Source organism: Chiloscyllium punctatum, chromosome 17 (assembly GCF_047496795.1).
Source record: "Chiloscyllium punctatum isolate Juve2018m chromosome 17, sChiPun1.3, whole genome shotgun sequence".
Lineage (NCBI taxonomy): Eukaryota > Metazoa > Chordata > Chondrichthyes > Orectolobiformes > Hemiscylliidae > Chiloscyllium > Chiloscyllium punctatum.
In genome coordinates, this window is record NC_092755.1 from 5,750,351 (window position 1) to 5,822,439 (window position 72,089).

The 72,089-nt window shown below is 46.1% G+C and overlaps 1 long non-coding RNA gene across 7 annotated transcripts; it reads right to left on the reverse strand.

Moving 5' to 3' along the window:
• Positions 1-5,720: 5,720 nt before the first annotated feature.
• Positions 5,721-45,129, reverse strand: LOC140487723 (uncharacterized). 7 transcript variants are annotated; one of them, XR_011962900.1, is made up of 6 exons: positions 44,567-44,679; positions 37,081-37,174; positions 24,208-24,316; positions 17,806-17,988; positions 15,544-15,937; positions 5,721-13,009 (listed from the first exon to the last, which is right to left on the reverse strand). It is a non-coding gene; the product is annotated as an uncharacterized lncRNA (long non-coding RNA). The 7 variants fall into 7 exon arrangements; XR_011962897.1 differs by lacking the exons at positions 5,721-13,009; positions 44,567-44,679 and adding exons at positions 37,336-37,501; positions 45,006-45,129 and having other exon boundaries at positions 14,114-15,937; XR_011962896.1 differs by lacking the exons at positions 5,721-13,009; positions 44,567-44,679 and adding exons at positions 44,146-44,247; positions 45,006-45,129 and having other exon boundaries at positions 14,114-15,937.
• Between the last annotated feature and the right edge of the window lie 26,960 nt (positions 45,130-72,089).

Genomic DNA, 72,089 nt, shown 5'->3' on the forward strand with positions numbered 1-72,089 from the left:
AGTGAGTGAGCTTCATTTCTCACAATTGGGGGCTCATCTGGGATATTTTTCCATCGCCTGGGGGAGTGGCTGGTCCTGGACACTGGGAAGACGCATCCCGTTCCCGAATGAGGAGCGGTCTCGTGTCCTGGTTTGGTCCACTCTCTTGGGCGACTGGCACGAATCCCACAAGAGAGACATCTGAATCAGACAGTGAAAGGAGGGCGATTGGAAATACGGTGAAAAGGGGCCAGGCAACTCTGTGCACAACCAAGGTAATAAAATTAACTTTTAAGTACTGCCTTGGTGGCCGGGATTGAGTTTTAGTAGTTAATAAGGGACTAACGAAGGAACTCAATATGAGTTGTGCCGTGGGTAAGGAAAAAGCCTCCAGGAAAACAAAATAAAAAAAGCAATGGAAATGGAGGCGGGGTCTCTTCCAACATACCTCCAGAAAGTCCGTTGGGCAGGATGTTGTGAAATTGGAAAAATAATACTTGTACAAGGGAAAAAGGTAGAAAAAGGATGCTTAAATATTGTTGCTTTGTATGGACTAAGGAATCAATTCTTCGTCCTGCCGTCTTCTGGCTAAGGTACGGGTTGGACGAAGACTGAGTTTGTAAATATTTGAATTTATATGTCAATGAAAAACAGCCTTACAGTCAGGGGGAAGCAGATTATGCTTCAAGTCGGAAGCTGAAGGGCTACTGAGGGTATACTTTGTAACTAAATCATGGTCAGACATCCAGAAAAATATTCAAACGATAGAGGCATGAAACGATGAGCACCCAGAGGTGTTGTTACGGGAAGCTCAGAAAGTGTCTGTGAGATAGGGTGTGCGTGTGAGAGAGAGAGAGAGAGAGACAGAAAGAGAAAGAGAGAGAGAGAAAAGAGCTGGACAGCTAATGGAAAGTTTAACCCTTTGTGATTTGGTTTGAATGCACATTTGTTTGTTGGTGATTGAATTTTTGTGCTTTATTCCCTGGAGCTTGAGTTCCAGGACTGTTTTGAATCTGATTTTTTATTATAGAAATTTAACATGATTTCTTTTAAGGTTAACGATTCCACAGTGATTATATAATAAAATGTTAACTCCTGTTCTTTTTACAGGTCATGACTGCCTTACTATCAACTTCAAACTATTCTCTTTTATAAAAGCGATTTATGGAGGACAATTGAAGTTTCAGTTCAACATTAGATTGTAATATTTTAAAAAATCCTATGGTTAATATCTGTGACCTTGGATTTGGCCATTGCTCATGCATTAGAAGTTTTTTTTAACTTGAATAGACAAATCCTTTTAAGTCAGCTCTGCTTAATTGAGCAATGATTGGTCAAGAATACTTAAGAAAACTAACTTTGTATTTAAATTAAGGGATTAAAACTGGATAATTATAGTAGATTTCCAAGTTGGGAACTGTATGCATTTTACATTTTAAATATTGAATACTGAATAAATGAATTTATAATATATAAACATATATTCACAAGTTAGGAACAGGCTTTAAAGTTAGACAAGCATAAATTGATGAATTGGTATTTGAAGTTATGGGGACAAAGAAATATTGCAATATTTCTTTAAAAAAATTTTCAAGGTCTAAACAAAACATTGGGTGATAAGAACGGCCATTAGGTGGCCCTAACGCTGTTCAGTTGGTTAAATCGGGGCAGCAATTGATCTGGCAACGTAACATGAGAAGTAGAAACAAAAGGCAAAAATAATGGTAGCCACGGGTGGTGAGGTAATGAAGAAAAGGACAAAACTAAAAGGAGAAAGAAACTGGAATGGTCGGGGAGGAGATGTTAAGGGGTCTGGTGGACAGGAACAAGATCAAAGTGGAAATCCCCACAGGCGGGATGTTTTACTGTGGAAAGACAGGTCACTTTAAGAGAGGGGGTCCAGATTTGAAAAAAAAGAAGTAAAGGCAATACCATTTATGAACGTTGATGAAAAATAGGGGTGTCAGGAGTTCCTGCCCCCGGGGACCCACCAGGAACCCTTCATAAATTTAAAGGTGGGACTTTATAAAAAGGCCGTAGTTTTCCTAGTCAATATAGGGGCAGCAAGGTCATCCTTAAAAATTAAGCCCAAGGTAACGGGAATGAAAGAGTTAATTGGATTATGGCGACAGTTTTGTGATGAGAGGCACGAAGAATCAGTTTTGCGCTCATGACAAAATACTGCCACCAAATTGCGTATTGAATTAACTGAAAATAGTGCTATGAAATCTGTTGAGGTTCTTGAAAGTGAATGTGCTCGAGCAAAACAATTATAGAAACAGAGTGAGAAGTCACAAGTGACTGGTAAACAAACAGAACTGTGTAATTACAGTTTTAAAAATGTTTTGGTCATTTGTTACGTTTTCGCCCTGAATTACAGATAATGATTTTTATATTTATATAATATACAATTCGCAATTAGTATTTATAATAAATCGATTGCGCTAGCCTGAATAAATATTAATTGGCAGGATCCCTTCACACATTCTCAATGACCTGTCATCTTGATTCATAGTTAATTTAAAACATGACTGCATTAATTCATTGTTAATCAAAAAATGGAAAGCTACGTTACTGGCTGATGAGGTATCTGAAGAAAGCAGCCCTGAATCCACAGGATGTGGTTGTTTATTCCTTAATACCTACTGTCCCACGTCCTCGGGAGGCTCCTATCTCTGGCCACTGCCAATCCCAGAAATTAAAGATCTGTTGTTAAAGAAGTATACACAGGGCTTGTCCTCTTTGTCTTTTCTCAGGAAACAGGGTTTGTTGGCACAGACTCCTCCCCTTGAATTCGCTGTTCATCTGATTCGAACGGGGGATTGGGTCTTCGTAAAATCATAGACAGAGACTAAATTGCAACCGGACTGGGAAGGGCTGTACCAGGCTCTTTTGACTACTGAAACGGCGATAAGGATGGCGGAGAAAGGCTGGACTCACTACACTCGGATCAAAGGGCCAGTGGAATCTCCAGTTGAGGAAGAAGTTTGGACAGCCGAATCAATGCAAGAACCACTGAAACTCAGCCTGAAGAGACTTTGAGTAACTGATTAAACAGTGGCGATGCGAGCGCGGGATTATTTCTATGGGATTGTATATTAAGTCTTTTGGTGCTTCAACACGATTTTTAGAATGCTGTGGATGCTTAAGGTTATGATACAAGCTCCCTTAATATTGGGATTTTGTCAAACATTATTTTCGTATGTGTTATTAACGGTTCCTGAGTCTGATAATCCCCAAGTAATAGACCTGATGCATGTAGCTTAGTAAATTGTGGGGATGCAAATAATCAGAGACAGTACAGCAGCTCAGAGATACATCTTAATTCCTTTGGGGATGGTACTTGGTGTAATGGTCGTGTCACAGTCCACCAGGCCACCGTCCGATCAGCTATCGATTGTCCCGGTAAAGAGTCCCAATATACCTAACGATAGAGAAAACCACAAGGCACGAAGCAATTTCAGGGTGGGGGGTGGGGGGCACCTATCAGATATAATTAGATGAAACATTTGGGATAGAAATGAATGCAAACGAGAAAGATTTCCCGGGCTGTTGTTTTCGAATTAGCGTAGGACAAGGTAAACGAGCAGAACTACTGGATAATAAGACATAACCTTTCGCCCCTCCTGATGACCCTAAAGTAGTAAAAATTAGAGAGGTGAAGGACTTTAAACAGAGCATCAAAATAGAAACTGGATATGCGGATGCAAATGCCTGGGTTGATGGGTAAAGTATTCTGTAAAAAACCTGAAGAAGAGCAATTGCTCTGCATGTGCCTCCGATAGGCCAGTGGCCCAGGTGGTTCCCTTTCCACTCGGGTGGAAGTGAGACAGGAAGGCCATGAAATGTATGATAGCCCTGTATCAGGATGAGACACATAGAATGATAGGAAGTGTACCTCCCTATCTCTGACGTTTCCTCCCTTAGAGAAGAAAGACTTAAAAGCACCCCCTACGTTTTCAGCCGCAGTTGGAAATCACATGTCGCATGTGCATAGATGAGGTACAACTCAGTCTACAGACTTGGGGGAGTTGTAATTGTGTATAGAGATTAAGAATGTTACCGAAACGGACAAGGGAGGGAACTACTCAGCACTAAAGTTTCCCCGAGCAGATCTGTGGTGGTACTGTGGAGGAAAAAGATTGAGACCCACCCTACCTCTGGATTGGAAAGGGATATGTGCAATTGTACAATTGACAATTCCATATACCCTGGCATTTGGGAAGGAAAAGATAATAGAGAAAAAAGGAAGGTGTAAGAGATCACTGTTAGACACCTCTTTCGATGGCAGGATTTATCTGTAGGAGTCCCGAGGTGATTACCTGATGAGTTCAAGGCTCGCAAACAGATTGCAGCAGGCTTTGAATTAGCTCTCTTCTGGTGAGTAATGATTAATAAGAATGTAGATTGGATAAATTACATTTTGTATAATCAACAGTGATTTATAAATTATTCAAGAGGTTAAAGGAATATCAGAACACCTTGATGTGACAAGTAGGATGGTATGGGAAAACAGAATGGCCCTTAATACGATTTTAGCGGAAAAAAGGTGTGTGTGTGTCATTGATAGGATGAAGCTGTTGTAACTTTATTCCTAATATCACTGCGCCTGATGGTTCAATTACTTGGGCCGTAAGGGGGTTGACTACCTTAGCAGAGGAACTGGCTGAGAATTCAGGAGTAGACACATCTCTCACGGGATGGCTTGAATCATGGTTTGGAAAGTGAATGGGGGTGGTCGTCTCCATCCTTATTCCCTGATAGTAGTAGCCGGGGTATTGGTAATCATTAGCTGTTGCATCATACCCTGTGTACGAGGACTCACCCAAAGACTGATTGAGACGGCTTTAATGAAACAGATGTCCCTAAAGAACAATCGGAGAGAAGGGCTCGACCTGTTGAACAATGAAGGAATAAGTGACCTGGGGGAGATTTCCAAAATAAATGAAGGTTTTGGTAAGATGCTCGTCAATTTGGAAGCGACATGTAAGAAAAATGCAGAAGGTAACAAATGGTAATTAAAGAAAAAGAGGGGGAAATTGTGGGATACAGATAAAAGTCGTGTTACTTTTGTAATCCTCATTACTTATGCAAGGTAAATGAACTCACACCAGTGTATAATTGTTTCAGCCAAGAGCTGAGTCAACAAGAATGAAAACTACGTGAAGGAAATAGATAATTGTTTTTGTATTAGTTAAAATGTGCATACAAGACTGAAATGTGCCCGCAAACAATGGTAGATGTTACAGACAAATAGATAAGGTGCTGTGAGGGGAGGGAGTTAAGCTAGATATGCCTGTACAATAAGTAGTTATAAGCATCTATTTCCTGCTTCTGCAAAAACAAAAACAAACCACAATCAAGAACTTATGAGGTCATAAGGTTATAACAAGTAAGGGAAACAGATGGTAGTGAAGGAAGATATAGCTAAAAATGGAACACAGCAGGATGTTGTCAAACGGCCTTATGAGGCCAGAAATTAACATTTTGTCACAGACAAGCCGGATAAGGCAAGCGATGAACAAGAGTAATGGGCAGTGGTCTTAGAGATGTGGGAGATGTAAACAGGGGAGGAGCAGTGGGAGGATGGAATAGGAATGAATTACATAAATATCGTGTACTAGTTGAATTCAGTGTGTGTGTGTCCCTGCCTTGTGGACAGTAGACACAGCACCCTTCTTGCAAGAGCGTAGTAAACGATAATACTCAATCAGATCTTGTCTCAGACTGAATTTATTGAAGTGAGTGAGCTTTGTTTCTCACAATTGTCAATCTTGTAAAATATCTCAATGTTACTGAAATCAATGCTCAAACAAAGCACTGCACATAAAGCCACACCAAGATCTTCATGACCATCTAATTACTGTTCAGTGGAATAATCACATTAAATTTCTTATTGTTTGTGAGATCAATCACCACTATCACAGTAAGGATCTGTTTGTCATTCCCTTCACTAAATGCAACCGCTGTCCTCTGGTATTTCAGTTCAATAGTTATATACCATACTGGTTGTTCAAAGCATGGTTGTTCTTTATTATGAATGGCCTAGGGTTATAATGGCAAGAGTTATTGTTCGATTTGATTTGTTGCATTTTCTCAAACCGGTTTTCACTATAAATATTGCAAAAAAAGTGTTAATTTGATCTTGTTCAACTGCTGATGCTACCTTTTTCAGTTCATGTTCATTAAACATCTTTGGAGAAAGTGAGGAAAGCTGAAGCTGAAGATCAGAGCCAAGCGTGTTGCATTGGAAAACGGCAGGCATATCCAAAGAGCAGGAATATCGATCTTTCGGGCGTTAGGCCATCATCAGAAAAGATTCCTTATGAAGGGCCTATAACCAAAACGTCGATTCAGCTTCTCCTCGAATGCTGCCTGACCTGCTGTGCTTTTCCAGTGCCACATGCTTGACATTAGAAATATTTACCTGAATATTCAGAGATAATACTAAAAGTTCCATCTGTCAATTTGATTTACTTTGCTTTCTGTTCACTAAAATTCTCATGTTAATTGCTCTTCCTTTTCTTCTTAAATCTGATACAACTCTCAAAGCACAGAACACATTAATATTCACATGAATTATAAATTTGCATTCTCGACAAGAAAACCAATGGAAGGCAATACTGAATACTTGAACTGCCTAAACATTTCAATGAAACAACAATTCCTTTCACAAAATGTTTGCACGTCTGTATCTTTCTTTCACTTCAATAATCCTGCAAATAGTTTATAATTGTCAGTTGATCTCTCTGAATGAGTTCCGAATCAATGTAAATGTAAACAGCTGAAAAATTAACAACAGATTGATGATTGGGTGTTAAAGATCTTATTTGAAGTCAACAAATGTTTGGCATTTACTAGCATCCCATTAGGAAACATTCTTGAATCATAATGCAAGAAGTGAGATACGTGAGAGATGTGTAAACCTTATTTTTAAATGAACACACTGCAATATTGTCAAATCATTTCAACATTCCAGTCAAAATGAACAGGTGAATGGCAAAATAAAAACAAGTTTCTGACAATTCATAAATTGAACAAGTACAAATTCACTTTGAACAAAGGACAGAGTAATATTTAGATGAATCACAACATTTAGTTACAAAGTAGGTAACCAGCTGACTGACATGTAATAGGTGGCAGCATTTGTTAGTTTACTGAAGAAGATATCAACTTTATTTCAAATTTATAGCATGAGAGAATAATGTTTAATGTGTTTCAATTGTTTGGACTTGCCCCTTTGCAACAAAAAAAAAATCAATCTCATTACTTAGACATCGTAATCTTTAATTCTGCAACATTTTCGAATATTCTCCAGGAATTTATAAGCAACAGAATTAGATACCGGTATCCCTACTATCCAAAAATAAAGCATTATTATAAAACTTTTATAAGCTGTAAATGCGTAAAACGAAGAAGCATTAATTTATATGGGAAACATCTCCCCTTTTTTTGTAAAAGTGAAAATCCTCTTCAGATTTCTTTCAGTTCGAGAAAACAGGGACAAATGTAAGTCTTTTGTAAAAGCAAAGTGACTTAAGCGAACTTTCCAAAAGTGGGGGATACCTGTACACATATTTCTTGGTCACCTGTCACAAATAAGTATCATATTTTGTGGTTATTGATATAATAGATAGATGCAGATCTAATGTTGGATTGAAAAGCAATTCAATCTGTGCTTAGGTACTTTCCAGTCAACATTCAGAGCGGCTCATGATATATTTCTGTTGAAGGTGTGATTTGAAACCTTCCCTCGGGTCTCGTAATAGAGACAATACCACAGCTACACAAGCTCATTTCATAATATTCCCATTCAGGACGGGCAGGACTATAATATTATGTTTAATGTGGTTACACAAATGAAAACAATTGTAGTAATTTGAATGGGGATTAATTAGGTAGTTTCTGTGTGTAATGGACTGGAAATTAAACAATATTTTACAGTAACGATAGAATGAAGGAATGGTGGTTTTAAATAAACAGGAATCTCATGACAATTCTTTGAAAGACAAATTGACAAAACTGAGTGATCATTGTACTTTGATTTTAAAAATGCATCAGTCACTCAATGTGAATATTCAATTGAAGACAATTTCCCTTCCTTTCAACAACATACAACTTGCACAAATTCAAAATTAACAGTCATTGAAAAAGGAAGGAACAAGCAGTTGGTAATTCTATTTTCTGTACATAAACGTGCGATGAATTTAAGTAAGTACTATATATGTATAAAGGAAACGTATTGCGGTTCGAAATACAATAAATGTTATGATGAAGTCAAATATAATCAAATCAATTCAACTGTGTTTTCTCAGTTAAAATACAGTTCCATATTTAAAGTAATCGAGTAATTGTTCACTGCAATATCTTTACATTAATTCAGTGCTGAGACATAATTCCACATTTATCCCCCTTATTGTGAAGCAAACTTGTGCCAGGAGTTAGAGCAGGTCCTTAACGAGTACTTTGCTTCAGTATTCATGAGTGAGTGGGAACTTGTCCTTTGTGAGGACAGCGTGAAATACGCTGATATGCTCGAACAGGTTGATGTTAAGACGGACAATGTGCTGAACATATTGAAAAATCATGGATATAGACAAGTCCCCAGGGCCAGAAAGGATATAACTAAGATTGTTATGGGAAGCGTGGGAAGGGATTACTGTGTTTTGGCGATGGTCTTTGCATCTTCACTGTTCCACTGGAGTCATACCAGATGATTGGAGGGTGGCAAACGATAATCCCTTATTCAAGAAAGGGAATCGACATGAGTCAGTCTTACATCAGTTGTGGGAAAATTATTGGAGATGATTCTGAGAGACAGGACTTATGATCATTTGGAAAAGCAGTGTATGTGGTCTATATGGGTTTTAGGAATGTGTTTGATAAGGTTTCCTATGGAAGGCTTATTCAGAAAGTAATGAGGCACGGCATACAGATATTTGTGTTATAGACTGCAAGGGGGTGAGTGAGAGAGAAATAATTTTTTAAAAAGCAGAAAGGAAAGGAACTGGTGAGCAGAGCAGCTGCAACTAGTTTCTCACCCAGCCAACATCGTATTGGGTGAATTGGAACGTAGACTAGTCAAGCAATGGCCTGACACAGTTTCACGTGCAGAATCACACCTTACAATGTCCCAGCCACCACCATGTCCATCCTTGTATATCCTATCCCACCAGCAGGACATGGATGCAACAGAAATGCTGGAACATGCAGGGTTATGGACTAAGGTCGCAGAATGGAATCAATGTGATTTACTTGACATTTCTCCAGAATATTAAACTCCAGTCCAATTTGAAAATTTATTAACATCATCAGACTTGAACTCCGAATGTCAGAAAAAAATATCAGTGACTTACAGCACATGTCACTTGGCCTATCCTGTATGTGTTGTTTGCAATAGAACTACCTAGGCTTTACAACATTTGTACTCACCGATGAGAGCAACAATTTCAGACTGTGTACTCTGCCCTCTATGTTGTTATAATCTATTTTTTAAATGTATTTCTTTGACAGCTGCAAACCTTGTTTCCTTGTTCCAATCCCAGCCCTAACTCCATTCCCCGTGGCCTTGAGGGACGACCATTTCTGCTGTTTAATCTCTTCTGCCTTCCCCCATGTGACAGACTGTCTTTTTGTATTTGTCTCGCCCCCACCTTCCTCACAACCTGTTACATTTCTGATGTTTCCCAGACCTCTCTGGCTTCACTGCACCCCCTGGGTCGGTGGCGTGAGTTTTGAATTCGCTTTCTTCAGAATTAATTGGAAATCATTCTGGTTGCAGTTTCCCCTAGATTTTATTTTGAAAAACAGAGCATTTGTGTCAGAGTCAAATATTTGTGAACCTTCATCCACAATTCTGTGCATTTGGATGTAATCTGTGATCCGCCTACAGATATGCAGCTTCACTGGATTGACCATGTTAACATAGTGTGCAGGTTCGGCGGGTTGGGTTAGCTGTGATAAATGTGGGGGTGTGGGGGTAGGATGGGAGAGCAGGTCATTGCAGACTCGATGGGCCAAATAGCCTCGTTCTGCACCCACAGGATTCTGTGATTCTAACTAGCTTTGATTGTTGTCCCGTTTTCCTCTTGCCAGGTTCATTCAGCTCAGGTATACACGCTGCCTTGGTCATTCTGTGGGTGCTCACTCACTCCCTTCCTTCTGTTTTACAGCAATTTCACACTGTACGTAAGGGTGAGAATGAATTTGTAAATAAAAATACTCTAACCAAAACCTGCACAGGTCAGGAACTGTTTCTGCTGCTAATGTTGCTCACAGGGAACAGGAAAATAAAGATTCAGTCATACATTGGGCGGCACAGTGGCACAGTGGTTAGCACTGCTGCCTCACAGCGCCTGAGACCCGGGTTCAATTCCCGCCTCAGGCGACTGACTGTGTGGAGTTTGCACGTTCTCCCCGTGTCTGCGTGGGTTTCCTCCGGGTGCTCCGGTTTCCTCCCACACTCCAAAGATGTGCAGGTCAGGTGAATTGGCCATGCTAAATTGCCCGTAGTGTTAGGTAAGGGGTAGATGTAGATGTACATGTAGGGGTATGGGTGGGTTACGCTTCGGCGGGACGGTGTGGACTTGTTGGGCCGAAGGGCCTGTTTCCACACTGTAAGTAATCTAATCTAAAAAAACGTTACAATCAACAGGAATGGCTAAACAGCTTAAAACGCTTTTCTCAAGAAAAGAGGAAGCTGAGAGACAACCTGATACAAGCAGGAAGCTTTGTGCCCGTGTTTTCAGAGAGTTGAAGTTGAAATAATTGGTTTCCAAGCATGCCTCATACCACCTTTGATGTCCTGGAGCAATCTAAATGTGCATATTTATTTCTGTCTATCTGTCTGAGTTAACAATCAGATGGACTGGTCAGTGTCAAAGTGTCTGAGTGTTTTCCCAAATCCCCAATTGAATCTGCCTCCCCCACAAACTCAGGTGCCTCGTCACTCCCTGAGTCACAGAGAAACTTGCCGTTACAATGAGAACTGTCTTGACTGTCATCTCTCCTCGTGCTTCTGCCTAATCCTCACTTCCCTTCATTAAATCCCAGCTGCCTCTAGTCCACCAACTTGGGCATGTTGAAGAGCATGACAGGAGAATGTATTGAAACCGAGAGTTCAATAGCCAGAATGAAAGAGGAAGAAGGAAATAAACAGGGTGGATCCCAGGGGATATAGACTCCAGGCTGAGTCCTTTGTGGGCATTCCCGCAGAAATTCGAGACGGCATTCCATGATGAGAGTTAAACCCGGGTGGCAGGAGAGAGGGACACAGAACATGAGCAGGTTTAGTTCAAACACAGGTTTGTTCGGTCAGTAAAAGTGTGTTGGACATTGATTTAAAGTGAGAAATGAAGGGAACTGTTGCCACAAGCTGCAGATGGACAATCTTCATTGGAACAGGAGGAGGCCATTCAACTCCTCAACCATCCTCTGCCATTCAATGAGATCATGGCTGATTTTTTGCCTAACTTACAATTTTCAAAACTCTCTGAACTCATCAATAAACTCCTGTGCAACAGACAAAATCAATATTGAAAAACTAAACATCGAAAAATGCTGGGAATTCAGAAACAAAAACAGACATTGCTGGAAAATGTCAGCAGATGTGGCAGCATCTGTGGAGTGTGAAACTTTGGGTCCAGTGACTGGTCAGCTGACCAGCTGCAGCTGACCATTCTACCTTTTCTGGAACACTCTGTGGAAGAGGTTCTGGTGCGAGGGCAATGAGATTGTCAATAACAACTGAGAAAACAGGAGGACATACTCAATCAGAATAAAATCCATTTTGGTCTTTCACTTTTAATTCAAAGGCAAACATTATTCATTATCATTTCATAAATAATAGGCCAGAAATCAACTCTTCAGGTCATTGGGTCTTGGAAACTGTGTTAATTCTGACCTGGTCCAGCCTACATGTGAATGGAGACCCTGAATAATCGGGTTGACTCCAAACCGTCTTCTGGGCAGTTAGAATGGATGACAAATGCTGCCCCAGCAAGTGATGCCATGATCCCATGAACAAACAAAATAAATCCAATTGCTGTGGTTACTTGTGAACACGCCGGTGTTTCATCAAGCTGGATATCTGAGTGAACTGCTTCCCACACTCAGAGCAGGTGAATGACCTCTCCACAGTGTGTATTCGTTGGAGTACAGCGAGACTGGATGGTGCCCTGAACCCAGTCCCACAGTGAGAGCACCTGAATGGTCTCGCACAGGTCTCCTGTGACCGGGGGAGATGATATTCACCATCCCGGGGAATGGTGAGTACAGATACATCCAAGAGGGATCCAGTGAGAGTTGATCAGGAGAAAATGTTCACATGCATGAAAGAATCAATAATGAGGTGGCACCAATGTAAAGGATTGAAAAATAAGCGCATGTGACATGAGACAAACGTTTTCAAGCAGAGAAAGTTTATGGTCAGGAATGCACTGCCAAAGAGTGTGGTGGAACCAGGTACAATGAAGAGAACAGAATTGTACAGTTACTGGCAGAGGGCGAATGGGAAGGTTTATGGGGTAAAGGTCGAAGAATGGCATTCAGTGAGGTGATCATTTGGAGAGCAGATGAGCCAATCAGCCTCCTCTTGCACCGTAACAATTCTGTGAACATTTCATTCTGAGCCCTCTAAAGCCCTCTAGGGAAATATCAGGGCAGTGTTTGGAAAGACGTCAGACTGAATGAGGGTCTCAGTAAACAAAATCGAGGCACAGATACAGAGAAGTCTTAGGATAGATTGAATCAAATGTTACCAATTTGCACGGCCACCAACATTACAGCAGTTACAAATGGGAGTCAACAAGAGAGTGGAATTAGAGCAGCAAATAAATCTTGAACATTTATGCAGCTAAAGGGGATGCTGCGTAAAGGTACTGCAGTTAGTGCTTATTTCATTCCAGACACACCAGCCAGGGAGCACATCGTCCTATATCTATCCTATCGAGCTCTTGAAGAATTTTGTTCATTTCAAGTGTTTCATATTTCCGTCCTCCAGAGAAGACAGCTTCATGCTCCTCAATATCTCCTGACAGGACAAAGCTGCTGTTAGAATTCAATTCACTGGGGAATGTTACTGGCTGCTTCATAGATTGGAATTGGCAATTGACACTGTAAGATTACTGTATAAAATATCTTCAATTGTATTGCCAGATTGCCGGGCACATGCGGGGCTTTAAGAAAAAGAACTTAACTTACAGGCATTGAGTGTCAGAGAACCTACTGTTGCGTGCGCATCCTGTTTAGATACAATCTATTGATAATTGTTAGAATTGACTTATACCGACGCCATCGACGTGGTCAGAGCATTATAACGCTCATCGAAGCTGGTAACACATTTCCCATGGGTTAAAAGTCGCAAAGGATAGCGTAGGAACAAGTTTGGCTAGTAAAGTCCAGTTATTCAAAATCATCCGAATTTCATTTCAGAAACAAGTGAGAGAAAGCCACATTATTGCATGAGTCCAAATTTAGAAATTCAGGAGAACTGAAGGGATAGCTGGTGTTGGGTGCTGTAGTAATGAAGGAGATAAACTTGTTTTACAGAGGGAGAGTTCACAGATGGGAAACTCAGTTTTAACATCACATTTAACGCACTCAATTCCGCAGGTCCTGAACATTATACATAACATGGAAGGGGAAAGCAGCATTCCCAGCCCAGAGAAACCATTCGTGTTGTGAATGTGGTTAAGGATTAACTGGTCATGTGATCTGGGAAGACACCAATGTGACGGGACCAGGGCGAGGTTATGTGAATGTGGGGACTGTGAGAAGGAATTCACTTACCCCTCCCAGTGGGACAATCACTGACACAGTCACACTGGGGAGAGGCTGGTCATCTGCCCCATGTATGGGAAGAGATTTACTCGCTCTTGCAATCTGCTGAGGCACCAGAGAGTGCATAGAGGACTTAGATCTGCTCTGTGTGAGAGAAAGGATTCATTCAAATCTTTCTCCTGCAGAGACACCAGTGCATTCCCATGGGGGAGAGGCCATTCACCTGCTCCATGTGCAGGAAAGGATTCACTCAGTCTTCTGATCGACTGAGACTCCAGCGAGCCCACACAGGCCATTCAGATGCTCAGTGTGTCAGAAGGGATTCAGTGATTTATCCCGCCTGCTGATACACCAGCGGGTTCACATTGGGTAGGAGCTGTTTCCCTCTCTGTGTGACAAGGGATTTGCTGAGTCTTCAACATGACTGAGAGCCCAGTGAGTGCACACAGGGAAGTGGTCATCCACCCGCTCCATTTGGGGTAAAGTTCACACATCACTGCAGGACTCTGATTCTGGAGTTACTGTTCATCAGAGTCAGGACTGGACCTTGTTCATGATGACACTGTGGGGTATTGATACTGTTGTTGTTAATCACATTAATTGGGCTGGAGTTTATTGAATTTACATTGCCACTTTCTGAACGTCAGGGTGTCTCTCTGTCACATTGCTGTTTGTGGAGACTCATGGCCCAATGAACAGGGAATCATCTGTCTTGATTTAAATTGTGATTGTAGCACTGCTGCTTCTCAGCATCAGGTACAAGGATGGAATCCAACCTTGGTCAACGGCCTGTGTGGAGTTCCCGCATTCTCCCCATGATGGTGTGTGTCCTCTCCAGGTGCTCTGGTTTCCTCTCATAGGTTTCCTCTAAATATGTGCAGGTTAGGTGGATCCGTCATGCTAAATTGTCCACAGTGACCAGGAATGTGCAGACTAGGTAGATCACCCATGGGAAATGCAGTATTACAGGGATGGAGTGCTCTGGGTGGGATGTTCTTCAGGTGGTCGGCGGGGGTTTGATGGGCCAATGTTCTCCTTCCACACTGTTGGGATTCTACTCTATGATTGAGGATAAAGGCTTAACAGCAGAGTATCCTTGGAGAAGGAGCATGTGGTGTGTATCAATGCTTTCGATGCCTTTAGATAGAGGTGGGCACCGCAGGGGATACAGTGCTTTATCTCCACCGCTACCCCCTCCTCCCCTCAAATCTACTTTGACTTAGTCTCTTCCCACTCTGTCACTTGCAATGGTTTCCTTTGCCCATAATGGGCTTTGTTGTCAAATGGTTTACTGCTGATGATTATAGGTTAACATAAAGAAAAATTATGTAATTATTATTTTGATGGTGGTAAGGTTGCTCAGCTGTGTGTGATAACACGTCTGGGTAGGAGAAATGCGGGGGGGGGGGGGCAGATTGCTTCACAACTCACAGAACGAGAACTGAAAAGCAGTTAAATCAAAACAAAGATTCAGAGAGGGAGGGAATATTTCCCTGCAGTTTGAGTAACTGGAAAGTGATGGTGTCCGGGAAGAGACAGGATTTTGTTCTAAAGGGCATTTGAAATTTTAAAACCTGTTATATTCAGATATTTCCAATTCTTTTACTTTTATTTATTGTGGAATAAACTTTAACACAAGGTTAGCAAATTTGTTTTTTTAATGTAAAAGACAAATGTTAAATAAAACCCATCAAATCAACCCTCACTGAAAACCGATGTGGACGTGTAATCTCCTGGAGAATCCCTGTCCTGCCTACTCCTTCCTGCCCGGGCATATATACGTACCTGGAAGATAGCAGCAGGAGGCGGCCATTCGGCCTTTTGATTGTGCTCCACCATTCAATGGACGAGGCAGTCAGTGTCCCTCATCAACCTGCAGTAACATCAACTGGGTTTCAGCAACTAGAGATAGAAACCATTTCCAGGATATGGGCATCACTGGCTCAGCCAGCATTTATTCCCCATCTCTCGTTACCCTTGAGAAGATGGTAGTGAGCTGCTGTCTTGAACCATTCACAATCCATTTGGCACAGATAGACCGACGATGCTGGGAGAGAGAGTGTTGCAGGATTTTGGCCGTGTAATTCCCCATCTTTGGTTTGTCAAATTCTGGAAAACTCAATCACGATTGGCACATGATTTTGATATTTCAGTCTACAAATCTTCACCATCTAGCACCCTGTATAAATGAATAGGTACAGATTAGAAATTTAGAACAGACAATTCTCGTTTCTCTGGAATATTTTCCCCCTTTGTTCTCCCAAAGCTGTAACCTTCCGGCCCACTTACTCTCTCCCACCATTCTGACTCTGTTGCCCCTAATGTACACCCTCCCCATTCTCATGGAGTTATTGATAAACCGATCCATGCCACCACTTTGCGTCCTGGTTAGACTCTGCACCTTTTCTGGGTCCACTTCCTTTCCCTTCAGTTGCTACATTCTGTAACAGCAGAATGAAAGAAAAGGAAACAGAAAGGGAGGTGGCAGATCCTGGACAGAAGAGGAACCTTCAGTCTGGGAGAATGGGTCAGATCCTTCCTTGTTTCTCATTGGTCAATTCCAGTGTTATGACGAGTTGGGGATGGAACTTGGTCCCATGTGGGTGTGCTGATACTTTTGACCCTCCAACAGATCAATACTACAAGCAAATACGTTCCTCCTCCAGACAACCAGAGTGAAATACTTTCCACTAGTTACCTCAAAGCACAAGCTCCAAAACCCACCCACATTCTGCACGTGCGCAGTGCCAGGTTTCCCCACACACATGCGGTTCCTATCTCGGAATTTGGGAGTTGTAGTCCCCATGCAGCCACTGGAGCCCTGTCTCTGGAACGTGAATGAAAAGTGTGGGTGAAGGGATGTTGTGTATCAGATCCCTATTCAGACACATGGGACATATGGGCTGTCACTGGAATTTACTGAGACATCCGCTTAGACAACCTGATTTACGACATAAGGAACATAGATTCAGCCAGTTGGGGGATTGGGAGGTTAATAAGGGGCAGCAGGTTTTAAGCAGAGGTTATACCTATCCAGCAGGATTTAGGAATATGAGTACACAGCAGTCAGTCTTCACAGTGGAAGATACGAAGAACATGCCAGTAATTGATAAGGAGACAAAGGAAGGTGAGTACCAAGAAACAATCATTATCATGAAAGCGTTAGAGCTGGGCAAGCTAATGTAGCTAAAGGTAGACAAGTCAGTCTCCTTGCTCATATGGAATACATCCCAGGGTGCTACCAGAGATAGCGGGAGAAATAGTAAACATACTTAGAGTTATAGCGTCCTACAGCAGAGACAGGGCCTTTTGCCCAAACTGGCCCATGCCAACTAGAATGTCCATCCACGCTAACCCCATTTCCCTGCACTTGGCCCATCTGCTTCTGACTCTTTGCTATCCATGTATTTGTCCAAATGCCTTTCACATGTTGTTAATGTAGCCACCTAACCACTTCCACTGGCACCTCATCCCATAAATGTACCACCCTCTAAAAACAGTTGCCCCTCGGGTTCTCTTGTATTCTTTCTCCTCTAACCTTAAGCTGACGCCCCCAGTCCTTGATTCCTTGGGAATAAGACCGAGTGTATTCACCTTACCCAAGCCTTTCATGGTCTTATGCACTGCTATATGATCCCCCCTCTGTTTCCTCTGCTCTAAACAAAAATGTCCACGCTTGTCCAACCTTTCCCTATAACTCAGACCCCTGAGCCCTGGCAACATCCTTTTAAGTTCTTCTGCACTTTTTACAGCTTAATAACTGAAACCCACACTGCATTCATCACATTTCCAGGGTTTCCCCACGAGGATGGAACTGACGTGACAACGCCAATGGATTACAAGCCAATGATCAATAATTCACTCCTTTACAAAATTCCCATTTTCATGGTTTTTCCATGAGACAGGTATCGTTGTGTCTTTCTGGTTGCATGACTAATTAAAAACTTGACCTCATACAAAATAAATCTGAGGCTTAACTGTTCCTGGGAAATGTGCCAAGCTTTTTTCAGACTTTTACAAACAAATGAACTGTCTCTCCACACTCACCACACGAACATGGACCATTCCAGTCACACTGATATTTGAAATATTTGCTCATGGACAGAATGCACCTTTCCTTCCACATGAAACGGCTAATGATATTTACTTGATCCGTGCCGATCTGAATATCAGATCTGAACATGAAGTTCAATCTGAATTTCTCAACCGCAAATTCACCCTTTCAGTACCCTACAACAGAGAAAACAAGTCACCACTGTTAATACAGGATTCGTAAGGTAATTGTAATATTAAATTGTAGTTTCCTTGTTCACCCAAAGCTTTAAATGTCAGTGTCAATTTCTTTCTTCCATGAACTGAAATCCAAACCAATCTCCTCACTCCTTCCTTCCACACCCAGTTTTCACACACTCTCTCTCTCCTCTATTTGAATTCAATTTCCTAGCTCCTGTCTACAGGCTATGAACCAAATCAATGATTCTGACTCGGAGCCTCCTGGGTATTGGATAATCCTCCCCCCACCTCCCAGGGTTTCCTTCCTGGTCAGAACCACATTGTGGAAAAAAAAAACAATCTGGAACCTCTTACTTATTTTCCCCAGCCCACCCTCTGATGAGAACCATCCTGCATACATTGCTTCTTGCACACTCTGGCCAAATCATATCTGGTTGAACTAAAATGAACCAAATTAGAACTCTAATTGCATGCCCATCCTTATCCCTTTCCATAATATTCCTGAATATTCACACGAGTTCTGATAACTTTCTGAAAAATGATCCCCCACTGATACTTTGACAATTCGTCAGGATACCAGGAGAGGGGCCATTCCTCTGTGTCCTGCTCTCAGAGGGAGCTGACACACACCCACAGCCTCCTTCCCTGGCACTGACCCATACTGCACGTACGTCAACAATTGGCCAGCACTGCGCCTGTGCACTGGTCTCCCCTCCGACTGCACATGCACACAGGAGCATGGGTGATTGACAGCAGCTGCTGTCCAATAGGGTGGATGGGGCGGGGCTGGATTGGGACAATGGGATTGTAAACAATGAACCAATGTGGAGGACATTGGGGGATGGACAGGTCAGTGAGGGACAGGATCAGTGCAGCAGCAGGAGGGGATCCTGGACAAACTGACAGGAGAGAAACGACAGGAACGTTCTGTTTGGCGGCTCAGGCAGGGACAGTTGGGAGACTGTATGGGCTGGTGGCTTGGGCACGTTTTCCAATCAGCCTCTTCACAGATGCTGTCATTCAACTCTAAACCCGATTCTCCTTGTCCAGAGGTATGGACACTACCATCAAATCCTGGTGGGCTAGTGGAAAGAAGGGAAGATGTTATAATCTCACTCATATGGAAACTCCATGAGCTCCTCCCACTTACTGCCTATGGTGGGGATGGAGGGGACAGAGCAGATGGGAGCGGGGTTAGGGATATAGGGACTACCTTTCAAAAGGAACTCATCTGTGTTGGCGATATTAACAAGACTCAATACACAGTCACTAACACAAAGCTGGTGTACGTGAACTTGAGACAGAATATTAACACCTATGCAGACCCTAATGTAGAGTTCAGTCCTGGATATTCATAACAGCTTTGTGCGGGGAAAATCATGTCTCATGAACTGGACTAAGTTTACTGTAGAGGTGACAAAGAGAATTGATGACAAAGAGAGGTGGACATGATCTACATGGACTTTAGTAAGGTGTTCGCAAGGTTCCTCATGGGAGACTGGTTAGTAAGGTTAAATCTCATGGAATACAGTGAGAACTAACCATTTAAATACAGAACTGCCTCAAAGATAGAAGACAGAGGGTGGTGTCAGAGGGTTTGCTTTTCAGGCTGGATCCTGTACTTCTCGTCATTTATATCAATGATGTGGATGTGAACATAAGAGGTATTGTCAGTAAGTTTGCAGATGACACCAAAATTGGAGGTGTGGTCGACAGTGAAAAAAATTACCTCAGACTGCAAGGGGATCTGCATCAGATGTTTGAATGGGCTGAGGAGTTCAATTTAGAAAAAGGTGAGGTGCTGCATTTTGGAAAAGCAGACCTTGGCAGGACTTATCCAGTTAATAGTAAGTTCCTGGGGAGTGTTCCAAAATAAAGAGACCTTGGAGTGCAGGTTCATATTTCCCTGAAAATAGAATCGCAGGTAGATAGGATAGTGAGGAAGACAGTTGGTCTGCTTTCCCTTATTGGTTAGAGCTTTGAGTATAGGGGTTGGGAGCTCTTATTGTGGCTGTACAGGACATTCATTAGGAAACTTTTGGAATATTCCATGCAATTCTGGTCTCCTTCCTATCAGAAGGATGTTCTCATACTTGAAAGGGGTCAGAATAGAATTACAAGGATGTTGCCAGAGTTGGATAGGGTGTTTTCCCTGGAGTGTCAGAGGCTGAGGGGTGACCTTATAGTGACTTATAAAATCAGGCAGGGCATGGGTAGTGCAAACAGACGAAGTCTTTCCCCTGTGGTTGGGGAGTACAGAACTTGGAGACACGGAGGGGAGGGTAGGCAGAGAGAGGTGGGCAGAGCATGTGTGTGAAGAGAGGGTTATGGAGATAGAGAGGAGAGGCACAGAAACGGATGAGGGGAGAGAGGAGGGGGACAGACACTAGGGGACAGACAGAGGAGTGGGGAGGACGGGGCAGGGGATGAGGGGTACAATGAGCAGGGGGGAGGACACAAAACCGGAGGAGGGGACAGAGAGCGGGGGTGAACAGACAGCTGGGGTGGGGAGAACAGAGAGTGGGGGGGGTAAAAGAACAGAAAGCAGGGGGGTAGAGAACAGGGAGTGGAGGGGAGGAGAACAGGGAGCGGGGGGGAGAACAGGGAGCGGGGGGGAGGAGAACAGGGAGCGGGGAGGAGAACAGGGAGCGGGGGGGAGGAGAACAGGGAGCGGGGGGGAGGAGAGCAGGGAGCGGGGGGGAGGAGAACAGGGAGCGGGGGGGAGGAGAACAGGGAGCGGGGGGGAGGAGAACAGGGAGCGGGGGGGAGGAGAACAGGGAGCGGGGGGGAGGAGAACAGGGAGCGGGGGGGAGGAGAACAGGGAACGTGGGGGAGGAGAACAGGGAGCGGGGGGAGGAGAACAGGGTGCGGGGGGAGAAGAACAGGGAGCGGGGGAGGAGGAGAACAGGGAGCGGGGGGGAGGAGAACAGGGAGCGGGGGGAGGAGAACAGGGAGCGGGGGGTAGGAGAACAGGGAGCGGGGGGGAGGAGAACAGGGAGCGGGGGGGGAGGAGAACAGGGAGCGGGGGGGAGGAGAACAGGGAGCGGGGGGGAGGAGAACAGGGAGCGGGGGGGAGGAGAACAGGGAGCGGAGGGAGGAGAACAGGGAGCGGGGGGGAGGAGAACAGAGAGCGGGAGTGAACAGAGAAGGGGGGAAACAGTGAGCGGGAGAAACACAGGAAGAACAGAAAGGGGAAGGTGACAGACACTTATTTTATTTTATAGATCTACAATTCAACCCTGTTCCTTTTTTCTCCTCCTCACCTTCAATCCCTCCGAAGGGCTCAGAACAACTGTACAGTTCCTGTAAAGTAGAGTTTCATGGAGATCAGGTGCTGAAGGTGGCATTTGGGACAGTGACCTTTATTGGTCTGTGCACTGATCAATAAAGGAACCTGTATTCAATTCCACTGTGTGGTGTTTGCACATTCTTCCTTTAAGTGTCTCTGTGGGCTTCCTCTGGGTGCTCTGATTTCCTCAAACAAACCAAAATCGTGCAGGTCAGGTGGATTAGCTGTGGGAAATGCTTGGTTACATGGTTCAGGTGCGATGTTGTTCCGATGGTTGTTATTGTCTCATGGGCTGAATGGCCTGCTTCCACATTTTAGGGATTCTGTGACTGAGTATAGGGGGTAGGAGGTCATGTTGTGACGGTATAGGGCATTAGTGAGGCCTGTTTCAGAGTACTACATTCAAATCTTGTCTCCCGACTTCAGAAATGTTACCAGAATAGGACTCAACCCCATAATGACAAGTTCCTGGGAAGTTTTGACGAACAAATAGACCTTGCAGTGTGGGTTGATAGTTCTTTGAAAGTGTGGTTGAAGGTAGACAGGTCAGTGAAGGTGGTGTGCGGTATGCTAGCTGTTATTGGGCAGTGCATTGAGTATAGGAGTTGGGAGATCATGTTTCGGCTGTACAGTTTATTAGCTCGACCACTGTTGTAATGCCCAAACTGCTTTCAATTCCAGTCTCCCTGCTATTGGAAATATGTTGGGAAACTTGGAAGAGTTCAGAAAAGATTTACAAGGGTGTTGCCAGTATTGAAATATTTGAACCATAGGGAGGAGCAGAGGATATTTTCCCTGGAGCAGTGGACAGTGTGGGATGGCATTATACAACTTCCTTCAAGGCTGCAATGTTTCCTGCATCTGTCACCATTTCAGATGCTGCCCGACCTGCTGAGGATCTCCAGCATGTTTTGGTTTTGTTGCAGATTTCCACCATTTTGCTGAAGCACTTGGAGACAGAGAGCTGTATAGCTCCAGGTTTTGCTGACTCTGATTCCTGGGATGGCAGGACTGATGGATGAAGAGGGACTCAATCCTCATTTAATCCTCCTTTCCTTTGGCTTTCTGAGCTGCTGACTACCTCACTAATATTCTACCTCCCATTCCCTGTCCTGAATCTGACCTATCTAAGCCTACACTTTAGTTCTCAGCCCCCTGGTAGACTAGTTACAACCTCACCAATGGAACTGCAAAAGCACCCACCAGGGGATTTCTCCCAGCACTACCCAGGGGTAACCAGTCAGGCTGGTACAGGTCCCACCCAGAAACAGTCCCAGTGCCTGAAGAATCTAAACCTTGCTCTGGTACACCATTTCCCCAGCCACATATCCAGCTGATCTGCCCTCTTATTCATGCTCTCACTAGCACATGGCACTAGGTGCAAGTCTCGCATTATTACATTTCAGGAGCTACATTTTAATGCGTCCCTGATCTCCCTATATCCAGCTTTCAGGTCCTCATCCCTTTGTTAAGCGATGTCATTGGTATCTGTGTGTTGCACGACCACGGGCTGTTAAACCTCCAGCTCCAGAATGTCCTGCAGCCGCTCCATGATATCACGGATCCTAGCTCCAGGAGGTAACGTACCATCCTGGATTCATGTCTGTGGCCACAGCACTGCCCGCCCTAACCCTGAGCATTGAATCCCCTGTCACTATAGCCGTGTTTCCTCTCTTTCCTCCCGCTCTGTGCAGCCGAGCTCTCTGTGGTGTCATGAACCTGGCTGTTGCTGATTTCCCGAGAAGCCACCCCACCCATTCTCACCCTTACAGAATCCCAAGTGATAGACAGTATCAGTATGAGAAGGGGATAACAACGGGCGACTCCTGTACTCACTTCCTGAGCCTTTTACTTGATCTGATGTTCACCCATTCCCTTTCTGCCTGTGTAACCCTCACCTGCAGTGTGACTAACTCACTAAACGTGCTGTCCATAACATTCTCAGTATTGCAGATGCTCCACAGTGAGTCCACTCTCAGCTCCAGCTCGGAAAAGCAGTTTCCCAATGGCTGCAGATGGGAACCCTTGCTGCACAAATAGTCGTCAGGGACACTGGAAGCGGCCTTTATTTCCCACATTGTGCAAGAGGAGCACACCACGGCTCTGAGATGCCCGGTCACAACATCTCTCTACATTCATCTAGCTACTCCCATTAAGAGAATTTAAATAAGTGAGCAACCTTCCTTCACTTCAAACATGTCCATTATAATAACAAAAAAAAATCTTTACTTAAGCTAATATGTCATACTTTAAAAATGTAAATACTCCGCAGGTATCACTGACAAATTGGGTATTCTCATTGGGACTGTGAATTTCTGAAAGGCCTGAACTAAAACTCAGTTTCAGCTTCACCTTCTCCCTGTCTCACCTCACTATTTACACCCAACTCCAAAACACTCTCATTGAGCCAAGCAGCACTCTTTGCAGCCCTGCCATTTTCATTGTCTGCTCACACCTACACTTCCCTCATCCTCCTGTACTGTTCCAATACACCTCAATGGGAGCTCAGGACCAGCATCACATCTTTCAATTTAGCCCTTTGTAACCCCAGAGTCAAAATGGACTTCAGCAGTTTTTGAATGAACAGACAGTTGTCAGAATCTGGAACGTTCCACCTGAAATGGTGCTGGAATTTGAGTCCACAAGGATTTTCAATGAGAAATTTGCAGAGAATTCGAAGTAGGGAGTTTACAGATTAACATTATAAAGTGGATGATTGAGACTAAATCTGACAGTTCCTGCAAAAAGACGAGGTGTAATTTGGATAAATCTGTGCTCTCTCTCAGGCCAATACCTCCTTCCACAGCTGCAGGGCCAAGAATTGAACACATACCCCAAAGGTGATCCAACCATGAACTTGAACATCTTTCAGCTTTTGGCTTGACAAAAATATTGAAGATATTTTCCCACAGACAGAACAGACAAACCTTTCTCGTTCCACTGTTAAATGCCAATGATATTCAGATCCTGATGACTCTGCTGACTGTAGAAACTTGTGTATTGAGATCCCAGTCTCAATTATTCTCAATTAATATCCTATAAAATGAATTCACAAAACAAAGCTCACAGTCAGTGCAAGATGAATAGTGAAGGCAAACACTTCTCTTGGTATGTGTTGGATGTGTAATTGCTCCTCTTCAAATCACCTCGCCCCCGCCCAGAAAGAGGACACGTGCATGCTCCTTGCTGTACCTTGCCCCAAATAAAGATGGCGGCCATAACCCAGAACCTCTCACTGCCTGAGGCCCAAGCCATCTTCCCCTTTGCTGCAAATGTGGGACCAAGAGTTTCTAATTCAGACTAACGACCTGCACAGACTGTAACTAAACACTACACTGATACATTTCATCTGGTTTCTGCTGCCACTTTCCCCTTTCCCATTTCCTCCACCTGCACACATCAAGGGTCATCACGGGTCCAGTGACCCTTCTTCAGAACCGATGACTGCTGGGAAAATTAGAATCCCTTCAGGAAACAGGCCCTTCAGCACAACAATTCCACACCCACCCTCCGAAGTTAATCCCACCCAGACCCATTCCCTACCCAATTACTCTCCTTTTCCCCGGACTAATGCTCATCCCTGAACACTATGGGAAATTTAGCTGGGCTAGTTCACTTGACCTACACATCTTTGGACTGCAGGAGATAGGGGTTAAAGAGTAACTAACAGGTGGGGACAGAGCCCGAAGAGAGACAGGAACATTTGGTAAGATAAAGGAGTGGGAATGTGGAAAGCTGTTAATGGAGGAGACAGGAACCTTCCAGCATTTCAGTGGCGGTGGTGGAAATGGTGGCTGATGATCTACATTGTGCCTGCAAAAAAGACCGAGCTTCCAGTTGCCTGCTCTTTAACACACAAGACAGTTCTCTGTCCAACAGCTCAGTCTCATGCTTACTGCAGTGTTCCAGTGAAGCTTGATGCAAGCTGGAAGAACACTTCAGAACATACCAAATGGCTTCCTATTTCAATGACTAAATTTCCCCTCACGTGGTCAACAATACTCTCCAGTGTATCTCCTCCACTTCGCACACCACTGCCCTTGAACCCCACCCCTCCAAATGCAACAAAGATGGAATCCCACCATCCTCACCTTCCACCCAGATACAACGCATCATCTTCTGCTATTTCCACCATCAGATCCAACCACCTGAGATGTATTTCCCTCCCCACCCCTTTCAGCATTCCACAGAGACCATACCGTCTGTGACTTCCACGTTAGATCCACACTCCCCATCAACCCATCCTCCACTCCAGGCACCTTCGCTTGCCACTGCAAGAGGTGGAAAACCTGTGCCCACACCTTCCCCTCACCTCCATCCAAGGCACCGCAGGATCCTCCCACATTCAGCATAGAGTTCCCTGCCCACCCAAACACCTCACCTATTGTGTCCTTTGCTCTCCGGACGCCAAATTGTGGAATATTTCAGGGAACATTTCTGGGATACATGCAACAACCAACCCCACCGCCGACCACTTCAGCTACCCACCCCCCCGGCGCCACGCTGCCAAGGACATGCAATCCTCCACCCCTAAATCCGAGCCACCCGACACCTGGAGGAAGAACACCTCATCTTCCACCTTGGGAACTTTCAACCACATGGCATCAAGGTTTCCTCATCTCCTCTCCCCCAACTTATCTCAGATTGAACCCTCCAACTCGACACAGGCCTCTTGAACATTCCCACCTGCCCATCTTCCTTCCCAATTATCCATTCCACCCTCTCACCACTACCCTCCATCTACAACCACCTATTGCCTCCCTAGCTCCCTTCCCCCAACCCCAAAACCCTTCCCTATTTATCTCTCAGCTGTATTCCAACACCCACATTTCTGATGAAGTGCTGACATGCCCAATAAGTCAATTCTCCTGCTCCTTGGATGCTTTCTGACCTGCTGTGCTTTTCCAGAGCCACACCTTAACATAAGATGGAAGAACAACACCTCATCTCCCACTCGGGGACCCTGCAATCCTCTGGCTTCAACATCAAATTCAATAAATTTAGGTCCTGAACTCTCCCACGTCCTAGTGTCTTTTCCCCCTACCTTATATACCAGGCCTTGTTATTAGGTAGCCTGCAATTACACTCTACCTATGATTAGCCACTTACAGTCCCCATAAACAGCTATTCATCCTCCCCCTCAGATATTTATCCTCTCCTTTGTCCAACCGCTCCTATCTCTCTCTTTGGACTCTATCCCCACCTATCATTTACTCCTTAACCCCAATCTTCTGCATAAAACCCAACATTTTGTTCTCAGTAACATCAGTTCCTGAGGAAGAGTCACTGGATTGAAAATGCGAATGGATTTCTCTTCACAGATGCTGCCAGATCTGCTGAGCTTTTCCAGCACCTTCTGGTTGTTGTGTGTGATTTACAGCATCCGATGTTCTTTTGGTTCTAACTTACCCGGAGTATCTAATTCAGGTCTAGCAGACTGAAACAGTGTTTATCAACCTTCCCAGTCCACACTAACTCCATCTCTCTCCCAGTATCTGCTGTCTCTCCCACTCCTTCACATTCAGTCCCCCCTCACAGTGACACTGCGCCTGCAAAGCTGATGGTCATGTGTTGGCCTGCTGGACCCACCCCTCATTCACTCCCATTGGCTGGAGGACCACGCCAACTCTCCTATTGTTCTGAAGTTGCGTCAATCAGCCAGGCCCCATTGTGACCTGAGTGGTGGGATCCTCCCAGGTGCATCAGAGGCTGAGGGGTGACCTCATAGATATTTATAAAATCATGAGGGGCATGGGTAGGATAAATAGAAAAGTTCGTTTCCCTGGGGTGGGGGAGTCCAGAATGAGAGGGCATAGGTTTAAGATGAGAGGGGAAGAATTTAAAATGGATTTGAGGGGCATTTTTTTTTCTCCACTGAGGTTGGTGCGTGTAATGTTATCTTCTGTCAGGAAGTGAAGGATGTTGGTACAATTATACCATTTGGCATCTGGATGGGTATATGAATAGGAAGGGTGTAGAGTGATATGTGCCAAGTGTTGGCAAATGGGTCTAGATTAGGTTGGGATATCTCGTCAGCATGGACCAGTTTAACCAAAGGGTTTATTTTCATGCTGTACATCTCTACGGCTCTGCCCTGTGATGAGCTTCATCATTCACAGTGAATGGGTCAGTATCACAGAGCACAGGGGCTGGGGGCTATTCAGCCCATTGGGGCTGTACTCTCTCCTTCTGGAGATGGTGCCAGTCAGTCCCAACTCACCTCCCATTTGGACATAGCCCTCCAAATCCTTCCTTAAAAATGATACATTTCAAATTTGTTTTGACAATAACTACTGAATCTGCATCCAGCTGTCTTTCAAACTGTTCCAGATGCTCAGTACTTAGTGAGTAAAATAATCTTCACATTTTTCTTTGCATTATTTGCCAGTTACCTGAAAATAGTTACTAAAAATCGTGACGTTAATAATTTCTCACTCTGTCTCTCTGAAAATGAAATACCCTGGAAAAAAATCAACTCCTGGTCGAAATCACTGCTTCACCTTCTCAGCTCCAAGGAGAATTGTCAGACGTTCTGCTAACTCTCCATAAAAGAGAAACCTATCTTAATTTTAATTTATTAGTGCCATAGAGATGTACAGCACTGAAACAGACCCTTCAGTCCAACTTGTCCATGCCGACCAGATATCTTAAATTAATCTCGTCCCACATGCCAGCACTTGGCCCATAGCCTTCTAAACCTTTCCCAGTTACATATCCAGTGAGATGCCTTTTAAATGTTGTAACTGTACCAGCCTGCACACTTTCTCTGGCAGCTCATTCCATACACATAGCACGTTCAGCTTGAATCTTTGCCCCTAATATCCCTTTTCAATCTTTTCCCTCACGCCTGTGCTTTCTAGTTTTGGACTCACTTAAACAGGAATAAGACCCTGGCTGTTTACCCTATCCATGTCCCTCATGATTTTATCAACCTCTATGGTCACCTCTCAGCATCCGATTCTCCAGTAAAAACAGCCTCAGTCTATTCAGCCTCTGCCTACAGCTCAATCCCTCAACCCTGGCAACATCTTTGCATATTTTCTGAATCCTTTCAAGTTTCACAATATCATTCCGATAGCGGGGAGACCAGGACCGAAAGCAGAATTCCAGAAGTGGCTGAATGAATGTTCTGTACAGCCGCAAAATGACGTCACAACTCCTGTACTCAATGCACTGACCAATAAAGGCAAGTACACCAAACACTTTCTTCACTACCCTGCCTATCTATGATTCCACTTTCAAGGAACTATGAAACTGCACTCCAAGGTGTCTTTGTTCAGCAACACTCCCCATCACTATTCCATTAAGTATATAAGTCCCACCCTGATTTGCTTTTCCAAAATGCAGAACCTCACATATATCTAAATTAAACTGCATCTGCCACTCCTCAGCCCATTTGATCGGAGTCTCATTGCCCTCACGGGTAACTTTGCTGTCCATTGCACTTCCGATTCTGGTGTCTATTGTAAACCTACTAATCATAGCACCTATATTCATGTAGAAATCATTTATATAAATGGCAAAAAGCAGTGGATCCAGCACCCAGTCTGACAGCATATTGCTCATCACAGGCTTCCAGTCCAAAAAGCACCCTCCACTATGACACTGACTGGTCAGCAAGTTTAGAGCTCATGGAATACAGGGAGAACTAACCATTTGGATACAGAACTGGCTCAAAGGCAGAAGACAGAGGGTGGTGATGGAGGGTTGCTTTTCAGACTGGAGGCCTGTGACTAGTGGAGTGTCACAAGGATCACTGCTGGATGCACTACCTTTCGTCATTTATATCAATGACTTGGATGTGAACATAGGAGGTATAGTTAGTGAGATGACACCAAAACTGGAGGTGTAGTGGACAGTGAAAAAGATTACCTCAGAGTATAAAGGGATCTTGATCAGATGGGTGAATGGGCTGAGGAGTGGCATTTTAGGAAAGCAAATTTTAGCAGGACTTATACACTTAATGGTAAGGTCCTGAGGAATGTTACTGAAGAAAGAGACCTTGGAGTGCAGGTAGATAGGATAGTGAAGGAGGCATTTGGTATGCTTTCATTTATCAGACAAAGTATTGAGTACGGGAGTTATGAGATCATGTTGCGGCTATGGGGTACTGGGCTAATGGTCGGATACTTGGTAGTGTGGAAGAGCAGAGGGATCTTGGTGTCCATGTACACAGATCTCTGAAAGTTGCCACCCAGGTAAATAGTGCAGTGAAGAAGGCATATGGCGTACTGGCTTTTATTGGTAGAGGAATTGAGTTCCGGAGTCCTGAGGTCATGCTGCAGTTGTATAAGACTCTGGTGCGGCCGCATCTGGAATATTGTGTGCAGTTTTGGTCGCCATACTATAGGAAGGATGTGGAGGCACTGGAACGGGTGCAGAGGAAGTTTACCAGGATGTTGCCTGGTATGGTAGGAAGATCCTATGAGGAAAGGCTGAGGCACTTGGGGTTGTTTTCATTGGAGAAAAGAAGGTTTAGGGGTGACTTGATAGAGGTGTACAAGATGATTGGAGGGTTAGATAGGGTTGACAGTGAGAACCTTTTTCCACGTATGGAGTCAGCTATTACAAGGGGGCATAGCTTTAAATTAAGGGGGGGTAGATATAGGACTGATGTTAGGGGTAGGTTCTTCACTCAGCGAGTCATAAGTTCATGGAATGCCCTACCAGTAGCAGTAGTGGACTCTCCCTCTTTATGGGTATTTAAGCGGGCATTGGATAGGTATATGGAGGATAGTGGGTTAGTGTAGGTTAGGTGGGCTTTGATCGGCGCAACATCGAGGGCCGAAGGGCCTGTACTGCTCTGTATTCTTCTATGTTCTATGTTCTATGTTCTATACAGGACATTGGTTAGGCCACTTTTGGAATGTTGCGTACAAATCTGGTCTCCCTCCTAAAGGAATGATGTTGTGAAACTTGAAAGGGTTCAGAAAAGATTTACAAGAACGTTGCCAGGGTTGGAGGATTTGAGCTAGGCTGGGGGTTGAATCGAGGTTGAATAGACTGGGGCTGTTTTCCCTGCAGCATCGGAGGCTGAGAGGTGATCTTATCGATGTATATAAAAACATGAGGTGCATGGATAGGATAAATAGACAAAGTCTTTTCCCTGGCGTGGGGGGGATCCCAGCACTAGAGGGCATAGGTTTATGGTATGAGGGGAAAGACTTTAAAGAGACTTGAGAGGCAACGTTTTCACACAGAGGGTGGTACGTGTATGGAATGAGCTGCCAGAGGAAGTGGTGGAGGCCATTATGATTGCAACATTTAAAAGGCATCTTCATGTGTATATGAATAGGAAGGATATGGGCCAGGTGCTGACAGGTGGGACTAGATTGCATTGGGATATCTGATCAGCATGTACTGGTTGGACCGACAGTTCTCTGTTTCTGTGCTGTCCATCTATGACTCTTTGACCTTCCAGCCAATTCCGTATCCAAACAGCTAGTTCCACTAGAATTCTATGGTGTTGAACCTGCTAACCAGTGTGTTATGTGAAACCTTGTGTCTTCTCAAGTCCAAGTTGATGATTTCAATGTACAAAGCCATGCTGACTCTCCCTAATCATTTCTTGCTTTTCCAATGACATGTAAATCCTGTCCCTGAGAATCCCTTCCAACAACTTCTCTGCCACTGACTTCAGGCTCACCGGTCTATAGTTCCCTGGCTTTTCCTTACCACCTTTCTCAAATAATGGCACCAGTCTTCCAGCACCTCACCTGTGGCGATCAATGATACAAATATCGCAGCGAGGGGCCCAGCAAAAGCTTCCCTAATTACCCACAAAATTCTGGGATACACCTGATCAGATTCCAGGGATTTATCCAACTTTATGCATTTTAAGACATCCAGTACCTCCTCCTCTGTAATATGTACACTTGCCAAGTTATCACTATTTATTTCTCCAACTTCTCTAAGTTCCATATCCCCTTTCAGTAAAAACTTACTTGAAATACTTATAGAATCTCTCCCACCTCCTGCTGTTCCATAGACAGTCTTGTTGATCATTGAGGGTCGCTATTCTCTGCCTAGTTTTTCTTTTGTCTTTAGTGTATTTGTAGAATCTCTTTGGATTCTCCTTAAACCTATTTCCCAAAGCTTTCTGATGTCTCCTTTTTTGCCTCCTGGTTTCCAGCGAGTATACTCCTACTTCCCTTATCGTCCTCGAGGGATTCACAAAAACACAGTGGGGTCTATACCTGCCATATCCTTCCTTCATTTTCTTGACCAGAGCCTCAATTTCGCAGCTCATGCAACATTCTCGACGTCTCCCAGCCTTGGCCTTAACAGGAACATACTGTCTGTGTAGTCTCATTGTCACAGGCCTATGGAGGCAATGGCAGATGAGGACAGATAAACAATCATTATAAGTAAAGAGGTACTGTTGGGAAAGCTAACCACACATCCTTATTTATATAATTCCTCTCTAGCCTCAGAACAATCACTATCTCTGCATCAAAAACATCTCAATCTCTGCAACATCCTCCAATCTCTAATCTCCTCCAGTCTCAACACCCTCCCTATCTTTAATTTTGTCCACCCTCACAAATCTCGGTGATGTGCCTTTCTTTAATTCCAGCCTTCAAAATAACCCATTTTTATTTCAGATTCCTGCACCCAGAGCTCCACAATGTCCCGCTTAACCTCGGTCACATTTTCCTCCAAAAAACATTAATCAATCACGTATCATCTATTCTAATATCACCTTCTCTGACCTGGTTTCTATTGTGGCTTGTCATATTCCTATATTACGCGTCTTTGGTCTACATGACAGAAAACGGTTTTGTGGTCCATTGGATTTATGCTGTAAAGAAATCTCCCAGCTAACTATTTTAATCCCATTTTCCAGCACAGAACACATAGACCTGTCAGCCTTGGCCTTGCAAGTGTGTTCCTAAATAGATTTTAAATGCCTTCGGGATTTCTGTCTCTCACTCTCTTCCAGACAGTGAGGTTTAGTGCAACTGTTGCTCTATGCTATCACCCACAGGGTTCAGAGCAGCTAGGTCTGTGTGAACCACAGATCGCCCACACATTGGGAAGGATGGCAGGGTCCCTGAGAGGGGGCACAGGAGAGTTACCAGGATGGTTCAAGGAATGGGGGATTTTAGTTGCAGAATTTGTGGGGCTTTTTTAATATTAATTGTTCACGTGACATGTGTGTTGCTAATACACATCAAGAATAACCATCCACAATTAATGGACTCTCCTTTTCAACCTCTCCCCTTGCCTGTGCTGTGGTAATGTTCAGGTTAACCACTACTAGACATCTCTCTCTAATGAGAGAGCAGTCCTATGGTCGGGTAGGACAATGCTGACTTGATCTTTTACACAGTGATGCCACTGTGCCTCGAGGGTGGGGAAAGGGAATGCTGAAGGTGGTGGATGGGAAACCACTCAGGTACAGTACTTTATCCTGGAGGATGTTCACTTTCTTTAATATTGTTGGGGGGGGGGGGGGGGATGCACTGATGCAGGCAAGTAGAGAATGTTCCAACACAATCCTGATGTGTACCTTTTTGAGAGCAGACATTGGGGAATCAGCGGTTTGGAAAAAGTGAGAGTATTCTCCTTGTAGCAAAGGAAATTTGGGGAGCAGTGACAAAGCGGTTTACAAAAGTTACACATATAATAATAAACTTTACATCCATCAGCTCATTATACAAAGATTACAGGACACATGTTGAAGATTTGGGAAGATCTATTGAGAGGATGGTTTGATTCAAAGGAGAACTTTTATTCAGCAAATGGTATTGATCTGGAACACAATACTCTCACACAATATGAATATCCAGGTCCTGTTGTATTGAGTAATTCTGTCAGAGTTTGGCGTTACAATGACTGAGATTACCATCTGAATACCTGCCTGTAATACAAGTTTATAAAATCCGTCACTGTCAGTTCAAGTTTGAAACACATACAATCCCCTCCTCCTGGCCCAGGAGGACTGTACACATTACCCCTGGTGGAGGTTAGCAGGCACTTCAAGGGCAAATCTACGTGGGTTTCTATGAGTTTCCACCTTGGGACTTCATGTGACTGAACATGGGACAGAATGTTCCAAGATTAAGTGAGATATGGAGAGCAGGATTTGCTTCATTTTCTTTCCTTCCATTCTGCCGCTGTGCCTTCTCAATAAGACATGGGGTGTGAAAGGCTCATGCACCTTGATGGGCAAGTTGTCTCCATTCTGACCAATGGGCAACAAGCTCCCCCAGTCATGAAACAGAGTATCCCTGAAAGATAGCAACTGCGCATGCTTCCCACTGCCCAGTGCTCACAGTACAGGTTTCGAATAATGAGGAGGGAAATCTCCGAGAAAAGGCACAAAAGGAAAGTTCCAAAAAGTTATAAACAGTTTACAGAGAGATATTCACAGGAAACCTGGGCAACAAGTTGGCAAATAGGGTATAAGTTGGGATAAACTGTAGAAAGCTGCACCACAAAGGGACTGGGGGAAAATGAGCTGGAAACACAGAAAGCGAGCACACAGTTACAACATGGAATCAGGAAAGGGAATGGAATGCTGTCCCTTATATTGCAAACTCTTTGAAATAAGAGTGGAGTATATACCTTAGGGCAACTAAACAAATGGCAAGTGAGACCACATCTGGAGTAACGTGAACAGATTTGGTCACTTTAGTTCATGAAATAGAGCAGTTTATTGGAGGCATTTCAGAGAAGATCCATTGGGATGATTCCTGTTTTGAAGGGATTATCCTGTAAGCAAAGGCTGAATAAATTGGGAATATACTCACTGGACTTTGGAAGAATGAGAGGTGATCTCTTTGAAACATATAGGATTCTGTCAAGGTTTGACAGGGTAAATATGGAGAGGATGTGTCCCATTATGGGTGAGTCTTGAACCAGATTCTGGGTCAGTCGCGTAATCAAGGGTTCTGTTTCAGATTTGTCCAGTTAAAGGCAACACCGACACAGGTTAGGGTTTCAGTAGCAATGGAGCTGGAGTGAAAAGGAGACAATGTTTTAGAAATTGGAATTCGTGGTGTTTGTGATTGCGTAGATGTCTGATCAGAAGGTCACCTTGGGGTCAGATATGAATGCAATATTGTGAAGAATGTAGTTCTGCCTCAGACACTTCCCAGTGAGAGGTAAGAGAAATGTATTTGGAATAGCAACTGAAGGCAATGGGTTTAACAATTACAGTGTTTCATTGCAGCTAATCGAAGCGTGGTAAGCAGTTTGATAACTGAGTAATAGTGGAGTAATGGAGAGGGATGATGGGGAGGGAGAGCTGGGTATTGTCAGTGGACATGTGAAACCTAACACGGTGCTTTTGGGCGATGTCACCTCCTGGCAATATGTAGGTGAGAAACAGGAGGGACCAAGGAGAGATCCTTAAGGGACACCAAATACAAGGAATTCAGAAAGGAAAGGGAGAGTGGAGATGGAGCACGATTTTCCAACAACAGTGAGATCAAATATTAGGTTTTAGCAGAATGGGAAAGAAGGACATAACCAAAAAAGACAGACAGACAAATCATGGAACAATATCTGTGAATTGCAAGGTGGTGGTGGTGGTGGTGGGGGTGGGGGTGGGGGGGGGGGGTGGGGGGTGGGGTGACAAGCAGGAGGATTAGACAGAGATTTGGAATGTCCATGATTTAGCTACACTAGGGTAAATGGTCAAGATGACCTCTAATAAGGCTTGACAAGGGACTCGAGGAAATGCAAGTTTAGGACTAAAATGAGGAGCACACTTGGGAGGAAGTGTGGCTCGGTGGACTAATGGAGAGGGAGGAAAGAAGCAGAGGCAGCTGATTGGATTGTCTCAATGTTATTGACAGAGAAATTCCATGTGCTCCTCACTCTTGTTGTTGGAGGAGACAGGATAATGGACAGTGTTTTTATTTCCAAAACAATAAACAAAACCTGTGATAGTGATTCTAAAAATAAGTGAACAAACCTGTCGTATTTATCATTTATCAAGAATATTAAAATATACAACTGAAGTTCAGGTTGGAATCCCAAATCGGTAGAGGGTGGCTCTGAATTCAAGAAAAAAAATAACTGGAATGAAGAATCTACTGTTTGCCATGGAACCATCGGGGATGTTTTTCTGCCATTGACAATGTCCTTGAGGGAAAGAAACCCAACAGTGGCCCATCAAGTCACTCATTGTATTAATCACTGCACAGTCTCAACAAAGGAATGAAACTGGATGGACCACATTACATCTACCACTGCACTAGCAAATACAACCACACAATCAGCCCTCTTGACCCTGCAACTTCTGCCTCACTGTGGGCCAACAACAGCAGCAGAACTGTACTCCAGCCCAATCTGAAATCTCATCGCCTGATATCCCCCACTTAACCATTAACATCAAGCCAGGGGAATCAACCCTGGTTCAATGGTGAATGCAGGAGGGCATGTCAGGAGCAGTACAAGGCATACCTAAAAATGAGGTGCCAACCTGGTGCAGCTCCCAAACCTGCATGCCAAACAGCAAAAGCAACACCAAATAGAACTAAGTGATCCCATAACCAACAGATTAGATCTGAGTTCTGCAGTTCTGCCACACCTAGTCAAGAATAGTGATGGACAATTAAACAACTCACTGGAGGAAGCATCACAGATATCCCCACCCTTACCGATGGAGGGGTCTCACACATTCATGCAACAGATAAGAGGACAGCATTAGCATTGATTTTCAGACAGCAGTGACAAGTGGATGAGCCTTCTCCATTGGTCCCTGACATCACAGATATGAATCAAATTGGTTGAAAACTCATTTCAAATCAGATCAAGAAATGGATAAGCAGTGTAAAGGTATGGGCCCTGCCAATATTCTGGCAATAATACTGTTGGCTGTGGTCCAGAACCTGCTGCCCACCAAGGCAAGTACTGCTCCAGCACTGGCACCTACTGACTTTGTGGAACATTGCTCAGGGATGTTCCAACACAAAAATACAGGGCAGATCCAACTCAGCAAATTGCCGTCCATCAGTCCACACTTGCTCAGCAGTGAAGTGATGGAAGGTGTCATCGATAGTGCTGTCACGCAGCTGCTCAGCAATAACCTGCTCAGCGATGCCCAGTTTGGGTTCTGCCAGGGCCACGCAGTTCCTGAGCTTGTTACAGACTTGATTCACAAACTGACAAACGGCTGAATGAGGTGAGGATGACAGGCCAGACCCCCTCCAAGACCACTATTTCGATTTCAGTGATATCACCTGACCTCACCACAGTCTCAGCTCATTTGCTGAAACTCTCATTCATTCCTTTTGTTAACTCTAGATTTCATTATCTAAACCCACTCATGGCCAGCATCCCACATTCACCCTCCCGATAATCTCAAGAATATTGAAAACTCTACTGCCGAAGTGCTCACTTGTACGAAAACTTGCTGATCAATCAAAAGACTCCCATTTATAAGCAACAACAATTTACTTTCGCACCTTTGAATTAATTCCTGGCTGCAATCATTCCTATCTCCCTGTACCACACACCCTTAAATATCTCAATAACTCATTTTAGTTCAGACTCTCAATGATGTGTTTATTTTTGAGTTCATCTGTGAGACTGTTTCTATGGAGTCCAAGGGAACATGGTCTGGAATCCCCACTCTAACCCTCTAAGATCTACTTTCTTCCTTTAAGGCATTCTTGAAAAATTGCTTATTTGGCAATGGTTTTAGTCACTGGACACAATATTCTCCATCTGTGGCCTTATGTCAAAAGTTCTCAATAATATTTTTGTGAAATTAAAACCATAATGATTTGTACAGATATCTTCTCCTCTTCAATATCACTGAGTGAATAATCTGTAATGTTTCTTACCCAACCACCTTCACCATACAAACTGCAGCAGTACAAGGCAGTCAAACATCACCCTTTCCACAGGCAACAAGGCTTTGGCATTGATCACTGGTTTCTGTGGAAGGAGAAATACACAGTTGATGTTTCAGGGAGTGCAATATGAAGTACAGGGAATGAAAATGGTGCAGAATTTGACTGTCAGAAATTGAAGGAAAATGCACTCGCTTATTGGAAAAAATAATTCTTGACTGTCAAAGATATTGTGGAAACAATAACCTGATAATGGAACAGCACATGGTCAGGAGCCGGGCAGCAGTGGACAATTCATTTACATTCCTGAAGAAGGGCTCATGCCAAAAACGCCGATTCTCCTGCTCCTCGGATGCGTCCTGGCCTGCTGTGTTTTTCCAGCTCTACATTTTTCAATTCATTTACCAAACAGCTGTGAAAGTAATAGTAAAATACTATACAGAGCAAAAATACACCCACGAGAGACTGAGGAAGCTAGATAATGAACAAGTGGACATCATAGAACCCAGAGGTGAACCAGAGCAGAGTTCACTTTTATGATCCCACAGTCAAAGATGTCTAGCACAGAAACAGGCTTTTTCAGTCCAACCTATGCCAACCAGATATCCTAACCTAATCTACCTAAATTAAATCCTATCTGCCACTCCTCAGCCCGTTGGCCCATCTGATCAATATCCCACTGTACTCTGAGATAACCGCCTTCATTGTCCACAATACCTCCAATTTTGGTGTCACCTGCAAACTTATGGCCTCTATTCACATCCAAATCACTTATATGAATGACGAAACAAATCCAGAAAAAAAATCCATTTCTCTGGGTTTGAATGTGTTCTGTGTAAATCCTGCCCTATGACTTTTTACCAGGGAAGGCTCCACATGCACCCCTCTGAACTTTGCCCCCTACAAAGCTGGCGGCCGCGCGCGTGTCCAGTGAATCATTGCCCCGAATAAAGATGGCGGCGCTCACTCGGGCCGATTACTCAACGAGGCATTTTCCCGTTTGCTGCAAAAGTTTCAAATTTGTATTTTCCGATGTGAACCAAATGATTGTAAAACCTCTCAGCCTATACCAACACCATTTCCCTCCCGCTTCCTGTTGTTTATTTCTTTCCTTACCGACAGCTCTCCGCGCACACACACTCCAAACATCCGCGCCCCAAGAAAGTCTCGTCTCCCCTCATTCACTGATTGGCTGGAGGACCAACTGCCCCGCCAGGTCCTCCAGCTCCTCCCCTGTCTAGGCATTGGTCCATCGCTGACATCAATCACTTCTTCGGTACAACTTGATTATGACAACCAGATATCCTATCCTAACCGAATCTATCTAAATTAAATCCTCTCTGCCACTCCTCAGTCCATTGGCCCATCTGATCAATATCCCATTGTATTCTGAGATAACCTTCTTCATGGTCCACAAGACCAACTGTTGGCTGGAGCTTGCGCACTGCTTCGTGGCTTTTGTTGCTATTTCTCAGTTACAAGAGTGAGGGACAAAGTTAAAAGTCACACAACCACCTGATGAAGGACCAGCAAAGTCGTGCTTCCAAATAAACCTGTTGGATTATAACCTGGTGTTCTGTGAATTTTAATTTTGTCCTTCCTAATCCAACACCAGCATCTCAAAGTCACGAGTGATGGAGGCATGCATAATACAAGAACAAACGATCTAGGAAAAGGAGAAGGCCATTCTGCCCTTCGAGCCTGCTTTACCATTCAATAAGATCATGGCTGATCATTTTGTGGACGCAGAACCATTTACCCACGTTCTTACCGTACTCCTTAATTAATTATTTCTTTTTTTAAAAAACTAACTTAGCTTTAGAAACATTTACTGAACTAGCATCAACTATTTCGCTGGGCAATGCATTCCATAGAGTTCAAGAAGTTCCTTCTCAATTCAGTCCTAAATTTGCTGCCTCTAATCTTGAGGTGATGCCCTCATGTCCTAGCTTCATCTGCCAGTGGAAACATCCTATCTATTTCTATTTTATCCATTCCATTCATTATCTTACATCTTTCCATTCTTCTGAATTCCAATGAATATAATCCCAATCTACTCAGTCTCTGTTAAGCCAAACCCCTCACCACTGGATTCAACCTAGTTAACCTCCTCTGCACCCCGTCTAGTGCCAGTACATCCTTGAGCAAGAAAGGAGATAAAAACTACATGCAGTACTCCAGCTGTGGGCTCACCAGCATCCACTACAGCACACCTCTGCTTTTAAAAACAATCCCTTCAGCAATGAAGGACAATATTCCATTTGTCTTCTGAATTGATTGTTGTACCTGGTGACCAACCCTCCTACAGAAGGATGTTCAGGTGCCTCTGCATAGCAAATAATGCATTTTTAAAAAATTCAAGTAATAATCTTTTTACTAATATTACCCCAACCAAAGAGTATGACTTTACATTTATGAACATTCTATTCCAAATGCCAGACCAGTGCCCACTCACTCAATGTATCTCGGTTCCTCTGCAAAGTTTCACAGTCCTCCGCACACTTTGTTCTGCTACTCATCTTAGTCTCATATGCAAACTTTGACACCCTACATGTGGTCCCCAACTCCAAATCATCTGTATCAATTCTAAATAATTGCAGTCCCAACACTGATCCTAGAGGCATGCTACTAGTTACTGATTGCCAGCCAGAATAAGGCTTATTTATCCCCACTCTTTGCTTCCTGTTAGTCAACTAATTTTCTATCCATGCTAATACTCTATCCCATGCACCCTTATATAATGCAACAGCCTCTTGCACAGCACCTTGTTGAAGGCCTTTTGGAAATCCAGGCACGCCGCATCCACTGGGTCCCCGTTGTCCACCTTGCTCGAAATGTCTTCACAGAATTCCAAATGATTTGTCAAGCATGACCTGCCTTTCATGAATCCATGCTTTGTCTGCCCAATGGGACAATTTCTATCAAGATTCCCTGCTATTTCTTCCTTGCTAATAGACCAAAGCATCTTTCCAACTACAGAGAATAAACTAACTGGTGTAGAATTCCCTATCTTTTGTCCACCGCCTTTTCTTACAGTCCTTCCTTTTCACTGGAATATGCCTTTGCTGAGCACTTCCTAAAATGTCTTCGAAAATCTTTCACTGCTCATCAACTGTCCCACCATAAAATCTTTGTTTCCAGTCTACTTTATCCAGGTTCTCCCTCGTTCTATTTTAGTTCCCCGTGTTCAAGCACAGGACCAAGGTATTAGATTTTATCTTTACACTCTCCACATGTACTCTAACTTCAACCATACAGTGATCACTTCTTCCAAGAGGATCCCTAACTCTGAGGTCATTAATTATTCCTGTCTCATTGCACAGGGGCCAGATCTTGGATAGCTTGCTCCTTGTCAGTTCTATTTCATACTGTTCAAAAAAACTATCATGGATACACTTAATGAACTCCTCACGGCTACCCTGACTGAGCTGGTTCGACCAATCTACATGTAGATTCAAATCACCCATGGTAATAGACATGCCATTTTTACAGGCTTTAGTTATATCTTTGTTTATTGCCAATCCCAACGTGATGTTATTATTTGGCCTACACACTGCGCCTATCAGTGACTTTCTTGTTAGAATTTTGAAAGCATCATTCCTGTTTCTCCTAATGTAGAGCAATAACAACAACTACTTGCATTGTATGGAACTTTCACAATGGCAAATCTCCTAAGGTGCTTCATGGATGATCAAAACATTGATTAAAGAGAATGATTTTAAAATACATCTTAAAAGAGGATAGAGAAGGTTAGGGAGGGTATTTCACAGACTTCTGTCCTTGGCAGCTCCAATTGTGGAATGATGCAGGTGGGGTGGGTTGGAAAGGGAACGTGCAAACGGGAAATCGAGGAGCGCAGGCAGTGCATAAGGTCTGAAGGACAGAGGAGGTTCTGGACTGAGTCTGTCTGTCATAGAGAGTATGGCTGCCTCATGGAGTTTGAAGCACCGCAATGGGCCCATGCATGTCATGTTAGTCAAGGATAGTATAACGGTGGCTGAGAGAACTTTTGATGAGGACTTCTCAACTGAAGTAATGTGGGCTGAGGTTAGAAACAGGAGAGGGGAGGTCACACTGCTTGGATTTTTTAAAATAGGCTGCTGCAGAGTTCGAGGGAGGGGGAAGAGAGGATTAGCAAAATTACTCTGGGTAGGAGTGAAAGTAACATGGTGGTCATTATGGGGGACTTTAACTTCCCAAACATTGACTGAAAATGCTATAACTCTAGTATGTCGGATGGATCAGTTTTTGTCCAATGTGTACAGGAGGGTTTCCTGACACAGTATGTCGAAAGGCCGACAAGAGGGGATGCCACATTGGATTAGATTAGATTAGATTAGATTACTTACAGTGTGGAAACAGGCCCTTCGGCCCAACAAGTCCACACCGCCCCGCCGAAGCCCAACCCACCCATACCCCTACATCTACCCCTTACTTACACTACGGGCAATTTAGGATAGCCAATTCACCTGACCTGCACATCTTTGGACTGTGGGAGGAAACCGGAGCACCCGGAGGAAACCCACGCAGACACGGGGAGAATGTGCAAACTCCACACAGTCAGTCGCCTGAGGCGGGAATTGAACCCGGGTCTCTGGCGCTGTGAGGCAGCAGTGGTAACCACTATGCCACCGTGCCGCCCACAAATCTGGCACTTGGTCATGACCGGACTAGGTGTTTGACTTAGTTGTAGGTGTGCACCTTGGAGAGAGTGATTACAATTCAGTTATGTTTAGTTTAGCGATGGAAAGTGATAGGTACATGCCACAGGTGACGAATTATCGATGGGGGCAGTGGCAATTATCCTGCAATTTAGCAAGAATTAGGATGCATAGAATGGGGTAGCAAAATGCAGTGGATGCAGACAATGGAAATGTGGAGCTGGTTTAAGGAACAGATATTGCGTGTCCTTGATAGGTATGACCCTGTCAGGCAGGGAGGAAGTGATAAGGTCAGGGACCTGTTGTTTACCACAGAAATTGCATCTCTTGTTAAGAAGAAGTAGGAGGCTTATGTGTTGACGAGGCAAATGGTACAGATGAGGCGATGGAGACTACAGATCAGCTAGGAAGGATTTAAAGAGAGTTAAGAAGAGGAAAGAGAGAACACGAGCAGTCTTTAGTGAATAGAATAAAGGAGAACCCTAAAGCTTTCTATAGGTATGTGAGGAATAAAGGATAAGGTAGGAATAGGGCCAATCAAAGACAGAAGTGGGAAGTTGAGTGTGGACACTGTGGAAATTGGAGAGGTACTAAAGGAATATTTCTCATTGGTTTTCACTCAGGAAAATGAGAATATTGCAGACAATAATGAGGTAGAAGATGTTAGACGAGAAAGGATTGAGGTTAGTTACGAACAGGTGTTATCAATTTTAGAAGGATTGAAAGTAGACAAGTCCCCTGGGCTGGATGGGATTTATCCGTGGACTTTCTGGGAAGCGAGGGAGAAGATAGCAAATACTTCGGCTTTGATATTGAGTCGTCATTGCCTACAGGTTCAGTACCAGGGGACTGGATGATTGCAAAGGTTCTGCCCTTGATCAAGAAGGACAGTCGAGATGACCCAGGTAATTATATACCAGTGAGCCTTACTTCTGTTGTAGGAAAGGTTTTGGAAACGATTATAAGAGACACTATTTGTAATCATCTGGCAAACAACAATATGATTTCAGATCATCAATATGGTTTCGTCAAGGGCAGGTCGTGTCTCACAAACTTCATTGAGTATTTTTGAGATGGTGACCAAGCATATAGATTAGGGAGGGCAGTTGACGTGGTATACATGGACTTCAGTAAAGCCTTTGATAAGGTTCCAAATGAAAGGCTCTTCGATAAAATGCAGCCACGTGGAATTGAGTGTAATTTAGCAGTTTGGATTAGAAACTGGCTTTCCTGAAAGAAGGCAGCGAGTGGTGGATATTGGAAATTAATCAGCCTCCAGTGCAGTTATTAGTGGTGTGCCACAAGGATTTGTTTTGAGACCACTGCTGATTGTAATTTTTTATAAAAGTCTTAGATGCAGGCATAGGTTGATGGATTGGTAAATTTGCAGACGACATGAAAGTCAGTGGAGTAGTGGACAGTGTGGAAGAATATTACAGGTTGCAGGGGGACTTGGATAAACTGCAGAATTGGGCTGAAGGGTGGCAAATGGAGTTCAATGCAGCTAAATGTGAGGTGATGCACTTTGTGAAGAATAACAGGAAGGCAGAGTACTGGGTCAATGGAATCATTCTTGGTAATGTAGATGTGCAGAGGGATGTTGGAGTCCACGTACATAGATGCCTGAAAGTTGCCACCCAGATGTACAGTACTGTTAAGGCGGCATACAGTGTGTTAGGTTTCATTCGTAGATGGATTGAGTTCTGGAACCACAATATCATGCTGCAACTATACAAAACACTGGTGCGGCCATATTTGGAATATTGTGTGCAGTTCTGGTGCCCATATTTTGGGAAGGATGTGGAAGCATTGGAAGAGGTGCAGAGGAAATTTACCAGGATGTTTTGTGGTCTGGAGGCAAGGTCTTATGAGGAAAGGTTGAGCAATTTGAACATGTTCTCATTGGCAAGAAGGCAGCTAAGAGAGGATTTGATAGAGACATGCAAGATGATCAGAGGCTTAAATAGGGTAGACAGTGAAAGTCTTTTTCCTAGGAAGATGACATCAGTGTGTATGAGGGGGCATAACTACAAATTGAGGGGTGATAGATTTAAGACAGATGTCAGAGGCAGGTACTTTACTCAGAGACTGGTTAGGGTGTGGAATGCACTACCTACTAATATAGTTAACACAGCCACATTAGTGATATTTAAACAATCCTTTAGATAAGCACATGGGTGATTTTGGGATAGTGTAGGGGGACGAGCTGAGAATAGTTCACAGATCGGCGCAACATCAAGGACTGAAGGGCTTGTTCTGCGCTGTGTTGTTCTCTGGCTATTGTGCTACAAGAGATTTTTACTATCTTAAACAGAGTGATGGATCTTGTATTGTGAGCTTATGAAGTGTCACTGATCTCTACCAAACATGTACGAGGTACAGAATGCTGCCTCACCTGCTGCGCTTTTCCAGCAACACGTTTTTCAGCTCTGATCTCCAGCATCTGCAGTCCTCACTTTCGCCATGTACGAGATAGAGTCAGGGCAATAATAAGATGCTGCAACAGGAGGGGGACAGGTAGCTCCATACAAATCCTCACTCCTTCTCAACTGTTTTCACCACAAAAACCGAACGCCTTCCAGAAAAGCACCTCTATATCCCACCACAACATTTTGCCCCACAATCGTGGTATCTGGCTGTGCACTAAGAGGAGTGCAACAGTCTGTACTGGGACCCTGAAACGCTTGTTAAAGAGAGAAATCATCTGAGCATTGAGAACCCCACCACATTGCATGCATTTTCTATTGTTTTTTTCTCTGTTCCTGACTTCCCTTGTTTTTCCTAATTAACCTGCTAAAAGTTGTTGTTACACACACCTGTACAAGCTGTGAATTGAACCCAGGCCTCTCGGTCCAAGATTCGGGATATTTTCACCGCGTCACAAAACATCGACTTGAACTTCCTTTGTGCCTTGCCTGCTAAATCACGCCTGAATCAACTCTGCAATTGGGAGGAAGGGGCGGAACAGGAGGACCGAGTAGCGGCCGGTCCTCCAACCAGAGTGAGTGAGGAGCGGGGCCAAAGCATTCTCGGTGAGAGAATGCTTCAAGATTGGTCAGAGAGCAAACTATTTTGCAGGATTGATCATTCTCACTACATAGTGGAGCATTAAACCTCTCTCATAAATGTTGTGAGATTTTAAGAAATCCTGTAGTTGAAATGTAAATCTGATAACGTACATATTTCAAATCGATTTGCATAACTCGAGTAAGAAACTTCTTTTCAAACTCCCAGAACGACTGATAATTTACATACCTGGCCGTTATGGTTGATTTGGACCAGACAATCTATTTGCATGCTAGACATCTCTATGAGTGAAAATCGACAAAGCAATTGTTAATGACTAATATTTTAACCATCAGTCTCTGCAGATATGAATATTCTCTATGAACTCTCTGATAACCTCTGACGCACGCGCAGTTTGGTTTCTATGCAGGGCATGCGCAGTGTCACATTGGTCAGGACAGTGAGAGAGAGAGAGAGACATGGAGCTGTTTTCTCCGGCAGCGGCTGCAGAGAGCGGTGCTCAGAGCCGGTGTGCGAGAGCCTCGCTGGAGAAAGGAGCGGAGAGATTTCACAAGTCCCAGATAAAGGTTAAAAAAAACCTGAAAAAGACCCTCCAGGCCCGGGTAAGGATGTGGCGGTCTCTGATCAGGGAAGGGGCCCAGGGTCACGGCCGCCATTTGTTTGAGGGAAGAGGGAGCGCGGGCTTCAGGGCCGCCATCTTGAGAAGGTCAAGGTGCAGGAGGGCGGGGCTCTCGGGTCTGTAGAACAATCAGAGGAAAGGGAAGACCCATTGTTATTGACTAATTCCACGAACACAGCTTCACTGGGCGGTCCTGCAGGAATATCCTCTCTCAGTCCTGCTGGGATGTTTCACCCAATCAGAACCAGCAGCTCTCCTCCTCTCTCAGCTCCCCTTCTGTCCTTCCTGCAGCATCTGTCCCCTGGAACATTGAGCTGCCTGTCCTGTCCCTCCCTCAGCTGTGTTTCTGTAATACCTGTGATAACCCAGTCCCATCTTAGATTACTTCACTAAAGACAGGAATGCACCCGATGGAATTTTCTTAACATCAGTAATTGTTTAATACTCACTTACAGGCTTTTAATTACATCTTTTTTGAAGCATTTAATTCACATTTAATCATATGCAATGATGGGCTTTAACCTGTGTCCAGAGAACATTTGCTGAGTTTCTGGATAAATTGCCTCACAATAATGCCACTAGGCCATCACTTTGCCTGCTCACAGTTTGTATATCGCAGTGCAACATGAATCAAAACCCTTTCTTCCTGTACAATTGTTTGATCCTGAACTCTGGTGAAATCACTCAATATAGAGGTATGTGGTATCCCTCACTGTGTGGGTCTAATTGATACCTGTGTCAGCGTCTCTCACTCTTGCAGCTACTCCAGATCCTGAGCCAACAGAATTCTACACTCCAGAGAGATGAGGCAGTACAGGACAGGATTGGAGACTGGGATTTTCCAGATCTCTGTGGGCTCAGTGCCATTCTACATCTGTAATCTTCACAGCATCAGTCTAATTCCCATTCTGCTTATTTCTGTGTCTTCTCAAGGTACTCGGGGAGTTCCTGAGTCAATAGACTTGCCAACTGCTGGTTGGGAAGATGATTGGTCAGCCAGAGAGACAAAGGTCAGGGAGGTCGGGAGCCTTTAATAAATCCTGCCGCCAGGTAAGATCACTCACAGTGCACAGAGCAGAGAGCAATGAGAGGGCTCCAAACATCAGCTAACAGGACATGACATAGACATAGCGCTGGAGGGGGAGCACAGTACAGACACACCTCAGGGTCAATCACCATCCCTACTTTAAGTTTTTTTTGTACTGAGACAGCATCTGGAGTTCCCAGTTTTCAATCCAAACGTTTACTGTTTTATTGAGCACGAGGATAACAGAGAGGAATGCAGGCCTGCAATGAGAGGGTAGTAATGCTGCCTGGGATCTTTCTGTTCCCTATTCCCTCTCCAACACTGTATCTATGGCTCATCTTGTGGACCAGTGTCTTCAATCATTCTAACTCCTATAACAGTTCCTATCTCTGTCATCCCCTCCCCTCTCACCAATTATTTGTCACATTTGAAACCTCCAGTCCAGATGACTATCCATATCGCTGTAACTTGCTTCAGTCTCTACAATATGTCTTGTCTCGATAGTCTGCTCCTCCAACAACTGGAGACATAGAGTCTGTTTCTGTGCTGCATGACTCTTTGTTTGCGGTTTCCTAATTGGAATGAGTTGCATTTGCCTGTGTTTGGCCCATATCCCTTCAAATCTTCTCCTCTCCATGTAGCTGCCCAAGTATCTTTTCCATGTTGTAATTGTACTTGTTTTTACCATTTCCTCTGGCAGTCCATTCCATCCATGCACCATCCTCTGTGGAAAATGTTGCCTCTCAGCTCCCTCTTTAAATACTTGCTCTGTCACCTCACGTTTATGCCTCTAGCTTTGGACTCACCTACCCTTGGCTATTCACCTTACTTTGGCCCTACATGGTTTCATAAACCTTTATAACGTCACCCCGTGGCCTCCTCTGCCCAGGAGAAATATTGACGACAATGTTACAAATATCTCCAATTTATGTACTCAATGCTCTGGCCACTGATGGCAAGTGTCCCAAATGCTGCTTTCCCCACCCTGACCACCAGTAATGCCACTTCCAAGGAACAATGTAACTGCACTTCTTCGTCTCTCTCTGTTCGACAACACCGCCCAGAGCCCTACCATTATTGTATTAGTCCTCCTGGGTTTGTCTGAACTAAATTCAACACCTGAATTAAACTCTATCTTTCATTCCTTGGCCCATTGGCCCAGTGGATTAACATCCCCTTCGATAACTATTTTCCCTGCCCACTCTTCCACTAATCTTGATATCCACAAACATAAAAAGAGGGGCTCCTAAATTTTCACTCAAATTGTTTATGTAAGTGGTGCACAACAGTGGTCCCAGCACCAATCCTTACAGCACACTGCTGGTCAGAGGCCTCCAGTCTGAACAACAACCCTCTCCCACCAACCTCTGTCTCACACTGTCATCCCATTTTGTATCTAGTTGGCTAGCTCTCTCTGATCTCTTGTGATTTACCCTTACTAACCAATGTATCACGCTACACCCTGACCAAGAGTTGCTGAAGACAGAAACAGCGTCTGTTGCTCTGCCTTCATCTATCTTCTTGGTCACATCTTGAACAAACTCCAGTCAAGTTTCTGAGACATGTTTTCCCATGCACAAAACCGTGCTGGCTGCCGTAATCAGTCCTTGTCTTTCCAAATGCATGTAAGTCCTACCTCTCAGAATGACCTCCAATAACTGACCTACCCTAATGTCTGGCTCATCAGTCTGTAGTTCCCTGGCTTGGTCTTGCAGCCTTTCTTAATTAAAGATACATCATTATAATCATAGTCAGAGAGTCATACCGCACTGCTTGGTTAACGCTAACCATACTCTAAAACTGATCTCGTCCCACCTGCCTGTTCCTTGATCATATCCTAATGTCTTTTAAACATTGTAATTGTCGCCAAGTTCACCCCTTCCTTGGGAAGTTCATTCCACACACAACCCACTCTCTGTGTAACAATGTGCCTCTCATGTCTTTTTTTTAAATGTCTCTTCTCTTACACTTAAAAATGTAGCTCCTAGTCTTGAAACTCCCCTGTCCATGGGAAAAGACAACTCCCATTAATTCGATCTATCCCCCTCATTATTTTATAAACTTCTATGAGGCCATCTGTCAACATGCAGGTTTCAGTGAAAAAATTCCAAACTATTCAGCATTTCTTTATAACTGAAATCTTCCATAACCAGCCACATCCCAGTAAATATCATCTGAACCCTCTCCAACTTAATAATATCCTTCCTAAAACTGGGCGGCCAGAACTGGATACAGTATTCCAGAAGAGGACTCACCAATGGTCTGTATAATTTCAATGCGGCTTCCCAACTCCTATATCCAAAGGACTGAGCAATGAAAACAAGTGAGGCCAGCAGCTTTTTTAACCATCCTACCTCTCCATGTTGCAAACTTCAAAGAATTATTTTTCTGAATCCCGGGGTCCCTCTGTTCTACAACACTACCGAAGGTCCTATCATTAATTACGTAAGCCCTGTGTTTGTTGTACCAATTGCATTACCTCGCATTTATTCAGATTGAACTCCATCTACAGTTTTTCAGCCATTCACACATTTCATCAGGATCCCTTTGCAATCTCAGAAAACCTTCTTCACTGTCCACAATGCCACCTTCCAGTCTAACAGCCTATCACACATGGTACAGATATCTCTGCTAGTGGCCCGACAATTTCTTCACCAGCTTCCCACAATGTCCTGAGATACATTTGATCAGGGCCTGGGGATTTATCCACCTTTGTGTTTTCAAACTTCCAGCATCTCCTCTTCGATAATGTGGACTCATTCCAAGACATTCAGTCACAGAGATGAAAAGCATGGAAACAACTTTGGAACAACTCCTGCATGACGTATCTAGTCACTTTTGCCAGAACTTTGCCAGTATCCCTCTAAACCCTTCCTGTTCATATACCCATCCACATGCCTTTTAAATGTATTTCTATCAGCCTCCACTATTTCCTTTGGCAGCTTATTCCATAGACTCTGCCGGAACCAGTTTTCCTTTCGGTCCCTTTGAAAAGTTTCCCTCCCACTTTAAAGCTATGCCCTGTCAGTTTGGAATCCCCCAGCCCTGTGGAAAAGACCTTGTCTATTTACCCTATCGATGACAATCATGATTTTAGACATTTGTGGGCGGCACGGTGGCGCAGTGGTTAGCACTGCTGCCTCACAGCGCCTGAGACCCGGGTTCAATTCCCGCCTCAGGCGACTGACTGTGTGGAGTTTGCACGTTCTCCCCGTGTCTGCGTGGGTTTCCTCCGGGTGCTCCGGTTTCCTCCCACAGTCCAAAGATGTGCAGGCCAGGTGAATTGGCCATGCTAAATTGCCCATAGTGTTAGGTAAGGGATAAATGTAGATGTAGGGGTATGGGTGGGTTACGCTTCGGCGGGGCGGTGTGGACTTGTTGGGCCGAAGGGCCTGTTTCCACACTGTAAGTAATCTAATCTAATCTAAACCTTTATCAGGTAACTCCTCAGCCTCCCATGTTCAAATAAAACAGCCCCAGCTTATTCAGGCTTTTCCCTGTATCTCAAACCCTCTAACCCTGGCAGCATCCTTGTTCATTTCTTCTGAAACCTTTCATGTTCCACGACATCCTTCCGCTGGCATTGAGACCAGAATTGCACACAGTATTCGAATAGTGGTCAGGCCACACACTGTTTAGTTCCCCGAGCGCCCCACTTTTTATCCACAGTAAGTTCCAACATGAAATATTTGTTTTGGATCTTGTAGTTCACACATCGTTGCCTTCATTGATCATTAAGGAGACCGGGTTTGTCCCGAGCTCTTCTTTTGCTCTTAATACACTTGTACAGTCTCTTTGGATTCTCCTTAACTTTCTCTGCCAAAGCGATCTCATGTCCCCTTTTTACATTCCTGATTTCCATCCTAAGTGTATTTCTTCAGCCCCGATGCCCCTGAAGGGATTCCCTTGAGTCAGCCAGTTATATCTGACATGTGACCCTTTTTTCTTGACCACAGTCTCGAAATTCAGCCAGTGTTTCCTAATTCAGTCAGCATTGAGCTGCACACTAACAGGAACACGCTGGTGCTGAACGCTCCTTTTATCTCGGTTTTAAAATATTCCAACTTGCCAGATTTCCCTTTATCTGCAAATAGCCTCCCCAGATCTACTTTAAAAATTCATGTCTCATACTATCTTGCTCCATTGAATAACTTTAACTTGTGGACCAGGCCTGTCCTTTTCCATCGCTATTTTCAAACTAATACAATTGTGGTAACTTTCCAAAGTGCTCCCCCACTAACACCTCAGTCCCGTTCCTGACCTTGTTTCCCAATGGGAGGTCAGGTTTAGCCCCATTCTCCAGTTGGGCCACTTACATAATGACTGGGAGTTTTCAGAACACACTTAACAAATTCCTTCCATCCAAATGCTTAACTTAGTAGCAATCCCAGTCCAGGTTTGGAACGGTTAAGATCCCCTATCATTACGACCCTATTATTCTAAGAGATATCTGAAATCTCCTGACATATCTGCTCCTTCATCTCCCATTGCCTATCACTGTAGTCCGACCGTAGAAAACTAATGGCCAATTTTTATTTCTCAGTTCCACTAATATCGTTTAACTGGGCGATCCTACATGAATCCTCCCTCTAGGTACTGTTGGGATGTTTCCCCCAATCAAACCCACCCGCTCTCCTCCTGTTTTGACTCCTGTTCTATCGTTCCTGTAGCATCTGTCTCCGGAACATTGAGCTGTTGGTCCTGTTGCTCCCTCAGCTGTGTTTCTGTAATACCTATGGTATCCCAATGCCATGTTCCCATCCATGCTCTGGGTTCATTTGCCTTATCTGTCTGGCCCTTTGCATTGAAATAACTGCAGTTTAATCCACTAGTTTTCCCTAATTGTCTGCTATGATCTTGCCTGCCTTGTCTCCTTATGTTGCTCTCTTGAACATTAGTACCAACCTCAACTTTCTTTCTGGCCTTACGACTCTTTGGGGTCACACAGCCCCGCCAGACGAGTTTAAATCCTCTCGAGCAGCTCCAGCAACGTTCCCCACCAGGATGTGGGTCCCCCTCCTGCTCCCAGTTCAGGTGTATTCCCCACCCTGTTTACCTGTGCTGTCACCTTCAGACATCCAGGGACTTGCCCACCAATGTCCCTGTATTCCTCAGTACTCCAGGAGGACTGACCTTTCATGATGTATATTATTCGTTTATTAGACTTCCCACAGTGCATTACCTCACAGTGATCAGCAGTAAACTCTGTCTGCCATTACTCTGCTCAGTTTATCATCTGATCGATATCAGACTGCAGCCTGAGTCCATCCCTCTCACTATGGACAACACCCTCACCTTTCATGTTATCTGCAAACCTACTAATGTTACCTTCTGCTTTACATCTGAGTGATTAATGTCCATAATGAACAGCAATGGCTCCTGCACAGATCCCTGTGGTACACCTGCTGGGCAAAGCCTTTCAATCACAAAACCAACCCTCCACCAATTGTGGAGCCAATTTACCAACTTACCTTGGATCCCATGGGATCTTCCCTTTTGGACCAGCCTTCCATGTGGGACCTTGTCAAAGACCTTAATGAACTCCATATAAACCACATCATCTGCACTGCCCTCATCAATATCAGAGGACAGTCGTTCATCAAATCCACACAGACAATCCCGAATGAAATTGCGGGGGTATCTGTTTTTGGCGAATACATTGTAGAGGTCTTCTTCTTCCTCTTTTTGCAGTTCTGGTGTACTGTGGTGTGTTGTGTCCCTTTTGAACAGTGTCTTGATGCAACTTCATTTGTGTTTGTTGGAGTAGTTGCTTTCGTAGTTCATGACTTGGTCTGTGTGTGTGGCTTTCCTGTATACCTTTGTGGTGAATTCCCCATTCGGTGTTGTCTGTACCATCACGTCTAGGAATGGGAGTTGGTTGTCCTTTTCTTTCTCTCTAGTCAATCGGATTCCTGTGAGTGTGGCGTTGATGATCCGGTGCGTGTTTTCTATTTCTGTGTTGTAATGATTACAAAGGTGTCATCCACATATCTGACCCAGAGTTTGGGTTGAATTTGCAGTAAGACTGTTTGTTCTAATCTTTGCATTACCGCTTCTGCTATGAGTCCAGAGATGGGTGAGCCTATGGGTGTGCTGTTGATTTGTTCATCTATTTGGTTGTTGAATGTGAAGTGTGTTGTGAGGCACAGGTCCAGTAGTTTGAGTATGCCGTCTTTGTGGATAGGTTCACCGTCCTGTTGTCTGTTCTGTATGTCCAGCAGGTTGGCTACTGTTTCTCTGGCTAGGGTTTTGTCGATAGAGGTGAACAGTGCCGTGACTTCGAATGAGACCATAGTTTCTTCCTTGTCTATGTGTATATTTCTGATGATGTCCAAGAATTCCTGTGTCGATTGTATAGATTGTCTGGATCCACTGATCAGGTGTTTCAGTTTCTGCTGTAGTTCTTCAGCCAGTTTGTGTGATGGTGTCCCTGGTAATGATACTATGGGTCTGAGTGGAATGTCTAGTTTGTGCACTTTAGGTAGTCCATAGAATCTGGGGGTGTTGTTGCTTTCAGGTTTCATTCTATGTCGGTCAAACCTGGTTATCTGTCCGTTTTTTTTTTGTACGTTTCTCAGTGTGTTTATCCTATTGGTGAGCTGCGGGGTGGGATCAAACTCCACACAATTTCAGCCATAGATGCCTCAGGGAAAGACAACGGAATGAAGACATGCCACGACCCAAGGGACTAGCCACACTACCGTACATCAAGAGCATTTCGGAACTGACAGCCAGACTACTGCGACCACTAGGACTCATAACAGCACACAAACCAACAGCCACTCTCAGACAACAACTCATCAGGACGAAGGACCCGATACCCAACATGAACAAAACAAACGTAGTGTACAAAATCCCATGTAAGGACTGCACAAAACACTACATAGGACAAAAAGGAAGACAGCTAACGATCCGCATCCATGAACACCAACTAGCCACGAAACGACACGGCCAGCTATCCTTAGTAGCCACACACGCAGATGACAAGCAACGTGAGTTCGACTGGGACAACACTACTATTAGAGGACAAGCCAAACAGAACAGCCAGGGAATTCCTCGAGGCATGGCACTCATCCACAGATTCAATCAATGAGCACATCGACCTGGACCCAATATACCGACCACTGCAGCGGACAGCTGGAACTGACAACTGGAAGCGGCAGATACAAATCACTATAAGTGTCAGAGGAAAGATCACAGAAACGCTTCACAGGAGGCTTCCTGAGGAAGTCACCGAGACAGGGGACGAAACGTCCCTCCCTCACTGTGTGTGTGTGTGAGTTTGTGTGTGCGTATGTCTGCGTGTCACCCTCCCTCACTTTGTGTGTGTGTGTCCACTCGCTGTGTGTGTGTGTGTGTGTCCCCTCTTGCTTTCGGAACACATGTCCCACCCTTGCTGTGTCAATGTGTCTCAACCTCGCGCTGTGTGTGTGTGTGCGCCCCTCTTGCTGTGAGTTTATGTGCCTCTCTTGCAGTTTGTGAGGGTGTCCTCCCCTTGCTCTGTGTGTGTGTATGCATTTCACTCCCTCGCTGTGAGTGTGCGTGCATGTCGCTCCCTCGCTGTGAGTGTGCGTGCGTGTCGCTCCCTCACTGTGAGTGTGCGTGCGTGTCGCTCCCTTCACTGCGTGTCCCTCACTCGCTGTTTGTGTGTGTCACTCCATCGCGTTGTGTGTATGTGTCTCTCTCTCTTGTTGTGTGTGTGCGCATGTCTCACCCTCGCTCTGTGTGTGTGTCCTTCCCTCGCTGTGTCTGTTTGTGTCCCTCCCTTGCTCTGTGTGTGTTTGTATGTGCCTCTCCTTCGCTCTGTGTGTGGGTGTGCGGTCCAACTCTCGCTGTCTATGTGTGTGACCCTCCCTCGCTGTGTGTGTGCGTGTCCCACGCTCTGAATGTGTCCATTTCCCCCCCCCCCGCGTGTGTGTGTGTGTGTGTCCCTTTTGCTGTACGTGTGTGAGTGCTTGTCCCTCCCATGCTGTGTGTGCATGTCCTTCTCTCCCTTGCTCTGTGTGTGCGCGCGTGTCCCCCTCTTGCTCTGAGTATGTGTCCCTCTTGATGTGTATGTGAGTGTCACTCCCTCACTGTGTGTCTGTGTGTATCCCCTTTACTGTGTGTATGTGTGCGTGGCCCTCCTCGCTGTGTGTGCATGTGTCGCCTCCTCGCTATGTGTATGTTTGTGTGTGGTCCCACCCTCGCTGTCTGTGTGTGCGCGTGTCCCTCCCTCGCTGTGTGTGCATGTCGCCCTCTTGCTGTGAGTATGTGTGTCCCTCTTGCAGTGTATGTGAGTGTACCTCCCTTGCTCTGTGTGTGTGTGCATGTCACTCCCTCACTATGGGTCTGTGTGTCCATCTCACGCTGCGTGTGTGTGTGTGTGTCCCTGCCTCGCTGTGTGTCTGCATGTATCCCCTTAACTGTGTGTATGTGTGCGTGTCCCTCCCTTGCTTTGTGTGTATGTGTGACCCTCTTGCTGTATGTGCGCGTCACTCCCTCGCTGTATGTGTGTGTCCCCTTTCGTTGTATGTGCACATGCCCTCCCCCCCGCCGTGTGTCTGCTTGTCCCTTCTTCCCTGTGTGTGTGCGTATCCCTCCCTCGGTGTGTGTGTGTGTGTCCCTCCCTCGCTGTGTGTGTGAGTGTCCCTCCTTCCTGTGTGTCTCAGCAAGTCCCTCACTCGCTGTGTGTGTGTGTGTGTGTCCCTTCCTCGCTGTTTGTGTGTATGTGTCACATCCTCACAGTATGTGTTTGTGTGTCCCCCCCTTCGCTGCGTGTCCTTCACTCGCTGTTTGTGTGTGTCACTCCATCGCATTGTGTGTATGTTTCTCTCTCTCGCTGTGTGTGTGCGTATCCCTCCCTCGCTCTGTGTGTGTGCTTACGTGCGTGTCCCTCCCTCTGTGTGTGTGTGTGTGTGTGTGTGTGTGTGTAAGAGTGTCTCCCTCCCACGCTGTGAGTGTGCAGGTCCCCCTCGCTGTGTATGTGCACATATCCCCCTTTGCTGTATCTGTGTGTGTGTCCGTCCCTCTCTCGCAGTGTGTGTGTTTGTGTGTGTGTGCGTGGCCCTCCCTCGCTGCGTGTGCATGTGTCTCCAACTCGCTGTGTGTGCACGTTTCCCTCTCTTGCTCTGTGTGTGTGAATCTCCCTCGCTGTGTGTGCATGTCCCTCCCTGGCTGTGTGTGCGCGTGTCCCTCTCTTGGTGCGTGTGTGTGTATCCCGTGTGTGTGTCTCCATTGCACTTTGTGTATATCCCCCTCACTGTGTGTGCACTTCTCCCCTCACTGTGTCTGTGCATGTCCCCTCTCGCTGTGTGTGCGTGTCCCCTCTCAATTCCTGTACACATGCCCTCCCCCTTGCCGTGTGCGTGCTTGTCCCTCCTTCGCTGTGTGTGTTTGTGTATGTTCCTCCCTTGCTGTGTGTGCATGTCCTTCCCTCGCTGTGTTTGCGTGTTCCTCCCTCGCTCTGAGTGTTTGTATGCGTGTGTGCGCATGTCCCTCCCTCGCTGTGTGTGTCTCCCACTCGCTGCGTGTGTGTGTGTCCCTTCCTCGCTGTGTATGCATGTTCTTCCCTCTGTGTGTGTGTGTGCGCGTGTGTATCACTCCCTCGCTGTGCATGTGTGTCCCTCCCTCGCTGTGTGTATGTCCCTCCTCACTGTGTGTGTGTGTGTGTGTCACCCCTTGCTATGTCTGTTTGTGTGTGCGTCCCCTCCTTCGCTGTGTGTGTGTCACTCTCTGTGTGTGTGTCCCACGCTCGCTGTGTGTGCACGTGTCCCTCCCTTGCTCTGTGTTTGTGTGTGTGTGTGTGTGTGTATCTGTGCGTGTCCCTCCCTCGCTTTGCGTGTGTGTTTCCATCCCTTGTGTGTCTGTGTGTGCACGCGTGTGCATGTCCCTCCCTCGCTTTGCACGTGTGTGTGTATTTGTGCATGACGTTCCTTCGCTTTGCATGTGTGTGCCCCCTCTCAATTTCTGTGCACATGCCCTCTCCCTCGACATGTGTGTTTGACCCTCCCTTGCTGTGTGTGCGCGTTTCTCCCTTGCTCAGTGTTTGTGTGTGTGCGTGTGTGTGTCCCTCCTTCGCTTTGTGTGTGTGTCCCCGTCCCCCGCAGTGTGTTTGTCCCTCCCTCACTGTGTATCTGCGTGTATTCCCCTCACTGTGTGTGTTTGTGTGTCCCTCCTTCACTTTGCGTGTGTGTGTCCCTCCCTCACGGTGTGTGTGCTTATCCCTCCTTCACTGTGTGTCCCACCCTCGCTATGTCTGTGCGATTCGCTCCCTCGTTGTGTGTCTCAGCGTGTCCCTCCCTCGCTTTGCGTGTGGGTACGTCCCGTGTGTGTGTGTGTGTTGTGTGTGTGTGTGCATGTCCCTCCCTTGCTCTGCGTTTCTGTGTGTATGGATGTGTGCGTGGCCCTCCCTCGCTTTGTGTGTCCATGTGTGTGAGTCCGTGTCCCAACCTTGCCGTGTCTGTGTGTCCCAACCTTGCCGTGTCTGTGTGTTTCAACCTTGCCGTGTCTGTGTGTGCCCCCTCTCAATTTCTGTGCACATGCCCTCCCCCTGACATGTGTGTGTCCCTTCCTTCGCTGTGTGTGTGTGTGTGTGTGTGTGTGTGTGTGTGTGTGTGTGTGTGTCCCTCCCTCGCTCTGTGTGTTTGTGGTTGTGTGTGTATCCCTCCCTTGCTGTGTGTCTGCGGGTAACCCCCTCACTGTGTGTATTTGTATGTCCCTCTCTCGCTGTGTGTGCACGCATCTGTCCCTACTCTATGTTTATGTGTGTGTAGTTGTGCGTGTCACTCCCTCGCTTTGAATGTATGTGTCCATCCCGTGTGTGTGTGTGTGTGTGACCAGCTTGCTGCGTGCACGTGTCCCACCCTTGCCGTGTCTGTGTGTGTCCTCTCTCGTTGTGTGTGTGTGCCCCCTCAATTTCTGTGCACATGCCCTCCCCCTCAACATGTGTGTGCGTGTCCGTCCTTCGCGGTGTGTGAGTGTCCCTCCCTTGCAGTGTATGTGCGTGACCCTCCCTCACTGTGTGTGCGCGTCTCTCCCTTGCTCTGTGTTTGTGTGTCTGTGTGTGTATGTGTGCGTGTCCCTCCTTCGCTTTACGTGTGTGTGTGTGTGTGTCCCCGTCCTTCGCAGTGTGTGTGTCCCTCCCTTGCTATGTGTCTGCGTGTATCCCCCTCACTGTGCGCATGTGCATATCCCTCCCTCGCTGTGTGTGTGTGTGTGTGTATTTGTGCATGTCCCTCCCTTGCTTTGCATGTGTGTGCCCCCTCTCAATTTCTGTGCACATGCCCTCCCCCTCGACATGTGTGTGTTTGTCCCTCCCTCGCTGTGTGTGTGCGTCTCTCCCTTGCTCTGTGTTTGCGTGTGTGTGTGCGTGTCCCTCCTTCGCTTTGTGTGTGTGTGAGTGTGTGTCTGTCCCCGTCCCTTGCAGTGTGTGGGTCCCTCCCTCGCTGTGTGTCTGCGTGTATCCCCCTCACTGTGTGTGTATGTGCGTGGCCCTCCCTCGCTTTGCGTGTGTCTGCACCCTCTCGATTTGTGTGCACATGCCCTCCCCCTCACGATGTGTGTGCTTGTCCCTCCTTCACTGTGTGTCCCTCTCTTGTTATGTGTGTGCGTGTCCCTCCCTCGCTGCGTGTCTCAGCATGTCCCTCCCTCACTGTGTGTGTCCCTCGCTCTCTGTGTATGTGCGCGTGCATGTCTTTCCTTCACTGTGTGTGCATGTCCTTCCCTCGCTGTGTCTGTGTGTGTGTCCCTTCGCTGCGTGTCCCTCCCTCGCTGTGTGTGTCCCTTCCTCGCTGTGCGTGTGTGTGTTCTCCCTTGCTGTGTGTGTGTGCGTCACCCCTTGCTGTGTGTGTGCATGTCCCTCCCTTGCTGTGTGTGTGTGTGTGTGTGTGTGTGTGTGTGCTTGGCCCTCCCTTGTTGTGTGAGCATGTGTCTCCCCCCTCGCTGTGTGTGTGTGTGCATGTCCCTCTCTTGCTCTCTGTCTGTGATTGTGTGCTTTCTCATGCACGTGTCGCTCCCTCGCTCTCTGTGGGTGTGTCCCTCCCTCGCTCTGTGTGTATGTGCCCCTCTTGCTGTGCGTGTGTGTGCATGTGTCGCTCCCTCGCTGTGTGTGCGAGTGTCCCTCTCTTGCTCTGTGTGTGTGTGTGTTTGTGTGCTTCCTCATGCGCATGTTGCTCCCTCATTGTGTGTGCATGTCCCTCCCATGCTGTGTGTGTCTCCATGTCCCTCACTGGCTGTGTGTGTGTGTGCCCCTCTCTCGCAATGTGACTGTGTTTGTGTGCTTGGGCATGTGCGTGTTCTTCCCTCCCTGTGTGTTCGTGTCCCTCTTGCAGTGTATGTGAGTGTCCCTCCCTCACTGTTTATGTGTCAGTTTCCTGCCCTGTGTGTGTCTGTGTGTGTCTATGTGTGTTACTCTTGCTGTGTGTGTGTGGCCCTCCCTCGCTGTGTGTGCATGTGTCTCCCCCTCGCTGTTTGTGCACGTGTCCCTCTCTTGCTCTGTGTGTATGTGTGTGTGTGTGTGTGTGTTTGTGTGTGTCCATGTCCCTCACTTGCTGTGTGTGTGCGTGTCCCTCTCTCGCTGTGTGTCTGTGTTTGAGCATGAGCATGTCCATCCCTCGCTGTGTGTACGTGTCCCCTTGCTGTGGGTATGTGTGACCCTTTTGCAGTGTATGTGAGTGTCCTTCCCTCACTGCGTGTGGGTGTGTGTATTCGTGTTACTCCCACACTGTGTGTGTGTCCCTCCCTTGCTGCGTGTATGTGTGCGTGTGTGTTTGTCCCTCCCTCGCTGTGTGTGCGCGTCTCTTCCTTGCTCTGTTTGTGTGTGTGTGTGTGTGTACATGCGTGTGTCCCCCCTTCGCTTTGCGTGTTTGTGCCCCCGTCCCTCTGTGTGTGTGTCCCTCTCTCGCTGTGTGTCTGCGTGTATCCCCCTCAATGTGTGTATGTGCTTGTCGCTACATCGCTCTGTGTGTGTGTGTGTGTGTGTGTGTGTGTGTGTATTTGTGCGCATCCGTCCCTCGCTTTGCGTGTGTGTGCCTCCTCTCAACTTGTGTGCACATGCCCTCCCCTTCGCGGTGGGTGTGCTTGTCCCTCCTTCGCTGTGTGTCCCTCACTCACTGTCACTCCCTTGCTGTGTGTGTGCGTGTCCCTCCCACGCTGTGTGTGTCCATGCTCCCTCCCTCGCTGCAGGTCTCAGCGTGTCCCTCCCTCGCTCTGTGTGTGTGTCCCGCGCTCTGTGTATGTGTGTGTGCGTGTCACTCCCCTGCTGTGTGTGTGCGTGTCACTCCCCTGCTGTGTGTGTGCGTGTCCCTCTTGCTGTGCATGTGTCGTCTCCTCGCTATGTGGGTGCGTGTCCCTCTCTTGCTGTGTGTCTGTGTTTGTGTGCTTGAGCATGAGCGTGTCCATCCCTCGCTGTGTGTACATGTCCACCCTTGCTGTAAGTATGTGTGACCCTTTTACAGTGTATGTGAGTGTCCTTCCCTCGCTTGCGTGTGTGTGTGTATGCGTGTCACTCCCACAGTGTGTGTGTGTGTGTGTGCATGCCCCTCTCTTGCTGTGTGTCTGTGTTTGTGTGCTTGAGCATGAGCGTGTCCATCCCTCGCTGTGTGTACATGTCCACCCTTGCTGTAAGTATGTGTGACCCTTTTACAGTGTATGTGAGTGTCCTTCCCTCGCTTGCGTGTGTGTGTGTATGCGTGTCACTCCCACAGTGTGTGTGTGGGTGTCCCTCCCTTGCTGTGTGTGTGTAGATGTGCGTGTCCCTCCCTTACTTTGTGCGTGTGTGTGTGCACCTCTTGCTGTGTGTGCGCATGTCACTCCCTCGCTCTGAGTGTGTGTCCGTCCCTTGTGTGCGTGTGTGTCCCTCCCTTGCTCTTTGTGCATATCCCCACCATTGTGTGTCCGCATCGCCCCTCGCTGTGTGTGCGTGTGTCCCTCCCTCGCCATGTCTGTGCGTGTACCCTCTCGCTGTGTGTGCGTGCCCCCTCTCAATTTCTGTGCATATGCCCTCCCCCTCGCCGTGTGTCTGCTTATCCCTCCTTCCCTGTGTGTGTGCGTGTTCATCCCTTGCTGTTTATGTGAGTGTCCCTCTCTCACTCTGTGTGTTTGTGTACATCCCTCCATCACTGTGTGTGTGTGCATGTCCTTCTCTCGCTGTGTGTGTCCCCCTCTTGCAGTGTATGTGAGTGTCCCTCCCTCGCTGTGTGTGTGTATGTATGCGTGTCAATTCTTCACTGTGCCTGTGTGTCCCTCCCACGCTGTGTGAGTGTGTGTGTCCCTCCAGCTGTGTGTGTGTGTGTGTGTGTGTCCTTCCCTTGCTGTGTGTGTGTGTGTGTGTGTGTGTCACACACACACACACACACACACAGTGAGGGAGTGTGTGTGTCCCTCCCTTGCTCTTTGTGTATATCGCCCTTGCAGTGTGAGTGCATGTCCCCCCCTTGCTCTGTGCGCGTGTGTCCATCCCTCGCCGTGTCAGTGCGTGTCCCCTCTCCCTGTATGTGTGTCCCTCGCTCTCTGTGTATGTGCACGTGCATGTCCTTCCCTCACTCTGTGTGCATGTCCTTCCCTCGCTGTGTCTGTGTGTGTGTGTCCCTTCGCTGCGTATCCCTCCCTCGCTGTGTGTGTCCCTTCCTCGCTGTGCATGTGTGTGTTCTCCCTCGCTGTGTGTGTCCCAACCTCGCTGTGTGTGTGTGTGTGTGTGTGTGTGTGTCCCTCCTCACTATGTGTGTGGGGGTGTGTCCCTCCCTCGCTGCGTATGTGTGAGTTTCCCCACTTGCTCTGTGTGTGTATGTATGTGTGTGTGCCCGTCTTGCTGTGTCTATGTGTGCGTGGCCCTCCCTCGCTGTGTGTGCGTGTGTCCCTCTTGCTCTGTTTGTGTGTGTGCATGTCTCCCACGCTGTGTGTGCATGTCCTTCCCTCCCTCACTCTGTGTGTGTGTCCCTCTCTCGATGTGCGTGTGTGTTTGTCCCGCCCTCGCTGTGTGTAGTGCGTGTATCCCTCCCTCGCTGTGCGTATGCGTGTCCCTCCCTCGCTATGTGTGTGTGTGTCCCTCCCTCGCTGTGTGTCTGCGGGTAACCCCCTCTCTGTGTGTGTTTGCATATCGCTCCCTCGCTGTGCATGTCCCTCCCTCACTGTGTGTGCATGTGTCCCTCCCTTGCTCTGTGTGTGTATGTGTGCATGTCCCTCCCTCGCTTTGTGTGTGTGTGTGTATGTGTCCGTCCGTTGTATGAGTGTGTGACCAGCTTGCTGTTTGCGTGTGTCCCACCCTTGCCATGTCTGTGTGTGCGTGTGTGTGCCCCCTCTCAATTTGTGTGCACATGCCCTCCCCCTCGCGGCACGTGTGCTTGTCCCTCCCTCACTCTGTGTGCGTGTCGCTCTCTCACTGTGTGTGCGCGTGTCCCACCCTCACTGTGTGTGTGTGCGTGTCGCTCTCTCACTGTGTGTGTGCGTGTCTGTCCCACGCTGTGTATGTGCATGTCCCCTCCCTCACTGCATGTCTCAGCATGTCCCTCCCTCGCTGTGTGTGGATGTCCTTCCCTCACTGTGTGTGTGTGTGTATGTCCCTTCGCTGCGTGTCCCTCGCTCGCTGAGTGTGTGTGTGTGTGTGTGTGTCTCCCTCGCTATGTGAGTGTCCCTCCCTCGCTGTGTGTGTGCATGTCTCTTCCTCGTTGTGTGTGCGTATCCCTTTCTTGCTGTGTGTGTGTGTGTCCCTTCGCTGTGTGTCTGTGCGTGTCCCTCCCTCGCTGTGTGTGCACATCCCCCCTTGCTGTGTGTGTGAGGGTGAGTGTCCCTTCCTCACTGTGTGTGTGCATATCCCCCTCGCTGTGTGTGTGCGTGTCCCACCCTCACTGCGTGTGTGCGTGTCCCTCCCTCTGTGTTTGTGTGTGTGTGTGTCGCTTCCTCGCTGTGTGTGTTCCTCCCTTGATTTGCGTGTGTGTCCTTCCCTCGCTGTGTGTCTGCGGGTATCCCCCTCACTGTGTGTGTGTGTCCCTCCCTCGTGTTTGTATCCCTCGCTCTGTGTGCGCGCATGTCCCTCCCTCGCTGTGTGTGCGTGTCCTTCCCTCGCTGTGTCTGCGTGTATGTGCGGATGCATGTCCCCCCCTTTGCTGCGTGTGTCCGTGTCTCTCCCTTGCTGCGTGTGTGCGTGTCTCTCCCTTGCTGCGTGTGTGCGTGTCTCTCCCTTGCTGCGTGTGTGCGTGTCTCTCCCTCGCTGCGTGTGTTTGCGTGTCCTTCCCTCACTGCGTGTGTTTGCGTGTCCTTCCCTCGCTGCGTGTGTTTGCGTGTCCTTCCCTCGCTGCGTGTGTTTGCGTGTCCTTCCCTCGCTGCGTGTGTTTGCGTGTCCTTCCCTCGCTGCGTGTGTTTGCGTGTCCTTCCCTCGCTGCGTGTGTTTGCGTGTCCTTCCCTCGCTGCGTGTGTTTGCGTGTCCTTCCCTCGCTGCGTGTGTTTGCGTGTCCCTCCCTCGCTGCGTGTGTGCGCGTGTCCCTCCCTCGCTGCGTGTGTGCGCGTGTCCCTCCCTCGCTGCGTGTCTGCGCGTGTCCCTCCCTCGCTGCGTGTCTGCGCGTGTCCCTCCCTCGCTGCGTGTCTGCGCGTGTCCCTCCCTCGCTGCGTGTCTGCGCGTGTCCCTCCCTCGCTGTGTGTGTGTGTGTCCAAAATTTGCACCAGCAGTGAATTGGCCATCATAAATTGACTGTAGTATTCAGGAATGTGTGGTATAAGTAAGTTCACCATGAGAAATGCAGGATTTAATGTATAGGTAGAGGGGTGGGTCTGGGTAGGATGCTCTTCAGAGTTTTGGAATGGACTGGTTGGGCCGAATGGCCTGGTTCCACACGATGGCGATTCTATTCAGGTTATTGTCCAGCCCTGTCAACCATCCCCGTCTCTTACACCTTACCTTATCCCCAATATTCTCCTTAACACTGTAATCTCACCCAGACTCTAAAACACTCCTTGGCGACGTAACCTTCTCCAGTCCTTACAAAGATCGATATGTCTGTCACCTCTTCCTGCTTTTAGAACCCTCCCTATAACTATTGCCATTTGGTACAGCATTCCCAATCACTGTTCCCTCTTGAAACTCCCATAAACATTTGTATCTCTGAAAACTCATCTGGACTGTCTCAACTTCCCTTTGACAGTTACATGCTGAGATCTGCTCTATATCAGTGAAGTAATTAAGTCTTGGCAACACTCACTGTTATAACCTCCCTCCAGCCTTACAGCACTGTATAATCTCTTTTCAAACCGACAGCCATCTCTTTGTCTGTAATCTCCTCTACTCCCCATAATACATTCTTGCTGAGCTCCTCTGTAGTCGACTAAACACTCCCTAACACTGTCTGTATCAGTGTAACCTTCTCCAGAAACACAACCTTCTCTATCTGTGTAAATCCCTACACCCTACACCCCCAACCCTCCATGTCTGTGTATTCACCTTCAGTCCCTACTCACCTCCCTGTCTGTGTAACCTTCTCCATGCAGTTTTGCTTCAGTCTCTTCAACTGTGCCTGTCAGTGTAACCTCTTCCAGACGCGAAAGCTCTCCTCTTTTTGACTTACTCAGAACACACAACCCTCACTATCTGTAAGTTACTCCTCTCTGAGAAACCTACCTCTGCAAATTGCTCCAACTCTTCAACTCTCCATAAGCTCCTGCAGCTCTTACATCCCTCCCGATCTACCAAATCTCTTCCATCCCCTAAACACCAACAGTCTGTGGAGACCCGACCACCATCCCTATCAGCGTAATCCTCTCAGGTCTCTGCAGTATTCCTGATCTGTTGAATTCACTCCATGCCTGTGCCTCTCCCAATCCAGTCCCTACAAAACCCACTATCTATTTAACACCCTCCTGTCACTATCACCCCCATGTCAATGTAAGCTCCTCCTGTGTCTCCACCATCTACCCATCTCCATAACCTTGTCCAGCTCTTACACCACTATCTGTTTAAACGTCACCCTCCACTCCAACTTCCTCCTGTTTGTGCGATTCTCCCTTATCTGTGAAACTGTTTCTGACCAAAATTGTTATCCCAGTCTCTGAAAACAAATCCAGATTCCACAGCCTCCATAACCCCCAGAACCTAAGCCTTCCTATGTCTATAAACATCTTCAGTCACGACTACCCTGCATATCTCTGTTTGTTCTTCCAGTCAATACAAATATCTTTATCTCTGTAATCTGCTCAGCTCCCTAAAACAGTCCCTGTCTGTGATCCAGCCCTGGCCTACAAACATCTTTATCTCTGTAAACTTCTCCATCCCTCCCAACATTCCCATCTTCATGAACCCCTGTCAGCCCTACAGCTCTCCACATTTCTGTAACCTCCTGTGGCTCTATGGTCCTCCTTCCCTGTGAAACCACCTCCAGTCCCCACACCCCTCCCAATCTCGGTCATCTGCTCCAGATCAGACCATTGCTGTCTCTGTAAACACCTCCACTCCTGACAACTCTTCCCATTTGTGTAACCTCATTCAGACCCCATACTCTCCAGCTTCCTGAATCATCTTCCTGCCATTGCAACCAAAACCACATGTTTATGTAATATCCACCAGTGCTTACACCCTACCCAACTCAGTAAGCACTTGCAGCCCTAACAAAATACCTAAACTGTGAAACCTCTCATTACCCTACAATCCTCCCTTCCTCCCTCCCTCCCTCCCTCCTCAAATGCCTTCATCACCATGAAACCTCACAATTACTGAAGCCTCATTTTGGCATTGCAAACCTCCTAATGTCTGCAAAATCCTCGTGTCCTGATATCCCTCCCTATCTCTGTAACTCCCTCCACCCTTCAGTATCATTCTGGGGAACATGGCAGAGGAGAGAAGGTTTGTAGAGTTTGGACCATATTACGGAGGTAGAATTCTGGGAATTACAGATTTAGTCTTATGTCTGTGGTGTGCAGATTATTGGCGAGGACTCTAAAGACAGGATTTACGACTACTTGGAAAACCATAGTTAAATTAGCCACAGTCAGTATGGGTTTGTGAGGGGTCAGGTCATACCTCACAAACCTTATTGAATTCTTTGAGGATATGGCAGAATACGTTGATGGCTCATTCAGAAAAGAAGGATGATTGGGATACAGGGAAATCTGTCTGTCTGGATACAGGATTGGATGGCCTAGAGAAGACAGAGTATGGCAGCAGATGGACAGTATTGAGCCTGGAGCTCAGTGACCAGTGGGGTTCTGTAACAATCAGCTCTGGGACTCTGCTTTTTGAGATTTTTGTAAATGACTTGGATGCGGATGTTGGAGAGTGGGTTCGTAAGTTTGCCAATCACCTGAAGGTTGGTGGAGTGGTGGGGAATGTGGAGGGCTGTTGTTGGTTGCAATGGAACATTGACAGGACGCGGATCTGGGCTGGAAGTGGCAGATGGAGTCCAATCTGGAAAAGTGTGAAGTGATTCATTTTGGAAGGTCGAATTTGAATACAGAATACAGGGTGAAAGGCAGAATACTTGGCAGTGTGGAGAAACAGAGAGATCATGGGGTCCGTGTCCATAGATCCCTCATAATCGCCACGCACGTTGGTAGGGTTGTTAAAAAGGCATATCTTGTGTTGGCTCCCCTTAGAAGGGGATTGACTAAGAGCCGTGAGGTTTTACTGCATCTTTATAGCGTCCTGGTGAGATCACACTTGGAATATTGTGTTCAGTTCTTGTCCCCTGTTCACAGGAAGGCTGTGCAAATTTTAGAGAGTGGACACAGGAGATGTACCAGGATGCTGCCTGGAATGGAGGGCATTTCCTATGGAGAAAGGTTGAGGGAGCTAAGGCTTTTCTCATTGGCGAAGGGGGTGGGGTGACTTTGTGGAGGTGAACAAGATGATAAGAGGCACTGAGTGAGTGAATAGTCAGAGACGTTTCCTCCTGTGGCATAAATGGCTATTACAAGGGGGTGTAATTTTATGGTGAATGGAGGATGGATAAGAGGATAGAGATGGTAGGTGGTAGGAATGCACTGCCAATGGTGGTAGTAAAATTAGACATATTCGGGACATTTAATAGACTCTTGGACAGACATATGGATAATAGTAAAATGAAGGGTATGTCGTTTACTTTGATCTTACAGTCGGATAAAAGGTTGGCATGAAATCATGGCAGAGGGGCCTTGGGCTGAACTGTTCTGCGTTTTGTGTTCTGTCTGGTAAACTGGGTAATAAGCTCATATCAGTGTAAAAGGATATGGCATTGAGGAGGAGCTAGCGAACTGGATACAAAATTTGCTTGATGGTTGTAGACAGAGGGTGATGGGAGACATGTTGTTTTTCTGACTGGAGGTATGTGACCAGCGGTGGAGTAGGTCCCCTGTTGTTTGTCATTTGGATGAATGGTTTGGATGGGAATATTGGTTTCCTGGTAAGTAATTGTTTTCGGTGACACTGAAATTGGTGGTAAAGTGGAGAGTGAACTCGGTTATCTATGATACAACAGGATGAACAGTACTGCTGGGATCGTGGGCTGAAGAATAGCGGATGGAGTTTAATTAGATAAATGTGAAGTGTTCCATTTTGGTGAAACAAACCAGGGTGGGACTTGTACAGTTAATGTTCGGGCCCTGGGTAGTGTTTTCAGTCAGAGATCCAGTGACCCAGGTAGACAGTTCTTTAAATGTGCTGTCACAGGTAGACAGGCTGGTGAAACAGGCGTTTGGGATGGTTACCTTCATTGGGGAGGGCATTGAGAATAAGAGTTGGGATGTCATGTTGTATCTGTAAAAGACATTGATGAGGCGACCATAAAAACATTGATCAGTCGGAAGATCTTATCTAGTTCACTAACCTCCTTTAGTGAAGGACATCAAATATTCTAACCTGGTCTGGCCGACATGTGACTCCAGACCCACAGCAATATGGCTGACTCTGAGCTACCCTCTCAGTAATTAACAGAGGGGTCAAAGAACGTTGTTCCAGGCAGTGACACCCACATCCCATTAATTAATATATAAAAATACCTATGTCCCTCCCTACCTCTGCAAACCCCTCCAGCTGCAGCAATCCGTCCTGGCTTTGTAGCACCCTGACCACTCTCTGTAACACTCTCACCACCTCCAGCACCTTCACCTCTCCCTGTTCCTATCGTGTCAATGAACCCTGACCGTGGCTCCCCTTCCCACAGCCGCCCTCCTGCGAGCAGACCCAATGCAATCCGTGAACGTTTACTCCTAAAACACTCTCTCACTTCAGGATTTTAAGTACTTTTTGGTGATCTTCTCAGCCTCATAATCTAGCATGATTCCTTTTGTCCTGAGTGAGGGATCAGAGAAAATTTCTTGCTGAGGTTTTTACTGTTTCAATCGAATGTCCTTTTGTTAAGTATTTTGCATTGTCCCTTCAAATGTTTTCCACTGTACATTTACAGGCACATATTTCAGTCTGTTTCGCCTGTTTACCTTGGTCTGTTCTCCTCTCAAACTCATGTTATTGGCTATTTTTGTTTCTAGCTGTAGCTTGTCTTTCTGTGATTCACTTTAAAACTTTATATTTATTTAAACTGCGCTTTATCACAATTTCCCAGAGGATCTCTTCAGGTGACATTACTCATTCACTAAGTTTCATCACACAGTCGCTCTGCGATAGTTATGTCCCTTAACAGTTGCACAATGTGTTTTCCAAAGAAACACTGAAAAAAAAATTAACCAAACTCCTCTTCCAATATCAATGCTGTCCGTGTGATTGTCCCAGATTATACAAATATTGACGTTTTCCAAAATTATGATAATGCCTTTGTTAAAAAATTCCAATGAGTTCCTGGTAAATGCAGTGATGAGCAATGAAATGCTGTTCGGTGACTAAAACTGTTCTGCTCGTGTCCTTGGCAAGTAGTAGCCAGAATTTACATTCAGTCTGACTCTACTTCATGGTCTGCGGCCAAATGCTTTCTCTGTAATGCCTTTGCTATCCATTATTGTTAGCGTTGCCCATTTTGCCTGAGTTTGCACAAGATTGCGAACCACTGAATATTTTTGTTCACCCTGTATCCATGTCTCCCTGGTGTCTAAATCTCTTTTATCTGTGTCACAAATCCGTCGACCTTATTGCAGCAACGTTTGTCCATTCAAAAAAATACATAATATACTCCCTTCCACAATTTTCTGTCACAAATCTATTTGCTGATGTACAGTTTTAGTTAAACTCTGTCCCATCCTGATCCTTTCTGCTTGTCTTCAGACACATTCCCATGATGTTCCATTGCTTTACGTTTTCCCTTTGGATTTGGAAAGCTCCTTTCACCTGCATCCTCTCTGTTAGTTTAAAGCACTGTCCATAAACTTACCAACATGATTGGCCAGGACACTGGTCCCAGCACAGTTCCAGGGGGATCATCCTAATAGATGTTTTTAAAAATCAGGTATGGGATGTGTGAGTCTCTGGCTGAAAAGCCTTTCTTGCCCAGCCCTAGCTGCCCTTGAACTGAGTAGCTTGCTCGGCCATTTCAGAGGGTAATTGAGAGGCAAACACTTTGCTGTGGGGATGTCGTGCAGACCACGTGAGGATGGGCAGATGTCCTTCTCTAAAGGACAAGTGTTTGGATTTGTTGTACATCAGTAATGGTTTTATACTTATTTGTGGATTGTTAATTATTATTTTTAAAATTATTGATTTCAAAGGTCTCCTTTTCAGATGACGGGATTCAATCCTGCCTCCCCTGAACATTAGCTGAGGTTTTGGGATACATTCTCTCGCAATAATACCACTAGGCCATTATTTCACCTGCTCACTGGGTGCTCATCCCTGAGCACTGATACCTGGGCATCGTGAAGCTAAACCCATTCTTCCGACACAATTGTGTGATCCTGACATCTTCCAGCAATCTGGGACTATTACTTAATATCGCTCCATTTTCCATATCTCTGTGGAACTCAGTGCCATTCTCCATGTGTAACCTTCACTGCATCTGTTTAATTTCCCATTCTGTCTATTTCTCTGTCTCCTGTAGGTATTCAGGAAAGTCCTGACTCAATAGCCTTCCCAGCTGCGGGGTGGATCGTCCATCACCTCATTGAATGCAGTTGGTCTGCCAGAGAGTGACAAAGGGAAAGGAGATCTGGAGCCTTCAATACTTCCTGTAGTGAAGTAAGGTCACCCACAGTGCACAGAGCAAAGAACAATGAGAGGGCTCCAAACATCTGTGAACACAACGTGACATAGATACAGTGCTGGAGGGGGAGCACAGTACACACACACACACACACACACACACACATCTATGGCATGTCTTGTGGTCCAGTGTCTTCTATAATTATTAATTCCTTAACTGATCCTATCGCTGTAACATCCTCCCTTTCCGATAGTCCCTCCACATATTTGAAACGTACTGCATTCCAGACTACCATCCCTATCACTGTAATCTGCTTCAGTGTCTACAACGTGCCTTATCTCGGTAGTCTCCTCCTCCAATAAGGTAAAAACAAGGACTGGAGATGCTGGAAACCAGAGTCTAGATTAGAGTGGTGCTGGAAAAGCACGGCAGGTCAGGCTGCATCCATGGAGCAGGAAATCGACGTTTCGGGCAAAAGCTCTTCATCAGGAACAGAGGCCGGGAGCCTGCAGAGTGGGGAGATAAATGAGAGGGGGGTGGGGATGGAGAGAAAGTAGCATAGAGTACAGTAGGTGAATGGGGTGGGGAAGAAGGTGATAGGTCAGATTGGAGGATGGGGGAAGGTAGCAAAGAGTACAATGGGTGAATGGGGGTGGGGATGGGGGTGATAGGTCAGAGACGAGGGTGGAATGGATAGGTGGGAAGGGAGAGAGGCCATTAGGACAGGTCATGAGGGCGGTGCTGAGCTGGAAGGCTGGAGGTGGGGTGAGATGGGGGAAGGGGAAATGAGGAAACTGGTGAAGTCCACATTGATGCCCTGGGGTTGAAGTGTTCTGAGGCGGAAGGTGAGGCGTTCTTCCTCCAGGCGCTGGGTGGTGGGGAAGTGGCGGTGGAGGAAGCCCAGGACCTGCATGTCCTCGGCAGAGTGGGAGGGGGAGTTGAAATGTTGGGTCACAGGGCGGTGGGGTTGATTGGTGCGGGTGTACCAGAGATGTTCCCGATTGTGCTCTGCGAGGAGGTGTCCAGCCTCCCCAATGCAGAGGAGACCGCATCGGGAGCAACGGATACAATAAATGATAATGGTGGATGTGCAGGTAAAACTTTGGATGTGGAAGGCTCCTTTGGGGACTTGGATGTGGTGAGGGAGGAGGTGTGGGCGCAGGTTTTGCAATTCCTGCAGTGGCAGGAGAAGGTGCCAGGAAGGGAGGATGGGTTTTTGGGGGGGCATGGAACTGACCAGATAGTCATGGAGGGAAAGCGGAGAGGGGTGGGGAGGGAAATATATCCCTGGTGGTGGGGTCCGTTTGGAGGTGGAGGAAATGGCGACGGATAATTTGGTTTATACAAAGGTTGGAAGGGTGGAAGGTGAGCACCAGGGGCGTTCTGTCCTTGTTATGGTTGGAGGGGTGGGGTCTGAGGGCAAAGGTGTGGGATATGGTCGAGATGCGTTAGAGGGCATCTTTTACCACGTGGGAAGGGAAATTCCGATCTCGAAAGAAGGAGGCTACCTGATGTGTTCTGTGGTGGAACTGGCCCACCTGGGAGCAGATACAGCGGAGGTGGAAGAATTGGGAATAGGGGTTGGGAATTTTGCAGGCGGTAGGATGGGAAGATGTGTAATCTAGGCAGCTGTGGGAGTCGGTAGGTTTGTAAAAAAATGTCGGTGTCAAGTCGGTTGTCATTAATGGGGATTGAGAGGTCCAGGAAGGGGAGGGAGTTGTCTGAGATGGTCCAGGTAAATTTAAGGTCAGGGTGGAATGTGATGGTGAAGTTGATGAATTGCTCAAACTCCTCGAGGGAGCACGAGGTGGTGCCAATGCAGTCATCAATGTAGCGGAGGAAGACGTGGGGAGTGCTGCCATTGTAACTACAGAAGATGGACTGTTCTACGTAGCTAACAAAGAGACATGCAGAGCTGGGGCCCATACGGGTGCCCATGGCTACCCCTTTGGTCTGGAGGAAGTGGGAGGATTTGAAGGAAATTTTGTTAAGGGTGAGGACAAGTTCAGCCAAACGAATGAGAGTGTCGGTGGAAGAGTACTGTTGTGGACATCGGGAGAGGAAGAAACGGAGGGCTTGGAGGTCCTGGTCATGGTGGATGGAGGTGTAGAGGGATTGGGTATTCATGGTGAAAATGAGGCATTGGGGGCCAGGGAAACGGAAGTCTTGGAGGATTGGAGGGTGTGAGTGGTGTCTCGAACCAATGTGGGTAATTCCTGGACTGGGGGATAGGACAATGTCGAGGTAGGTAGACATGAGTTCGGTGGGGTAGGAGCATGCTGAGCCAATGGGTCGGCCAGCGTGGTCAGGCTTGTGGATCTTGGGAAGGAGGTAGAACCGGGCAGTGGGGGATCCCGGACAATGAGGTTGGAAGCTGTGGTTGGGAGATCTCCTCCTGAGGTGATGAGGTTCTGTATGCTCTGGGAGATGATGGTTTGGTGATGGGAGGTGGGTCATGGTGGAGGGGGTGGTAGGAGGAGGTGTCTTTGAGTTGGCATCATGGCTTCAGTGGTGTAGAGGTCAGTGCACCAGACTACCACTGCACCCCCTTTATCTGCTGGTTTGATGGTGAGGTCGGTACTGGAGCAGAGGAAGTAGAGGGCTGCACGTTGTGAGGGTGAGAGTTTGGAGTGGGGGAAGGGGTA